Source organism: Pempheris klunzingeri, chromosome 9 (assembly GCF_042242105.1).
Source record: "Pempheris klunzingeri isolate RE-2024b chromosome 9, fPemKlu1.hap1, whole genome shotgun sequence".
NCBI classification, from domain to species: Eukaryota; Metazoa; Chordata; class Actinopteri; order Acropomatiformes; family Pempheridae; genus Pempheris; species Pempheris klunzingeri.
Window position 1 is genome coordinate 18,026,117 of NC_092020.1, and position 72,089 is coordinate 18,098,205.

The 72,089-nt window shown below is 41.9% G+C and overlaps 1 protein-coding gene across 2 annotated transcripts; it reads left to right on the top strand.

Annotated features, from left to right (window-relative positions):
• Positions 1–5,527: 5,527 nt before the first annotated feature.
• Positions 5,528–59,278, top strand: pcdh19 (protocadherin 19). Of its 2 annotated transcripts, none has more exons than XM_070837467.1 (5): positions 5,528–8,054; positions 10,700–11,045; positions 34,686–34,744; positions 36,524–36,696; positions 56,608–59,278. In XM_070837467.1, exons 1-5 carry the CDS (start codon positions 5,908–5,910, stop codon positions 57,165–57,167), a joined length of 3,285 nt encoding a protein of 1,094 aa, XP_070693568.1. In that variant the 5' UTR covers positions 5,528–5,907; the 3' UTR covers positions 57,168–59,278. The 2 variants fall into 2 exon arrangements, with proteins under 2 accessions (XP_070693568.1, XP_070693569.1); XM_070837468.1 differs by having other exon boundaries at positions 10,718–11,045.
• Positions 59,279–72,089: the final 12,811 nt, after the last annotated feature.

Sequence of the window (72,089 nt, forward strand, 5' to 3'; positions counted from 1 at the left end):
TCCACTCAGTGATCCACAGAGAAGAGACGGGGAGCAAAAGAAATGGTATTGAGTGGTATTAACACTTTAACACTGATTGAATGACAAAGCCAAGCTGTACCCACTGTACTCTGTCTTCCTTAACTCAACCACAATGGGGGTCCCAGGCCAGTGCCTTAGGGAATTTAGGATTAAAAACAGGATTAAATTAAAAGTAGCTCAACAACAACTAAGAGTACTAAAAAATAGTTGGTGGAGAGCAAAAAAAAGACCACTTTTCTGTCGAATTGTTGCAGCCATGTTGGTGGGCCCAGGGGACTATGTGAACCCTCAGATGGATGGTGAGAATTGATACTAATTGATGTATCATGGACAGGCACAGTGTGGAATGGAGTGGAGGGCGTATCGTCATTGACGAGAGGTCCATAGATTAAGCCTGTCAGTTCCCCTTCCTTTTTATGCCTCTGGCAACGGGTGCTCAGGAGGAATCAATTTTTTGAGATGCTGTGGGGATGAAGACTCATCTTCAGCTCTAGCCAAAATAAGCGTGGCCATCTTGCCCATTCGGAATCAATGCAGCACTGTCTGTCTTTGCTGTCTTGTGCTAGCTCCTGTAAGTCCGTGTCTGTGCATGGGCCGAGTTCCAGTGCCGGGCAGGACATTGGGGTGATAATGCCAGCATCTGTCAGAGGAGCTTAGATATTCCTTTCCAAGCAAGCAGTAGGGACAGACTACAGACGTGTGCCATTCCTTGGCAGCAGAGAAAAAAATGATATGAAATAAAATCAGTCATTCTCTGTGTACTTTCAACTGCACTGGTTCAAGCTTTCCACCACAAACGCTTCAAATATGCTCAAAACCAGTGTACCAGTGTGAGGCTGTGAAATTCCCATGGACTTAAATAGCCCAGCTCTGCCTTCTGTCTTCAGGTTTAAGAATAACCCACAGCACAGCCTTAAAGCACACATAGTACGTACGCAACATATATATTCCAGGAAGGACATTTAGATGTTAACACATTTAGATATCATGGTAAATGAAGAAATATCCTATTATGGTTAGAAGATTAGATTTTTGTCCAAATTCATGTTGTCCAGTGTTGACACATACAACATCTCAATGCAATTCACTGTGTCTGCTCTGTGCTTTTGGCAGCATTATTGTGTAGGTGTTCTGACAAGCCTGTAATGAACATTAATCATCTTTCCAACTCCACTTGATGTATATTATATTGATTTTTTTAAAGTAAATACTTAATGTTTTGCCACCCTCTCCTTTGAGGGTCGCTGTGCTGGAAAGTACAGTGCACAATGATGGAAAAACAAATGTCAAGCCACAGCATACACTGTGGTCTGTCAGACATGCCTGAGCTTGAATGAATGACTGACAGTTTAAGGAATCAATAGACAAGTAAGTGTATTACCTTCACACAATCAGTTCCCCTCTTTGTTTCGACATCCAAAAAGATGACGGTGAAAACTAACACTGCTAAACAGTCTTTGCACCACCGTTCACTACAGAAAATTTAAGGATCATAGGGGTAAAATCAATAAAATGCACAAAGGAACGTCAACAGCAGTTAGTCTATTGAGGTAGATTGTAGCTCATAAATGAAATATATGCCACCACTCTCTGAAAAAAAGAAATACATTGTGGCTAAATTATTGCAATATAGTTTATGATCAGCCCTGCTGCTCGGGGCAGTGCTGTTGCCTTTGTTTCTCTCACACTGCACTCAACTGCAGGGGTAAAAAAAAAAGAAAATCTGCAAAGTTTTTAACTCTCTAAGCCCTCAACAGGCACTTTCGCACTCCAAATACGACCAAAACTTCCCTAACATTGTAGGGTTAATGGCAGAAGTCTCAGCTCAATCTTTTGGACATGAACCACCACACTGTCTTAACATTTTAAAATCAATAAAAGACAAGAATAGTCATATAGATATATGAAAAACACATGTTGCAATAACAAAAGTCCCTGTGCTTATTTTGTCCTTGTTATTGCTCAAACAATCAATCTGGTCTCCTGAACATTTGCAGACATCATGTAGCAACAAAAGCATATTTTACTGTGTATTGTTCAGGCCTGTCATTGACACTGTTACCAAGGAGAAGTTGCACCTGTTCAACTTGCATTCAAGCAAACAAGGCAAGCCTGTGTAACACCCTCTCAGAATATTAGAAATACAAAACGCACCATACACTATGTCGAACATACAGCCATCGGAAAGCCCTCAGGAAAAGAGAGTCCCCTGCCAATGCCTACGGTTGTTTAACTCACTGACATTAAGAATTTATGAGCTCAAAGATTCTTCTGGCACTTTCCTTATGCGATTGCAACATGTCTTAGAAAGTGCTATGGAGGAGCAAATAAGTTGCATTGTTGATGCTTGTTTGTCCAGATGTGATTGCATTGTGCAAGAGAGGAGGAAATATTTTCACTTGGAGAATATCACGTTCGAGACATTCAACAGTGATTGTTTTAAGAGAGAGTGCGGTCCCATCTTTTTAGTTTAGTTATTTATTATTCAGACATGCTTGGTGACTCATTCGGAAGTAGTAATTATTGCCTTTGCTCTTGTAACGTGGTAAGATGTAGTAACAAATGTTACTGCTCATGTAAGTCTGAATTATACAAACTGTTTTGTGTCAGCAATGTCCATTTAGTACGCTAAAATAAACCCAGTGAAGCTGCTATTGATCTTCGGGTTTTTCTTCCACTGACACGGTTTAAGTTTTGTACAAAATAAAAACCTAAATAAATTCGGTAATTCACAGGTCCATATTACACAAAAATGACCTTATTTCCCCTTCCATATACAGTTCAATCACTCTATTGATTAACAATGATTGGATATGGCTCAGACCTAATTCACCTCTTGGACAGCATATTAATTGTGGTCAAACTGCCGTCTTCTATTCCAATATAAAGAGGAAATTGATTTGCCAGTGTGCTCCATTGTTATTCCTGTGGCACGCTGTTGTTTTTCACTGGGGTGAAAACAGTCTGGGGGTGAAATGGACAAGCTGAAATATCAGACTCGAGCGGCGGCTCTGGACGCTAGGTGTCACCCTTGTGACTTTGAAATCGGCCTGCCCTCGACAGGATGTGATGGCGGCTGAGCGCGCTGGTGAGAAGCAGGCAGGCAGACTGGCTGCATGGGAGGAGGGTGTGTGTGTGTGTGTGTGTGTGTGTGTGTGTGTGTGTGTGTGTGTGTGTGTGTGTGGAGGGGGGGGGAGGAGGGGAGGAGGGGACCGAGTGTCGCTTCTATCAGAGAGAGAAGAGAGTGAGATTTCTGAGAGGTGATGAGAGTCAATATGTGCGGGGCTTCTAGAGGAACTTTATATTCAGCCTCTTTTTCTCCCCCCTCTTTTCTCACTTTAGTCGGCTGACGTGATGGCTGGGACTTGTACACGCGAGGAGCCTCAATATGATGTCAAACTGAGTTATATGTACATAAGGCAGGAGGGACGCACTGTAGAATATCTAATAATTGATTTTTTTTTTTTTTTGTTCCCTTTCTTATGGTGATTTGCGACAGACTGGAGGTCATAGTCCACCTACCGTGGAATTAACCTCTATAAATATGGACTGTACAGCTACACAAACGATTTAATTACACTGAGGGCAAATTAGTACTTTTCATATGTCTTTTCTATTGTCTCTGTTATTGAACTTGCTCCATTATAGGCAGACATCAACTGGTGACATCCAAATGCATTTAATGTAAAAATAACAATAAAATCAATGTATTAACTGTAACCAGTAACCAGGTATGAAACAGATTATCGGCTGTGACCTTAAATAAACACAAACCAATTATTGACCAGCACGTGGTCTTGACATCTGGAAGAATATATATTTAACTGAGAGTCCCCCAGTGTGTTTGTGTGGCTGATGAAGGGGCTCTGGGTGCTTACTTTATTTGCATCCATGAAAAAAAAGGTGGGTTATTATGTATTGATTTAGCCAATGGCAAGATTTCCTCCCAGCGTGCTGCTACATTGAAACCATAATCTATAATGTTTGTTCATTACTGGGAATTGCCTCAGTATGGGGCCTGGTGTTGCCTTACTTGTGCACATTAAACGTGACAGGGAAGCGTTAGGGTATACGTGATGCAATATAATGCGCACAGTTGCGACGACAGTATAGATTAACAGGTCTGCACTTGACTTCACGACATGCAATACGAAGGAGAAAATGCTATTTGGCTCCTCGGTGATGGTATCCGTTTTGGCACAGAGGTTACCAAAGTTTGACGTGTCACTGAGGATCAAACAGATCCCCATGAGTCCACCGATCCCCTCCAGGATCCCCACTGTTGTAAAATATGACTTGTTACAAATAACTGCCCGCTGGCCACTGTAGCAGAAGAGAAAACAAGGACAAATCTGTGGAAAGTTATCCTTTAGCATCTCCTCTGTGCCTCTGCTGGAGGAAATTAGTCTGTTGCTCTCTTTTTTTTTCTTTCTTTTTTTTTTTTTTTCTGCAGCACCCATGAAACCCTCTCAAAGACCCCCATGGGTCCCCCAGACCCCGATTTCGGAACTGCCCGCTCTAACGATCATCTAATACACAGCTCCGTGTTTCAACTTGTACGCTGTAATTGCCCGTTGAGTCGTCCATCTGCAGGAGAACAGGTAGTTGGCCGTGTTTCATTGCTGTACTTTGCCCCACCCACCAGCAGCTCCAGCCCTCCTGTGTAACCCCTGATTGGCTGAGGGGATTGCGGGTCCTGAGACGGAGCGCTCAGCTCGGAGCTGCGCGTCCGCCAGTGTGCACCAGTGAAGCGAGAGGAGCGCTTGTTGGAGTCAACTAGACAGCCTACTGGCAACGCGTGGTGATTTCTTTCTTTTTTTTTCTGCCTCAACCAGGCTGGATATAGGCGTCCGTGCTTCTACTTTGCTGCAGCCCAACATGAAATGCGTTTTGTACATACTGTAGGCTCTAGCAACGTTTTCTCCCACTGGCTTTTGGCTACATTTTCATCGGATTTTTTTTTTTTGTGTGTGTGTTGTTGCATGGACTAATTATCGGGATATGTGCAGCCTTTTCCAAGTGAGATACGAGGAAATTAATTAGTAAGTAAAAGCTTCAAGACTTGCGGAGGTGGTTGAAAGACTAAATCTGCTGGAAATAGAAAGGTAATCGGGACTTCAGTGATGTGATGAGACATTCCTGCAATTGCACCCTTGTTCTTTAGGCAAAGATATCTGGACTTAAGCTGTTGAATAATTTTGTGACTGCAGATGCTTTTAGCTTTTCCTCGTCAGATGTGCAGTTTGAAAGCCCATAGCTGCCGACCGAAGAGGAAATTTTATTACTGCTTGTAATATATGACACAGAGCAAGATGTTCATCCAAAATGCGACTTAAACATATGCTGGCATCAAGGCGGAGAATTTAACACGGACTTTTGAGCCCTATTTCTTCATCTGCACGGAAGATTTAAAATATTGTGGACTTTTGTGGCTCACGGGAATTCTCTTTTTTTTTGTGTCTATGCAGTCCGAGCATTCGTCCTCCTTTCAGCGCACTTGAAAATGGACAGTTCACCATATGAGTCATGTGTAAGACCAGTTTGCCGCTTGATAAGAGCTGCACGGATTTACACGGCTAAAGCACTGTTGTGAGAAGATTCAGCATGTTTTCACAGATCTGTCGTCCCCAATGTTTCGTCCGCTGCAGTAGACCGGAGGATGTGCTCTGCCTGAGAAGAGTAAAATAGGCTAAGGCACTTGTTACAATTATAGCTTTCACAGCATGATATAATTTGCATACACAAGAGCTTTTCGTCATCCAAACACTTTTCCAGACACTTTAACGAGATGATTCATGTGGAGCCCTGTTCCTGTTTTCTCTGACGTGCATTCTTGTGCGCAATAATCAAGGTCTTTATTAAGCAGAGAAAAACTCAACAGGTACAATGCCAACCAAGGAAATGGAATTGTTACAATTAATTGCTGTTCTCCTATTATTTTGGGTCGGGGCTGAGGCTGTGATCAACCTAAAATATGGAATAAACGAGGAGATGAAGCCCGGCTCAGTGATTGGAAATGTGACAAAGGACGCGCTAAAGCAAGGATTTCAGATTGCACCGCAGCCCCCATACTTAAGGGTAATTTCCAATTCAGAACCACGATGGGTGGAACTCAGTCCAGCCGGAATCCTTACAACCCAAATGAAAATAGATCGGGATGTAGTTTGTCGGCAGAACCCGAAGTGCATTATTTCCCTTGAAGTGATGTCAAACTCTATGGAGATCTGTGTCATCAAAGTTGAAATTGAGGATTTGAACGACAACGCACCCAGATTCCCAACGAGCCACATTGACATTGAAATTTCTGAGAATGCCTCCCCTGGTACCAGGTTTCCCCTAGAGGGGGCAAGCGATCCGGACTCGGGGATCTTTGGAGTGCAATCATATTCCATCACCCCAAATGAGCTTTTCGGACTAGAAATAAAGACCAGAGGGGATGGGTCCAAAATTGCTGAGCTCGTCGTGCAAAAATCGTTAGACAGGGAGACCCAGTCCCACTATACCTATGAAATCAGCGCAGAAGATGGAGGAGACCCTCCTAAGATAGGCGCGGTCCAGTTAAACATCAAGGTAATTGATTCTAATGACAACAACCCAGTTTTTGACGAGACAGTGTATACGGTGAACGTGATGGAGAACTCCCCCATCAATACATTAGTCATAGACTTGAATGCTACGGATCCGGACGAGGGCACTAATGGAGAGGTTGTGTACTCGTTCCACAGTTACGTCACCGAAAAAACGAGGGACGCGTTCAAAATTGACTCCAGAACCGGGATCATCACTGTCAACGGTGTTTTGGATTACGAAACAGCACAAATATACGAGATCGACGTCCAGGCCAAAGATTTAGGTCCAAACTCTATCCCAGCTCACTGCAAAGTCACAGTGAATGTGATGGACACGAACGATAACCCACCTGTCATCAGTTTACTCTCACTGAACACAGAGATGGTGGAAGTTAGTGAAAACGCGCAGCGTGGATATGTCATTGCGCTAGTGAGGGTGTCAGATAAGGATTCTGGGGCAAACGGCAAAGTGCAGTGCAGGCTGCAGGGCAATGTTCCGTTCAGACTTCAAGAATATGAGAGCTTCTCCACTATACTTGTAGATGGCAGGTTGGACAGAGAGCAAAAGGACACATACAACCTGACTATCCAAGCGGAGGACAGTGGCACCCCCCCTTTACGCGCCACAAAATCTTTGGTAGTCAAAGTCACAGATGAAAACGACAACCCTCCCCACTTCCTCAAACCACACTATCAAGAGATGGTGATGGAAAACAACCTGCCCGGTTCGTGTCTGCTAGCAGTGTCAGCAGAAGACCCGGATTTGGGAATGAATGGCACAGTTTCCTACTCCATCGTCCCCGGTGAGATTAAGCACATGGATGTAAACACATATGTCAGCATAAACCCATCAGGCCGCATTTACTCCATGAGATCATTCGACCATGAGTACACCAGGACTTTTGATTTCAAAGTTTTGGCCAGAGACAACGGTAACCCCTCCTTATCAAGTAACGCCACGGTGCGTATTGTTGTCTTGGATGTCAATGACAACACACCTGTTATGACAAACCCTCCACTGGTTAATGGCACCGCGGAGGTTTCCATCCCAAGAAACGCTGGGGTGGGTTACATGGTGACCCAAGTTAAGGCAGACGATTACGACGAGGGGGAGAACGGGCGGCTGACCTACACCATCTCAGAGGGGGACAGGGCTTTCTTTGAAATCGACCAGGTGAACGGAGAGGTGCGCTCCACCAGGATGTTTGGAGAAAACGCCAAGTCCACCTACGAGATCACGGTGGTGGCGAGGGACCACGGCAAGCCCTCCCTGTCAGCCTCGGCCTACATCGTGGTGTACCTCTCACCAGACCTGAACACGCAGGATCCTATTGGACCTGTCAACCTGTCCCTCATCTTCATCATCGCTCTGGGCTCTATCGCCGCCATCCTGTTTGTCACCATGATTTTTGTGGCGGTCAAGTGCAAGAGGGATAACAAGGAGATCCGGACGTACAACTGCAGGTACTGAGTAAATCTCGTGGATGTGTGTGTGTGACTGTGTGTGACTGTGTGTGTGTGTGTGTGTGTGTGTGTGTGTGTGTGTGTGTGTGCGCGCGCGCACAAATAAGAAAGAGAGATTGTGTGTGTGTGTGTGTGTGTGTGTGTGTGTGTGTGTGTTTGTGTTTGTGTTTGTGCGTGTGTCCGCTATCGTGCCTGAAACTGCTAGTTGTCAGTGCATTGCTTTTGTCATGCAGCATGTAGAGGCCTGAATGTGAGGACTGCAGATTTTTTTTTTCCACAGCTGAACCCCGACTGCGTTCAATCAGACACATTCTGCTTAGGCCCACTGTTCCGTGTTACGGAAACGTGATTGATTGATTTAATTCATCCATTGCAACCAATTGACTCATAAATATGACGGTTCAACTGTCATGTTCAATTTGCGAATGTGTTGCCGGACAATTAAAGTCCTACTGGTTCAATAGCAGTCCCAAACATTTGTTATTTAACATCCAACACGGCTGATTGTCTGTTATGAGCTTTAATCTAAAGTGATAATGGATTATGGACCTCTAGCATCACTCAGGTTTGCCTCTGCTTTCTTCTGCAGCAAAGAACATTTGTAACAACAACAGCAGAATTAAAAGAAATTAGACAGCAAATGTAAAAAAAATGATAATAAAAAAAAGTAGTTTAGATTATATAAAACCCTGTAAACCACATCATAGTCATTAACTATTTACCCAGATTCTTGGAAAGGAGCAAATTATTATTTTCCGGACTTTGCATATTGAACATTGTGTTTAGTTCATCAATCTGATCATCAGCTCTGGCTTTGATTTCCCTGTGCCAAAACACCACTATAAATTTACATATAGATTGGATTTGAGAATTTAACCTGAAGCTATAATCATATTTTGCTCCAAACATTATTTTGTTAATTTGTTGTCAATTTAGGCCATTTTTCAAGCATGTTCTCGAGAAAAAAATATTCTAAAACACCCCCAACATTGCTCTGATTTTTTTCTTGATATAGATTTAGAAATGTGTGTTTTTTTTTTCATGTAACGCTTGTTAAATTGTAAAACATTATCACCACTTTAAAGTCCTTTTCAGCGCTTTGTAAATTGCAGAGCTGCGACTTTAAAATGAATTCTTGTTCTCTCTCAAGTAGCTCTAAGTAAAGAAAAAAAACACTGCTCCACTTTCAATAGTGACCACATTGTTAACAGGAAGAACCCACACATGTTCTCATCATAGGAATGTTAAGAAACTACTTTAAATGTGTTTTATTGAAGCCTGATTGATACCAGCTTGTTGACATCTTGATCACAGAAGCTACTTCATGCAATATTATATTTTAAATGTCAGTTATACGTTTCGTCCAGAGATGAGACAAGGATTCACAACAACAAATTCAAAACTGCTCCCACTTCTTTACTCTCCTAGTGTGAGCCACTTTCCCTGCTGGGTGCTTTAATCAGCATTGATGTGCTGTGCTTCTCAGTCGCCACCTCAAATATGAGGAGCAGTTATCTCCAATTTATTGCTTGTCCTCTGTCAGTCTGCCTGACTCTGAAGATTTCCCCCTCCCAGATTTCAATTTGGGCACAGAGTAGAGAGACAACATGTTAAAATGATAAATGAAAAAGAGATGGAGTATTTTCTGCCCCTGCAGTTGCCCATTTTCTTTTCTCAGAATCAAGGGGGAGCAGAATGGGGGAGGGAGGTGTTTTCAAGATGCAATCTAAAAGAAAAATGAAAAAGACAAACTACAGTGGTGCTTCTAAACCAGTGTGATTTTAGAAGCGACAGAGGATTAAAGCTGCATTTTAGTGAGGAACAGAGGGCAGTGGGGGCTAGTATAGCAGAGATGTTCAAGACAAGACAAGAGACAGGAACAGAGACATTCCAGATATTGCAATTTCATGGGTAACTTTAGCTTTCCTGTGGGCTTTAAAGGAAAATAAACCATATGCTCCATGCTGCAAGGTTCCAGAGTTTGAAGTAATGCAGATGGTAAAAAACATCACCAATTATATGGAATATGTCTAGCGAAGTTTGTAGTCATCACTACAGAGTATACAGCATCTGTTCTCCTGTGGAAAACTGCAAAGCAGTGCTTAAGAAAGGATATTTCCCCCAGTCTGAGGTTCCTTTGATAAAACATGGCTGTGTTGCTCATTTGCTCTTATTAAAGTCAAAATACTCAGTTCAAGTTTGAGGCAGCCACTGAGAGCAACTAAATGAATCTGAATCTGCAGTTCTCCTGCACTCCGTATTGCTAGTGGGCTCGCGTGATAATGAAAGAAAAAATGGAATTAGTGTGGGTTGTGTGCTTTGAATACGATTGCATATACCGGTAGTGCTGCTCAGTATCAGTGTTCTTTTGCCTTGCTTCTGTGGTTTGGCATGTTTGCATATTTTCTGCCTGTTTGTGACATGTCGATTATTGAGCATGCAAATGCAAACAAGGGATGACAGCTCTATTGCAAGCCGGGAGTGGGGAGTCACTTAAGTGTGCTGTTCCACTCCTGGACACGGGCAATGAGCCTTTGTCTGGCACCCATGGTCGAACAGTGCCCTAGCTGGCATGGCGGGCAAGCTTTTTGACCGTGTGGACAGAGGAAGGGAAGGCAGAACACTGCTTTATTGAGTCTGTTCAGTTTCTTCTACTTGCGCAGGGTGGCGGAGTACTCTTATGGCAACCAGAAGAAGTCCAGCAAGAAGAAGAAGCTGAGCAAGAATGACATCCGCCTGGTGCCACGTGACGTCGAGGAGACAGACAAGATGAATGTGGTGAGTTGCTCATCTCTCACCTCCTCGCTCAACTACTTCGACTACCACCAGCAGAGCCTGCCGCTGGGCTGCAGGCGCTCCGAGAGCACCTTCCTCAACGTGGAGAACCAGAACTCACGCAATGCGGCTCCCAACCATGGCTATCAGCACCCGTTCACTGGGCAGGGCCACCAGCAGCCAGACCTCATCATCAACGGCATGCCACTGCCAGAGGTGAGATACAACTCGTGACTGTGCTCTGTCCTAAATCCTTAGCTGGGCTGCTTTGGGTTGTGAGAGGTGAAAGAAAAGGGGAGGTTTGGTTTTTAAATTGATTCTATCACTAAATGTGAGCTTTCAGTAGAAGAAGTAACAGTCAGCTTTGTTAGATTTCCATTTTTATTAATTACTATTATTAGTTCTCCTTGGTGGTGCTGTATCTTTAAGAATTTGAGATGGAGATACAATCCACTACCTTTCAACACATCTCAAGGTCTAGTGATATTTAGCATTCCATTGTAATGAGTATAGTGTCAGTGAAATGTCTGTGTTATTGACGGAGAGCTGAGCTATTCAAAATGGCACGTGTGACGTTATGTCAGGCGATCTGACTGGAGTCCTTCAAGGCATTTTAAGGGGCTGAGACATTGAGGCTGACCTGTGACTGAGAGTGCTTTGCCAAGCAGAATTTGGAGGCCTGACAAAGTGGATTATTTGGCCCCTCTTACGCCACTTGTTTTCTTTTTTTTTTTATTTATGTGTGCTGAGCTATTGCAAAAAGAACAGGAGTTTGAGCACCTGCCAGATGTATTGACCCAGGTAATCAGCTCCACCACACGTCATTTCAGGTGCTAGCAGAAAGAATAATCATTGCTTAAATGCTTTATCTGTGTGTCGTCCATTTGGCTGCAGTCTTACCGCATGGCCGCTCTGCACTGCCAGCCGTTGAATTACCCTGACATACCATGCATGGCTACAGCAGAGCAGTGGAGGTCTGACTTGAAAGACTATTCAGGCTGACAGAGTGTATGTTGACCAGCTGATCTTTAGTTTATAGATTTTCGTATATATGAACTAGTCTATTGGATTCTTTGGGCAACCTCTTTTCTTGTCCTCATGACCCACTTCTCCTCGATCCCATGGGAGAAAGGGACATTTATGTTTGTGTGTGTGTGAGAGAAGAAAAATGTGCATCACTGAGTGTGTGTGTTTGTGTAACTGTATGTGTGTATCATGCTCACTCCTGTAGACAGCAGCAAATAAGCTCTAGCTCCACGTGCACACACACACACTTGTAATTGATGACTCCAATCTCCGTTTGACATTCAGTGAGAAGAAGGTGGGGTGTGTTGTTGGGAGTGGGGGTCTTAAAGCAAGAAACACAAGATGGATATTGATGTATTGACTGGATGATCCAGAGAGATCCAGGCACCGATGGATCCTGTGGGGTCAATGAGACCTACTTACAGGCATGCTGATTTACTGGGCTTGTCTGAGCTGGTTCTGACTGAGTGTGTGTGTGTGTGTGCGCGTGAGAGAGAGAGAGAGAGTAACACAGGTGGTAAAGAATGAGAAATGTAGTAGGGGTTGTCCTCTGGTGTTATCTGGTCAGAGGTGGGGGATTCAGCAGGTACATGCAGCGACCCGTATGCTGTGATTGTATTTGCTAGTAGGCAGTGCTATGCAGGTCAACACTACCCTTTCCTCAGCCAAAAAAATGTGGGCCCGGCTGTACAAAGAAATCAACCGACGCTGTGAAAAGCTCCAGCAACATCCTGTCTCTGTGGCTCAACTATCCAATAAAAGCACATTTGCCGCAGGATTAGGAGAGCCTTTATTTGCTTCAGCTAATGAAAAAGTGGAGAGCGAGACAAATACGTTTGAAGATTGATTTTGATGATTCCATATGCAAAGCTCAGAGTAGTCGTTATAGAGCTGTGTGCAGGCAGATAGGAAGATAGGAAGGGAAGAAGTGAGTGAGGGTGAATGAGCCTCAGTGCCAGGTGTCTGAGCCCGACCACGTTTTCTAATTTTCTTAGAGGCAGTTGATGGGCTTGATACAGGCTGGGCCTGTTTAGCATGCAGCTTCCATTGCTCTCCGCCTTGCACATGATGTTGACAAACATCTCTTTGACCTGATCTTTGCATATTTTCCCTGGACTTAGAGAAGAGAATCTGTGTGTGATAGAGAAAGTAAGTGAGAAGTAGCGGTAGCGAGAGCACGCCTCACCCTTCAACAGAGTAACCCCACCGCAACAACAGTTGTCATTGTTTTCTTTCCTCCCCATTGTGACATTTGCAAAAGACAGAAGCTCTACAGTATGTACAAATGTTGCTCTTAAATAAAAAATGTTTTCGGTATAATTACAACGCCATTTATAGCACAAACAAACAGCAGTGAAATGACTGATAATTGCTTTGTTACAATGAGCAAGCTTGGGCTTGAAACCACTTGACTCCACAAGTCCTCAACCCATATCCCATTGACTGGCTGGGACACACGAGTGGCTGCTCTGTGGTGATTACTAAGGCTGCTTTGTCCCCAAAAAATTGTTTTCATCCTGAGGGCAACCTCATAATTATCCATGATTCATTTATCCTTGGCGGAAGAGCTTTTTGTTTTTACACCAGGGCACAATGATGTCTCTGTGTTTGTTTATTTTCCAAACATGTAGATTAAAATTATCATAGGCATCAGAATGTGGATACGAGGTCAGATTAGGTTTGCTAATGGAGGTAAAGAGGATATCGGCTCCTGTCCGTTTGTAAAAAATGTTTTAAAATGATGCAAGTGTCTCCTCGCTGTTAGCTCACATGGAGCATCCCGCTTATGTCAGAGCAGGTGGAGTCGAGCTTTTCCTGCTACAGACAAAGCACTTTGGTGCGTGCGCACACACACACGCACACACATACAAGAAGCAGACTAGCCAAGATAACGGTGACAGGTCTCCCTAAAGGCCCCATACCTGCAATTGCATTGTGTATATTGTACTCTCCCTTGTGAGAATGTGTACCAGTATATACCTCCCTGAGCATTTCTGTCCATTGTTTTGAGAAGCATCAGCTGTGAGATGTTTGTTAGACCTGCCTGTGGTAGCACTAATATGAATGCTCACAGGAGAATAGAGCTGTCTTCCATGGCTTAATTATAGTGAATCACTTGGTGGGGGAGACAATTATACAGTAAAGGAATGGCCTTTGGCTAGAATGTGTTTTTGAATTTGTAATGTGTACTAAGGCTTCTCACACCTGTGATTCCAGATAATGAACACAGCAGGAAAATAAGTTATCTCACTTTATTGATTAGCCTTATTCAGCTAAGAGATTGCATATTTTTCTTTTATAAAGATGATAAATGAATCAGAAAAAGGAAATAAATTGATTTTTTAAAAAGGGGGAGTTTGACTTTGCACTACATGGTGTAAAATGTTTGCCGGACAATGCGCTTTACAAGTTTAGTTAATTGATAATCAATACAATCATCGTCCAGGTACCCTTTTGCATTATTTCCTTAAAGACATTGTTGCTACAGCACAGAAGTCTCAGTGAAACTGTGTTGCTGTGTATGCTGCAGTGTCAGGTTCAGATTCTGACAAAAGAGAAATGGATGTACATTTTGTTTGTTTGTTCAGTTCTCAAAGTCAATCAAAGGCACCTAAATGAGAAAATGAACATTGAAACAAAACAACTGACAAGGTATCTCAGTGCACCGTCTTGTTGTTTTTCTCCCTGTGAGTAAGGAAGACGTTTTGATATTGATGTAGAAGAGACAACAGGGAGTGGTTCCAGAGAGGCTGCACATCCCTCGCTATCACTTCACATCAGGACAATATGCATGGGAGCATTCAAACGTGTCATATTGAGCATGCAAAGTAGATGTCATGCTGTCAGTGCATACTACACATCTGTTGAAACTGCCAATCTCCTCCCACACACATACTCATGAATACACACGCACACACAATATCTCTTATGGAGTGTCACATTTATTTGAAATATGGGCAGTGACATTATCATTTACATCATTATGACCGACACAGGAATCTTGGAGAAGGAGAAATGAGAGGCATAATCCACCATTGTCGATAATCAAACATTCTTGTGATTCGCATTTAAAGTACTCTTATAATGTTATTTTGATACTGTCATCATTCCCTGGTGTTTAAGATATGCTTGGCTATAAATGTTGTTGATAAGATTTTCCTTAATAGTTTCCATCTTTCATTGTTAGATTTTATAGGGCAGCTCTAGTGTTAATGAAATTTTTACATATTTACTGCCTAATTCCTAAATGTTACTGTAGACAGTTTTAGAATATACAAAATAAATGATATTTTTCTCTCATCTAAGCAGCTTTTTGCAGAGGCCCTAGGGGACATGGTTGAGAAAAAAATAGATGGGCAAAAAAAAAGGGTGAATATTTTTGCGTATTCATGAGAAACTTTTGCATTTTCTCACAATGATTTTGCATTCTCCGAAGAAACTTTTGCGTTCTGCTGCATTCATTAGCAAACAACTGCAGCACTCTGGGCAACTTCATAGCTCCTTGTGGATGTACCCTAAAAGCAGAGAACATGGACTACGTGTGGGTAAAGAAGATGTGCACTTGGTGTTCAGGTCAGGTCGGCAAAGTCCCGGAACGACACGCAGGAGGCTCTCATGCGCACCCCGACAGGCCACAGAGAGACGGTAAAAAGACACAAGCATCTTTGTGGATTTTTTGACAGGCGACCAGCCCACTGAAGCAGCGGTCAAACAGGATTGTACCTGGAATGCCAAATGATCAATACACCACTACATGTCATTCCAAGCATGTGAAAACATCGTGTATGCACGAAAATACTGGACATTTTCAATCTGGGACGATCCCGTATGATACCAAACTGACATGGAATTACATTGAGCTGAATGAAAACGTGTTTTGAGAGAATGCAAAAGTTGCTTGGGCGAATACAAAAGTTTAATTTATTTATTTTTTCACCCATCCCTGTTTACCTCCCACATGTCCCCTTCGGGGCTCCAAAGATTTTCAATATAACTGTAAAAAAAGAAACATTCTGAAGGTCGTTTTTGGTCAAGAGGATGGTGTAGATTTTGAGTAGAAATTCAATATTTACCACATCTTTGTAGGCTGTATCTGGCAGAATCATTTGGCTTTTGTTTGTTGACTCAATGCTGTGGCTGACAGAAAGAAGAAAACTCTAACTACTGGTTGAAATTAGTTTAATTAGGAGAGGATGACAGAGGAAACGGAGAAGCATGTAAAACTCTATCTCTTGTTGCATCTCATGTCACATTGTTGCTGATTGCACGCAGTACTGCAACAGGAGACAGCGACTGGAGCTTACACTTCAAATGCAAAAGTTCCTCACCTGATTTTTGTTTTGCAGTATTTGACTGCCATCTCTGTACTCAGTCTTCATTACCATTTTTGAATAGAAGTGAATGCATCTGACATTTGCAGCAAAACTATCTCAATCTCAGTCTTGGTCTGTGTTTTTAAAACAAGATGAGCATTAGAACTGCATAAAGAAATAAGGAAAAAAATCAGTCTTTCCTTTGAGCACACAGGTGCCATAGCAGGTTAAGACTTTTATAAATGGTTTATAGAGTCAGTATAGTACAGGAAGCTAAAGGGCACATAGCCAATGTCTTGTCAAAAAGCTTTACGGAAAAAAAAAAAAGTCAGATTCTCAGATGATACAGAACCTCTTCATCTCTGAACAGTTTGTCAATCCTGGTGGAAAAGAAACAACAGATATACGGATATTGTGCGTTAAGGGAATGGATACATAACTGCTTGATCTTAAAAGTCAGTATTTTTATTTATTTATTTTTGATGTGTTGGAAGAGTGGGAGGTGTATGTTGCATTCTTTAAAGTCTCTTCCTTTCAAAGGATTTGAGAAAGAATCGTTTCATCTGCAAAAGCTTCAGATGCGCACTGATTGAGTGGCAGATGAACCTGTTAATTATTTAGAGAGGTTATTTGTAAGGCAGAGGCTTCAGAAACACTCTGCTTTTCAAGTGTCAGTGTTTATAAGGTGAAATAAAGCCTTGTCTGTCAGAAATAAATTAACATTGTGACAGTGATGTACTCTGTGCCCCCTTATTACATTCCTCAGCTGGCTCCTCCCATCGTGTTTAACACAAAGCTGGTGAAGCTGTAGGGTGATTTTGTGACATTACTCAACAAGATGGTTTTCACTTCATGCACAACCAGTGCTAGTTTTACACTTGGTTGGGTTTTTATAGCCTTGACCCCAACCCGCAACACCCCATCACTGCATGTCATTCTCGATGTTGCAGAGGTACAATGAAATGACATAACAACCCCAGGCAGCCAGTCCGAAGCGCCCAGGCCCGCCGGGTTGCCACCCTCTCATTGGGATCAGAGCATCCAGCCAACGAGCTTAAGAGTCAAAACACACGAGTGACGGCGTCTGATGTACACATGTCACTATATGTGTCCTTAAACACATGTGACTGGTGAGGAGCATACACAGCGAATAATACTGTAGAGAAACGGCGAGGCCTGGAAAGATGAGGAGAGACAGAAAGGAACAGGGGAGGGGAGAGAGATCTATTTATAGAATGCCAATGATTTTACTAAACCTGTATTGCTACTGCCTAAAACATGTTATTTTACACTGCAAAATGTGGTGTTAGGATGAGGATTAGATTTTATTGCACAAACCATATCAACCTCCACAGAAAGCAATAATGTCACTTTTCCATTGTTAGTACAAGGTGCTTTTTTCCCCCTGAAAAAACAAACATGATTATTTCTATGTACATGTAAACATGGTAGAAAATATTATTCCTTAAAATCTTGACAGGCCTGGATAAAATGATCAAATGGTTGAACATCTTGAAAACATCAGCAAACTATATATGCTACAACAGACATCTTTAACCTATTTTGTAGACATACTCAACCACACAATTACATCAGAATAAAAAAAGTAAAGCCATATGGTACTTATCAACTTAGTCATTCATCCATCTTTTGACATAGTTTTACTTGGTTCGAGACTACAGCAATGCATATGAAAATGTATTTTAAATGACTTTAAAAGCTCCATCATGTGGAAATAATTAACCTTCTTCTGAATCTATTTAACATCAAAGGAAGAGGATTTTTTTTTGTGGAGCCGAAGATGGGCACATAATGCTATTAGTTGTCAAACAATTTATGTTGAAAGATTTTTACTGGACAACTACCCAAATGCAAAAAAGGGTACAATGGCAATGGGCTTGCAGAGTTGATGGGTCCACACGTAAATGAGAGGAGGCTAAATGGAGTGAAGGAAATGGACATAGTGATGATGTTTATCGCTGGGGAAGGGGACATCATTACGCACCTTGTTAAGCCCTGCAAGCAATGCTGTGTGGACGTAATTACCCATTTAAATGAGTTTCCCGCAGCGTTGTTTTTTTATTTCTCAAATTAAACTCTTTGACACAAATATGCCGCATTCGGTTTGTCATGAGATCTTTGGACTCCCAAGTCCCGACATAGATGCAATGTGGAAATTTACCATTAGGAAAAATATCATTAGCAGTTATCATATGCAGCCTTTCACACTGATTCATGCAAAGTTTGGGTGTCAAACTCCTGCTCTATGTAGTATTGACCAAAACTAAGTTGAAGTTTCAAGGAAAACTAATAAAGCCAAACATGTCTCAGGAAAAGTTATGACAAGGAGAGGCTCCAGGAAATAACCCCATCTCTCATTAATGCAGGTTTTGCTGCCTGTGGTTGAAAAAGCCTGCAGTTACATTAATATAGGATAGAAAAGGTCATCTTGCATATTTAAAAACAGACACCCCAAGACTTGTTATGGCCAGGAGTGAAATCTATTTGCCGTTGAAGCTCACAATACTGTTTGCTCTGTCGCATCGAGTGTATGTCAAGAGTAATGTGCCCACCTCCGTCCCTCTGGCTTAAAAATATTAATACAGAAGCATTTGTACGATGTGTATTGGCAAACACTGTAAGAAAATATTGACACTCCTTCAATATATTTGTCCCTCTTTTCAGATAAGAATACTGGGGGAGACAGTCTTTGGGGAAATAATTTTTTTCTAGTCATATCTATCATGGAACATCAAAACCAGAATGTTTTGCACCAAGTAAACAAAGTAAGAAAAGTAATTCTCTAGTAATAACCACTATGAATTTAGTGCGCCAAAAACTAATTTTGTCCAAATGTGCAGAAAGAAAGGGTGTTAATTACAATTCATGGATATCAGGCTTTAATTTTTTTTCACTGTCCTGTCTTCGTTGAACTGCCGGTTACCAGACTTGTTGCCACATTGTTGAGAGAATTCCCAGGGCTTTCTCCTGAGTGCTGATGCTATGCTTTTTGAATGACAGGGAAATGGGGGGGTAGGGACTCTGTTAAACGTAACAATACGCAATGTGAACGGAAACTTTTCCAAGCAGCCAGCTCCTACACCAGGGAAGGATGACCTTTCCAAGTGTCCTGTTTTTTTGCCTAAAACAAAGAGGGAGCAGGACAATGTTAGTTAGCATTTCCCCCATCAGATTAAATGTCAACTTCTGCATACATAATTGTAGAATGGAAAGGAGGAAAACTTGAAGTGAACCAATTTGCTGGTGGATAGATGAATCCTGAGCTTAGTTATTCACTGCATTGCAGATATTGTCACGGTGCTTTCAGTGTCGTCTGCTCACACTTTACAATTTTGTTAAATCCGTATGTTAGCGCGGCGCCTGGCTTTGCAGTAATTGTAACATTGAGTGAAACTTAACTCGGCTGGAAACAAAAGTATTATCCCTTTGTCACATGTCTACATTTTTTAAGTATTTGAAGAGGGCACAGCAGACAATAGGGAGCAGACGTCATTGTATTAAACTCAAATGCTGCATTATACCTTTGTTTTGTTTGCTCCAGTGGTGAAGCAGTCTTTCCTGTTTCTCCCTTTCTTCCATTTCAGCAAATTCATACAGCGCTTTTGTTTCTAGACATAAACCTGGATGCGCATTAGGGACTGCATGTATGGGATGTTTGATGAGCATAGAGGCTGTTGGCAGACGAGCCACTATAGCAGCAATATCGGCCGCCTCAGAGGCATGCAGCAGTATGGCTAGAGGAGCAGCAGGGTAGCGTAATTGTGCATTGTTCATCCACAGAACAGAGGCAGAGCATGTAATGAGCTGTAGCATTTTCACCAAGCCAGCCTAATGGGCTATGACCGAGTATAGGCCTCTCAGAGCCTTTGCGTTCCCTCTGCCCTGTGTGGCCAGTGTCTTGGGCCTCCTCTTTTCTTTTCTCCCATTCTGCCCCTTTTCTCTGCCCGGTCAGCGTCAACCATTCCTTCACCCCTGTTATCCTGCTCCTTTATCTCTGCTCCCCTTACCCATTGTCCCCCTGTCTGAGGAGATGGTGGGACCCCTAATGTGTTCAGTGTGTGGCTCCTTTTCTCATTCATGGTGTCTGTAAAGCTCCAAGCAGTCAGTCTGATTCAGGCTGACATAAATCAGAATAGCTCATTGACGGAGTGCCGTATGCAGTGTGATTACATTAAAAACCCAAACACAGCACACAAATAAAAGTTCAGGAGGGGAATTTGCTGATGTTAGGTGTAGGGGATTTGTTGTTAGAAGTCGGCTCATTTTTATATCAAAGGCTGTTTTGCATTTTGATTATCTAGTTTTCCTGAAAGCTATTCAGGTGGGCCTGTTTGCTCAGGTTTGTTTTCCTGGGATTAGAGCTTTTCAGACAGGGCCCAGGCCTATTATTTACTCCCATATCTAGTTTCCAGGGAGGCGGGAAACCATTTCTTTGCCCGAGTGATACCAGGTCAAGTTGGAAAGACAAGAATGTGTGCCAGAAAAAAAATTAGATATCTACTCTGGGCTGAGCTCGGAGGATGAAAGCACCACTAATGATAATAGTTATGATTGCCATGCAAGGGAATTGATAACGACTTCACTCGCCTCTTTGTGCTCTCTTATGGCATCAGAAAACAATATTCCGGGTTCAGTCAGTGTCTGGCTGTGTAGCACAATGGGACGTCAGTTTTGACTTTCCCTTCACGTCCACCATTTGACATACCACAGCAAAGGCGGCCAAGTTAATGAATGAAAAGCACTTGGCCTCTGTCAGACTGCTCGGAGTGCAGTACTTTTCCCCAGTAACCTCCTTAGTTCAAGATTACTCTCTTGTACCGGTTCTGTATTTGAGAGCAGTTCAGACTTATGGGGAGTTAGCGAGAAAGAAAGGCAGCATATCTATACTTGCTAAAGGGGAGATTGCTTATAATCTTTGTGCTTTAAGAACAAAGGTTGACTGTTCTGTCTCGGAGCATGACAGCAAGGTCACCACAGAGCTGAGTTTGAGTGCCCTTATAGTTCAGGGATTGTTAGATCACAGCAGGCTGTTAATGCATCAACATGGGAAGATGAATACACAGTTTAGTAAAAATGCCTCTGCAGATCATTTTCTGTGAACCATTAAAGAAATATATACATGAATAATAAAAGTTACAATTAGAAAATGTGACATTTTTGAAATTTACATATTTGTATTCTTAGTAAGATTAAGATGAGAAGGATGCTCTTTGATGTATTTAACATAGCTTAGCACAAATACTGCAAGCAAGGGGAATAACTTTTGAGGGAATATTTCAATATTTTTTGGATATATGCCTTTCTTTCTAAGAGTTAAACAAGAAGGTTGATACCACATTGATACCTATCCATTCAATATGCCAATTTCTTGGTCGGGAACAATGACTTTCTAAAGTGTCTGTTTGTTGCCCTCATTTTTTGTATAAATTGAACAACCAAGATATAATATGTTAATTGATGAACTTTAGCTGTGCTGCTATGCAGATGCTTTTTACCTTTGGACAGAGCCAGGCTAGCTGCTTCCCCCTGCTTTCAGTTTTTATGCTTGATGCTCCAGCTCCATATTTAACGCACAAATATGAGAGTCTTCTCCTCTAACTCTCAGCAAGAAAGTAAATAAGCATATTTCCCAAAAGAACCCTGCATTTTAGCGTTGTGTAAATTTATATTTTCCTTGAATTAGTTGTTTATTCCAGAAAAAAAAGGGAATCCAGTCTTAATTTTGTTTTTCTCTCAGTTGGCTGCCCCCTTTTTGTTTTTGTGCGACAGAACAGCAGACAAAATGCCAAGAGTGGTGGGGGTGGACAGACATGGGAGTGGTGTTCTGACTTTTCATTTGTTCGCTACCCAGTAATGATTATTTTAGCCTCTAAGCCCCAGATTTGGCCTTGTTTTGCTATGGGAAGCAGCATCAATGGGGACAGAGCAGCCTTGCCCTGGCTGAGGAGCTTGTCTGTGGCTAAGCTGGTTGGCAACGGGAGTCAGGTACACAGCATGGAAGACATTTTGAGCGCTGTCACGGGAGGTCAGCTGCGACATGAAAGGGGATAGATAGGCAGAATATTCAGTTTAGGTGTGGATGGGTTGAGTTTTGCTGCTGCATTACCTACATTTGTTTGCCTGGTGGCTGAATGGAAGCATTTTCTAATTATAGACCTACATCGTTTTCCTTGTTAGTAGCGCTGGTAACAAGCCAGTCGTCATCTTGCATGAGCAACTGCAGAAAGCTGACTTTTGGTTTAATTTGGAGGACTAGCTATAATCCAGACTAAATCCCTTAAAGCTGAAGCCCCCTCCCTCTCCCCACCACTGTTGGATTACGGGAGTGTCTTTAAAAGGATAAGGACCTGCTTATCACTGCTTCCCTCAACACTTGTTTGGGACTTTAGATGTGGGGGAGGACAGTTCATCGTCACCCAATATAGCCAGTGTGGATATGAGTCAACGAGATCAAGCAGCTGACGGCTGAGATCAATGATAATCACCATTTACAGTTTTTAAACCCTCATCCTCACAAAAAACATATGGATCTTAGCATATGCCTGCGTTCCCACCCCAGTGATTCTCATCAGTATGTTGAGTCTGACTGACTAAAGCAGCTAAATCAGATGTCCAGCAGTGCTTTATGAGTGCAATGCTTGTTGCCTTTAATCATTTTCACACAGATATTTATTAACTGTTTGACAGTTGACGTGTCCAGCCTTTGTTGCGGAACAAATAAGTGTTGAAGACCATTGAAAAATCCAAAATCATTTAAATGTAGATAAACTAATCAAAACCACAGTGGCAGAAACTTTACATTTCCCTATATTCACCATTATTCCCATGTTTAGCAATTTTCACAAAATAAAAATAGTACAATTGTCTTCTTGAGAAAATGGACCATCTCAGTTTCAGTTTTAGCTTTTTGGATTTTAGTGGATTTTTTTTGCTTTGGACAGAGGCTAGCTGTTCCCCATTTTAAGCCTTTATGATGAGCCAAGCTAACCGTCTGCTGCCTCAGATATGAGTGCTATCAATCTTCTCATCTAACTCTCTGCATTTCCCAAATGTCTAACCACTCCTTTGATGCTGTTCTGAAATGAAACCATGAACCGTCCAGAAGGCAGGATAACCCATTCAAAAAGCTAAAACAAAAACAACGGTTCGGCGGACAGTAATGTGAAAGTACTTCATTTGTAATAAATGAAAATCATGCTGAACACTAATCTGTTTAGTAGCACAGTTCAGGTGATACTGACAAACAAAGGCAGGAGCTATAGGAAAGGTTTATCCAAGCTACAGCTGTTTGTATCACTCACTGCTAATGAAGTGTTATTGGGAGTTGGAGAGGAGCTCAGTATTGCAGCAGGGAATAGAGACCAATCTAGCACACATATGTGTTGTTTAAGATGCTATATTTGAGTGTGAGGTTGGTACTTACCTCATTGGGAGTGTGATGGCGGTGAGGCGAGGGAGTGGTGCAAATTCCCGGTGGATTCAGGCTGTGAACCCTGAGCTCTCGGCTTAGGTGCAGTCTGGGAGTTACATAGAGAGCCAAGCCACATGGGGGGAGCATAGAAATAGAACCTTTGAGTACTTGTTTACCTCTGTGTCAAGATTTTTGACTCCGCTCATTAACCTGTGCACTTGGGTGAAGACGTCTCTCGCTCTCTGTTTCTCTCTGCCTCTATCTTTCTCGCAATTAATAATGATACCTAAGGTGTAAGCATAAACACTTTAAACTCTATAAACATATGTAGCAATAGGGTGACAGGGCAGCTATCACACCTCAAAAACAGCAAATCAATTTCAGCTGATACCAGTTCACAGATACACCCTGTAGCACTTTCCTCAAATCTAATCATGGATCCATTTTAACTACGTTAGCTGGGAGTCTACTTGCCATTAAAATGGGTTTTCAGTTTCTATTATTTTGAGAGCATTGGTTAAAAATGAACCAAGTGCAGCTGTAATGTAACAACCATACGTCTTCCATCTCTGAAAGATGGAAAAGCAGAGGAATCTCCACGTTCATCCGAGCTCTACCCTCCTCTTGCCCCCCCGCCCACCCCCTTCCTATTACCCATGCAGCCAGCATCCTCTCTAAATTGTTTTGCATGACCTTTGCTACAGTAGCTCTAATTATTACCATCACACAGGCCCTGTAAGGCACACAGCTAATTATACTGGATTTATCTGAAGGGACATTGGTGCCATTCTTCATAGGCATGTCTTGGCTACCATCAGTGCGGGTGATCTAAACCCAGGATAAGGTTAATTTGGGTAATACAGTAATAGTAATTAGAGTCACAATAATTACAAGCATGGTTGTAATAACAATGAAGACCAGGTTATTAGTAATAGAGATCCAAATGATCTTGCTACACATATGCAATACCTTATGTAATTGAGAACGGCATTGCCTATAAAGAGAGATGGTGAGAGATGCTATGCAATATGCATAATGACATTATTACAGAGCCAGATTGTTGCTGTTTCCTTCCCATTGCGCTAAATCGATGTTTGACAGTGGTAGTTGAAAGATATATTTTCAAAGGCATTGTGGGATTACCCGTTAGTGTAGGTACCAGGACCTCTAGTCATTGCATCTCCTAAAGAGTTGTTACTAGAAGAAGCGATATTTTTCAAAGCTCCGACATGAATGAAGAGGGGCAGTTGGAGCCATCTTTTGGCTGGCGGGCAACTCATGTAATGAGCCTAAGAGGGTTCCAATTATTCCACTTGCGATCAAAAAGGAGAAGGAGATTACTTCTCTTGCCTCTTTTTTCTCTGACATTTTACACAGTAACATCTTTTGATAGGGGCTGGGGGAGAGGGAAAAAAATGATTGCTAGTGAGCGCCTCTTGTACAGGCTCCAGCAGTACAGTCCTTTCTGTCTAGCAGAGACAAAGCAATGCTTTTGCAGCTCACACATATTTTTTCTTTATTTTTGGATGTTTTTATAATAAAACTACTTTTCCCAGTGCATGGTACATTAGCTTTCTTTTAGACTGTCACCTGCTCAAGACAGAAAGGAAGCTTTCATATGACCGCAGGCTTTGGCTACAGCCGACTTCATGGCTGATCGCTGCCATATTTTTCCACAGAGCTATTGTAAATTGTGAAGAAGCATGTTGGGTACTCACTCACTGCAGTCGTTTTCCTCCTCTGCTTAACAGTGTAAGTCATGTTTCACAGAATACAAAGGGGAGTTGAATTATTCGATTGTGTACAGATTTTTTCCTCCCCTTTTCATTTATTAAATTCCCAGATTACAAGTAAAAGCACATTAGATGTCTGGCGGTAACTAAAAGGATTTCTCCGCTATAGGATATCAAACTATATCAGCCTAGGAGAAATAAATGATGAAAAAAACAAAGGGCAAATAATATTATGTACCACTGCACTGAGACAAAGAGAACTCCAATCTGCATCAGCACAGATAAACATCCACCCCTAAGATATGTTCTTGGTAGATAACAGCTTAGTGTGTGTGTGTGTGTGTGTTTGCAACATACACGCACACAAACAAACACGCACACAGAAGCGCACAGAGCAGAGCTTTGATAAGCACAGAAAATTACTACATGTTGTTTATGGTGGCAGAACAAAAGGATTCAAATTTCAAGAAATCAAGCGGTGGAAAGGTGGATGCAGGGTCTAAGATGCATTTCAGTGGGGTAGATTTGACTGTATAATAAAGATATAATTAGGGGGAAACAAGATCTGTGCTCGACTGTGTGCATGTTTTTGTGCGTGCGTGTGTGTGTGTGCCTGAGTGTGGGAACACAGTGCCTTGCCTTCCCCTGTGGATCCACTGCGAGGGTAGGAGGCATAGATCCACCGTCTGCTGCTGTTTTCCATGACCCTGTACATCCCCCGCAGTGAAAAACGATGTTTGCCCCCAAAGACGGCCGTAATACAAATTAAATTAAATGAAGTCAGTGCGGCTAATCCCTGTGTGTTTCAGCTGCTGAAACACCCCCCTCCCTTATGAATGAGTGGGTCAAGCCCGCTGCATCTGGCCCCCTCTCCACTGGCCCTGAACTCAAGCTGCCAGGCTCCCAGTCCCTGACGGAGACGACAGCAGGCCCTGCTCCGACTTTCTGCCCCACTGCGACTGTGTGTGTGTGTGTGTGTGTGTGTGTGTGTGTGTGTGTGTGTGTTTGCGTATGAACACGTGTGGCTCATTGTAGATTTCTGTTGTGTTCTTCCCTTTGTGACTCACACAGTGTTTATTCCCTTTTGCTTGCTTTGCCTTTGCGCCCATGTGTCTGCATGTGTGCACTTCTTCAAGAAAGCTTTGTTTTTGTTTGTGGCTGGCTTACACATTTCACACACTTCTTGACTTTTCTGAGGTCTATATTTTTTTTTGTAAATTTACTGTTAAATGTAAAATATTGATGATTCACATGTTCACATCTCTCAGACAATGTACTTAACAGCAGTGTAAAGGAAAACAAACGGTAGCGCCGGACCACATAGTGTTGGATTTTGTTTTGTTCTGCCTTTGCCCTGATGGCAGTCTGTCACAGTCCTGTTAACAAGCTGGATTTACAGATGCGGTGGTGATGTGCAAGCAGCTAATACTCTGCTGTCAATCCCAGTGCTGACAGCTGCCTAGAAAGACCATCCCAAATATTACCAGCAGATGTGCTTCACATTGAAGCACCAGCAAACAGGATCAAAAAGCTAACTAGGCTTCCATAACTGGATAGGACTACTGATAGGAGTAGCCTTGTTGTGACGCAAAGTAAAAGATCTCGTATGCCCATCTGTTTAATAAAAAGCCCCTCTCTATGATACGTACTTTGGCATCAAGCCCGATCGTCCACCCCTGATTTGAGCACCAGCTCTGATTTGCGAGACAAAGTGCATCAACTGAGTTTTAGCAGCTGGTGTACGCAGATATTATGTTTAGGGGATTGTGGGTTAGGAGGGTGGATGGGTGGGTTTTTAATGAGCTGGAGTCTGGAGTACATGTTTGTATGTGTGTGTGTGTGTGTGTGGGGCTACAGTATGCGTGTTTGTGTGTGTGCGTTGCGGATCTGAGCACCTGCACACATGCCCTTTGAAAAGCTCCATCACCCGTCCATCCAGCCAACACACAGTGTAAACATGGTTTGTTTGAGCAAGTGGCCTGGGGTAGTTGGATTAATGAGCGCTGATGAAGTTCCACTTGTATCCTGGGTGCTGCCTCCCTATTTGCTGGAGTGGCTGTGATGTGGTAGTGTGTCCGGAGGCGGTGACTCATTCCCTTTACCCAGTGTCAGATTAAGGCATGTCAATAAACAGACCCACTCAATCCATCTCCGAGTGACTGCATCCGCTCACAGAGCCTCCCAGTCTGTAATGAGCTGCTGCAAATCTCCATCCAACTAAAATGTCTGGATAGATGCCTTGTCACAGTGAGCGAGAGAAAAAGAGAGAGGGAGGGAGAAAAGAGACAGACAGAGAGACTACAGCAGCACTGATATGACTGGCAGCCACTGTTAAGCTGCTCAGAGAAAATATCCCGTGCTCCACCATGTTGGAGCATGTAAAATCAGCTCTCCTCATAGATTCAAAGATTTCCAATTCCTGTCATTCTCATGTGTATCTAGTTAATGAAAAATTAATTCTAAGTTTACTGATTTCAAAAGTGACGGAAAGTCATTCTGTTTATTCAGTCGCTGCTCTCATGTAAGCGTTTAAGGGAAACATGTTTACATAATCTGCAGTGTTTCTGAATGTTTATTTTTAAGGTCCAGCCCAGGGGAGGTGGGAGAAACCTTTGGGAATTCCTTGTGCACTCATTTAGCATGCCCAGCCCCCCTCCCCCCCATCACTGGCTAATATAGGGCACAACTGAGAAGAGAAAATGCTATCTAGTAACTCTCATACAAAAAAATGAATTGCCTGCTGAAACATGTTTGTCGTGCTTATTCCCATAAACCACAAAGTCTACCTGGATTAAATGTTACCCTCAACACCTCCGGAGTCTGTTCAAAAAGTCACCACCTACCTCTCTCATGTGGCACCATGCACACATTAACGGATTTTGGGATGAGAGGAGTGTGAAAACTTTTCAGTCTGACATCCAAATTAAAGAAAATCCCTCAAGACTTGCCTAAAGGGGAAGTTCCTGCTATTTCAGTTTGATTAGGCTCCACAGGCTTTAAGAAAAGTAAGCCGATTTCTTTTAGGAAACAGCGTAGATAGTCAAGTCTTTTTTCCTCCCTCCCCCTTTTTACTATGTAAAACCATGAATCATAATCTTATAGAGATACTCAGGTTTTCTTTCTGACTTGTAGACAGACTAAGTCTGAAAACACATGCAGACCTGAGCGCTGAACAGGTGTTAAATGAAACTCTATCCAACCTTATGTTGCTGGTGACACAGTAGACCTCCGTGTTCATTCTAAGTGGACACAATAACTCCATCTGAAAGGCTTAAAAGCACCAGCCTCGTCTTTTAAGACGGAGACAAAACAAAAACAGCGACCCCGGAACCCACACAGCCACCATCAGTTTGAAAGATGTTGGTCCCAAGTAGTGATTCCCTGGTAAGACAACAGCTCTGACTTAAGCCTCTTTAGCGTCAGCCGACTCCGCTGGAATGCAGACGTCTGCAAAGGGGGCCTATTATTTAAAATCTTTTCATCATGCTGAAAGGGAGGGAAATAGCTTTGACGTTGAGAATCTCATGAATAATGAATGCTGTTTCTATCAATGTATGTATAATTAATCATATCTCTACTAACTGGACTTGCGTGGAGCCTGTAGGCCTGAGTGACATGGAGCCTGGTCTGGACTATTGTCTCTGTGTCAGAATAAAAGACAGCCGTTTCCCTTGTAGGGGTGATGCACAGGTGGAACAAGCAGTAGCCTTAAAACTTTGGCCTTTGAGGAGGTGATTGTTTTGGTCAGAATGGGTAAATATTTGTTCGATTTCACACGGAAAGGCAAGAAAAATGAGAAGGAAATGCAAGCAGGAAGCGGCATTGTGTTCACGTATCTGTTCCATTGTGTTTGAGAGAAGCTGTTACTTTGTGTGCTCAAACATTACTCAACACTTAAAACATGCAGTCAAGGGCACAAGTGACCTCATGGAATTTAATTCACCCTTTATATTTTTTTATTTTTTTTTTTGTGCCCAGTTTCCAATACTGCAGAAATGTACAACCCACAGTGGAGCACGGAAGCTTTTAAAAACCTTTTCTCCCCCGAATCACTCACTTTCATAACATGATTGATTCCCAAATGGGCTGCTGGGTTTGGGGTGAATTGATGGGTGATGAAGTGAAATGATGCAGAGAATGTGGCAGGTTATTTGTCACACATGTACCCCTCTGTCACAATTGATTGTGTATAATTTGAGTTTGCAGGGGAGCCAGTTGATATTAAATGGTAACAACTCTCTGTATTCATCACGGCAGGCCCCCTTTAGCAGGCAGAAATAGAAAATGTAATCTCATCCACAACCATGGCAGTGCCTCAGGCACTCTTTCACCCTTTTTACCACTGATCCTCCCTTAGGGGCCCTGCCCTCTCTAAAGGAAGAGGGAAATCTATAATCTAGCAGATGGCAAAGGATCTATGGGAAATTCTATAATCGGGAAGATGGGGGTGATGATGATGGTCATTGGGGTAGAGGGCAGAGGGGGGGTGGAGGGTTACATGGTAGCCCGAAGAGTGTTTCTTCTTTCTCACATGGTAAACAAAGTATAAACCCATTCCGAGCAGGTGCCTTGGTGGTCTGTGTCTTCGTCATGGGTGTCACACAGACTCAGTGTGAGCTGCTTAGAGGTGCCGCTGGGTGTCGACCCAGAGGCGTGGTGGTCGCACGCCAGCTCAGCCCTGCAAGTCAGGGATTGTTGGAGCAGGGCTTTTGTGGGGAAGCAGAAAGAGGGAGTCTGTGTGTGCAAGAATGTGAATGTGCAGGAGGCTCAAAGTGAGGCATTTCCTTTCAGTCACAGTCAGTGTGTGTAGGATGAGAAAGTCACCTGCAGACGCACACATACACTCACACACTCCTCTGTATCCTCACTGCAAAACTGCATGAGGGGAATACATGCGTCTGTAAACAGTCTGGAGCAAACCAGGATATGACACTGACCATCCTTCATCCGGTGAAGTTTTTACTCTAATTTCCTCCTCTCTCTTCATTTTTTCATCCATCACTACTCTTTCAACTTTACATCAACCAAACCTGGCAGGATAACGAAGCCTTTTTTATTTTATAATTGCAGCTGGCTTGCCCTGTAAACCCCCTGGATCTCTTTCTCCTCATCTCTTCCTTTAGCAATGGGATATCAATAACAAGGCACATTATGTGTAGCGTTTCCTTCCGGGACCGAGGGGAGCCCGTGAGGGAGCTGCCGCAACAATAACCGAAGACTAAGGCACAACCTCAGACTGCTCAAACACAGAATGAAGCAGCAAAATTTGATCTGACAGTTTTAATTGATTCTGTCTCGTCTGTTGTTCTGTATGTTTAAACTATGCATTTTAGTGTGGCAGTAAGAGCATTTTGTGTCCACAACAAGCGTGGCATGTTTTTTGTCAGCTAAATTGATGACATTAAAGAACGTCCATGACAGACACGAAACATCCACTTCTTATCAATTTTTCTTCTTTTAGAATGCTCAGTTTTTATTAAGAAACAATCTTGTACAACCTGCCCCATCCTGCTTAAATATCTTCTGTTTTTAAGCACCTTAAACCATCTTTAATAGATACTGTTTATGTCCAATGTTACTTTTGGTGTTCAGCCAAAGGTACAGCCTGACGAATATTTTCAAAATTGCAGTATTCTGGTTTCATTTCGGTCCTTTTTTTGCAAACTGTAAATGGAAAAGAAAAACGAAATAATGCCTATACATTTAATCACTGAGAAAGAAATCGATTGCTAATGGCATTCTTTTATGCATCCCCTTTTCAAAACAACATTATTAGTGCATGTTGCTGCATCTGTCCATATTTATCTAGCCTGCTTCCGTGTTTAAATGTTATACTGTGCTGTATCAGCCTGGATAATACATACAGTAGGGCAGCTGTGTGACATTTTTTTCTCTCTTTTTCTCCCCTATCTCTGTGACATCTGCTGAACTTGTCGGGTGTTTACTGGTGTAACAACTGGTGTCTTCACACCCCCACCCCTCCTCTTCTCTCTGGTGCTCCCCATGCCCCCACACAATGAATACACTTGCATCCAGACTACAGAACCAATTGTCACGCTGGGAGGAAGGCAAATCAAATCTTACGGCAGCAACTAGGCGAGGAGATTGCTTTTCCTCTCAGTGGCAGAGAAGCGAGCCCATCGTCCCTGTGCCTCAGGTTTTACTGGAGAGAAAGAAGCAAAGGGTGAAAAGGGGAAAGCTACTGGGCTGCTGCAGCTGGACCACAAGTCTCCCGCAGGTCAAGTCTCACCCATTTCTTTCCATCTTCACCTCCTCTCCCTCTCTCTACTCTCTTTCCACTTCCCTCCCCACTCATCCTGACACTACCTATCAGTCACCCAGCGACACCGGGGACTACATTCCTTCCTCCAGTCCACCAGATGAAACGGAACAATAATTATGGGGATAGAGTGGCTCTGGCCGCCAAACTGGGGCCGTTCAGATCACAACAACACATTGTCCAACCTGATTAAGGAGCCATTTGTGGCGTCCTTGCTGTAGTTAAGCAGTCCTCATCCTCTTGCCTGAAACTTGACCTCCCAGCAAGATCTATTGACATATCTTCCAATTTGAGGTCGGTCAGAAATGTGGGGGCAGACATTACATTTCTTTACAGGAAGCCTTGGCTAATGCATCTGATTCATCCTCAGAATAGGCACTCTTGAGTGACTATTCGGCACCCAAGGTTTTGCCCTCACATGTTTGGTGTTTGTTTATTCCCACTGACAATTTGATAAATAGAGGAAATGTGGTTATCTCCACTGCATCCTTTGATTAATGACCTGCAGACAGAGGAAGAAATAGTGAAGCAAAAGCACTGAATGCTTGAATACTATGAGTGTCTTTTGGATGTACCTACTACACACTTAAGCTCCATGTAAAAACCCTGAGAGAGAATTGCATTATGGAAAGTACAGTTCCATTTCTGGACTGGAACAGCTTGTGAGCAGGGGCATACTGCCTTCCTCTCCAGGCCGTGTTCACACAGGACCTGCCATCCAAACCAATTACAGGCTGCAGCCAGAGTGACATTCACAAGAAATTTTCTATCTTGTCTTTTAAATGAAGTTTTCCCCTTGTTACTCATGCCTTGCATTTTCATTAGTCTCTCACTGGATGCGCAGCCACTGTAGAAGATGAGGCAGTTTAATTTGTGTTCACTGGGGCCAAAGTGGAACGCAGGTGGAACACAAAACATATGCATACACACTACATGTTTGCTATCGCATAGAGACATTATTGATCTATAATGGTGATCCAATGAAGTTTTATAAATCTGTAAATCATTTAAGGGAAAGATAAAACACCACATATATGTTTCTAAAAATGTGGCATCATTTATGAATGAATTGGATATGTGTTAATCTTTAATTAATGGTTAATCTGACTTGCAGTATGTTGCCACTGCCGTTACCTTTGATATTTAATGGAGTCAAGCTGAACGGGAACAAAAGGAGTCAGGGGTAATACAAGAGAACAAACATGGTGTGATCCAAATTAAGGGCTAATAATAAATTGTTAATTAAATTCCTTTTTATGAATTATCTTCTCTATAGTAATGAGTTAAAGTTTAATTAGGGGTAAATGGTAACAAGGAGAGGGAATGATGCTAACCTTCAGCGCAAACACATTGCATCATAATTTAGAAAACCCCAGTCATAGGCTTGCCCTTGCATTGTTGCTTATCATTATACAACAGTCCTCTAAAAATAATTAGGAGGATAGGAGGTGAGATGGCAAACGACAGTTTATCTTTTAATGATTGAACGTAGACCTATGGACTTTTGAAAATCTAGAAAGACAACTACACCATATACACTGTCTTCAAAGCCGTGACAAAATGGCAAAACTGTGCTACCAAGATTGTAAAGAAAAAAGGACTTTGTAGCATATGTGTTTTGTACCATTTAAAAGCTCTCATACATTTTTCATGGACTGCAGACAGGTCATGGGAGCTATTTGCTGGAGGTGAATGCCACACAGTGGCTGCTGTGATCTGCAATAATCACTCTTATTTATTCATGTGTTTATTTATTTATTTATTTATCTTCATTTCAAAAGAGATCCAAGAAGAGTGGAACTAATGTCTGACATTACCGCTCAGACTTGTGGTTGTGGTTTCACTTCCACACAGACGCTGACAAAGTTCAGAATGTTCAACCCCATTACCATCTAATAAGGGGAGTGTTCGCACATTGGCCCACTTTAATCCAAATCTGTTTGGTCTCCATGTATGACAGCTGTGCAGGGTCGCTGCTATCTCACCAGCAGGCCTCTGTTGAATGTGTAGCTCACTTGATAATCAGCAATCGTGCTCCGGCGCCTGCATTAACCTTCTTATCATAGGGGTAACTGTTTTTTTTTCAACTGGGCTTTGATATCAGTACTGTATACTTCCCTCGGAAGTCAGCCATTGACTCTCAGCTTTTATCTGGATACAGTATCTGCGTTGTGGAATTTTAAGTGAAGGTTCTGCTTTCTTTCTGCAGAAAACACCTGCATCTTATCAAACTTTGTCGAAAGGGTCATATCCTGGCTTTTCACAGGACTGGGAAAGTCCTTTGAGAGGCTTTGATACCCTTTGGCCCTCTGACATCTTAGAGTGTGAGTAGATGCTTTGCAGACGCAGGAGGGGCTACCTGCTCAGTGTATACTAACTCCTCTGTCCGTGTGCTCCTACTCATCAGACGTTCTCCTTGCTAAATAAATGTTGGAGAAAAAAAATGAATGTAGGATGCCTTTGAACTGTGTTCTCTAATGTGGGTCAGAGATCTATCGTATGCATATTCTGAAAGCCTTTTCATCTGCAGTTGCGGAGTTAAGATTCCCCTGGTACACTCTTAATTTCATCTACTTCTCTTGCAGTTATTTATTTAATATTTCTACATTAATGTCTTCTCAAACATGGTAAAAGTGAAGAGTTCAGAAAAGAAAAAAGGGAAACTTTCCCTCTCCCTCTGTCTGCATGATAGTCTATCCGCCCTAATGACTCCATTTTAAAGACAGTGGGCTGACCAGCAGTTGAAGGAGGCAGCAAGGGATCGAGAGCGGGGAGGGTGAAGAGGAGGAGAGAGGCTGCGCTCACTGCAGCACTCTCCTCGGCTCTCAACTCCCAGTCAGCCTCTCTGTGTGTGTGCTTTGAAAGAGAATAGGAATCAGCCCTTTGAAAGCCGAGGCTGCTCACCGGGGCCTTTGTGTAAAATAACATTTTTACTGAAAGCCAATTACTGGTAACATTATTTTGGTTGCTTCCATTATTAAAAGTACCTCTCTCTGTTGCCCCCCATCATTCCTCAACCACCAACCCCCACCCCACCCACTCACCACCACCCCCTGCATTGCTCTGTTACAGACGGAGAATTATTCCATCGACTCCAGTTACGTGAACAGCAGAGCCCACCTCATTAAAAGGTATGTGTTGATTAAGAATTGTTACCAGCACCTTGTTACCATTGTTATCTGTAATTGTTTTATCTAATGAGTGCACAGCTACAGTTGCAGCAGTTTGCATGTGTTCCTGCATGTTTTTCCATTCAGTATAATTGCAATGGGAGGATAAGATTTTGGGATAAATAGAATTACCCCATAAGGCGTTTAGTAGACACTTGTTGAAATGAGCCACAAACTCATACTTCCAGATTATTAGATTACGCAGAGCAGCAGAATCAGCAAGTAATGATTTTCGTATTCACAGATAACCTTATTACTGTTCTGTGATTTGCTTCATTAGCAACACGTGGCTTGAATTTCATCTGGTTACATCTTAAAACAACTACTCAATGATTAAATGGTATTCAAGAGATTTCTTCCACTGTTCAAGACAACAGTTTCATGAATAGTCAATAATTATGTTCTTCATTTCCATGGGTTAAGAGGTGAAGAATAATTGTTTTCATTGTGCCAAGTATTTCACTCCCCCTGAACCAGGATATTGGAGAGGGTTGCAGGAATGCCGCAGGTTAGGGGGTTAGGATGGAGGGGGGGTCATATAATAATTCCCTCTAGCCAGGTTTTTGTTACCAGACTCACTTCGAAAACTACAATCCTCCCTTTTTACCTGCAGCTATGGAACATTCCAGCCTTTTCTTTTGTTTGAGGCCATCCCTGCCTTTTGAAAACCCATTATGGCAATTTCCCCCCCAAAAGATTCCCTGCATTAATGTAAACAAAGAGCATTCAAGTGTGGGCCTCTGCAGCACACTACAAAGAAATCCCCCCAGGAGCCAGTGAGCCTATGGTCTGGGACAGGTGCAATTACAGTGATAACATCAGAGAGCCAGCATTACCTGCAGTCCTCTCTCCCAGACTAGCAAATGTGAGGCTTGGGCTGGGGAATGCAGCTACCTTGCACTGCCCTTCACTTCCTTTACCTTTCTTTTTGTTTGCGCACATTTGTTTACCCTCATTTTCTCCTCTGGCTAGTCTTTTCTCTCCTCTCTAACCTCTTTTCTGTGCTTATATGAACTCATTCGTATATTTTTTTTTCTTTCCTGCAAGAACACATGTTCATATATTCACCCCTATTTAGTGTTGTTTGTAAAGCAGAATTTGTTCCAGTGGGATGGAAATCAAATGAAGGGAAATCACGCTGTTACTGTGCAGCTGTTGATTGTGCCCCCCACCCCACCCTCTTTATTGACTATGCGCCCCAAACAAGACAGATGCTCAGTTTGTATGCTTCGAGCGTTTCCCACATCCATCCTCCTTCCAGGAATTCCTGATTACTGCAGTATTTGTTTGATTGTAGTGAGTGAGTGCCTCCTGTTTGTTCAGTGCAATGTCCTTGAAGTCAGTGCATCCATCCAGAATGTCCCTGTCTGAAACACCCCGTAGCTGCCATGCTATCTGTGAAGTTGAAAAATGTTCACTCAATCCAAAAGACTCTCACCAGATATAAGCTTTTGTCTTATTTCATGGTTACTGCAAGCGTAGAAGCTTGAGTGACTTCTTGTCGTATTTAGGATTTACAACAGCAACAAAAAAATCGAATTTGTCTGTTTTGAATTAGTGGGAATAGACCACGCAAAAGGGCAAAGAATTCATAGGAAGGACATAGGAAGGGACAGGAGGAGACAGACGGACAGCTCGTCACAAACCATCAGAGACACAGGGACAAAGGAGAGCATGTGAAAGAAGGTGATTTGACAGTTAATCAACATTTCCCTCCTCTTCCTCCTGGCCCCCATGTAGCACATCGACGTTCAAGGACCTGGAGGGGAACAGTCTGAAGGACAGCGGCCACGAGGAGAGCGACCAGACCGACAGTGAACATGATGTCCAGAGAGGACACTATGTTGACACCGCTGTCAATGACGTGCTGAACATGACCGTCCCCCCCAATGTTTGCCAGCTGCCAGACCAAGGTAAGAAAATCTGTGTGCATGTTGTACGTGTGTGCATGTGCTGTGCATGTTGAGAGGATTGTAGCAACCTTTGGAGTGTTTTTTTTTTTTTTTTTTGGCCAGTTTCAAGATGAGACCTTGTGTATTTGTGTGTACGCCTGAGTCTGTTTTTATGCCACCAGAGTATCTTTTAAGGTGCATTATGCCCATTGCGAGCTTCAGATGTGCAAGTATGAATAACATCACAGTTTTTTTTGTCTTTGATGTCCCACTAGAGCAGCTAATGTGAGGGATCTCTGACAGCTAAGGCTACCCTTTGATACTGGCTTAGGCAACATTATTGACTGATAGTAGCCATGTCTGCTCTTGAAGTGGGGCTGACTTCAGATGTGCTTGAATGGCAGCAATTAGGCCCACAAAGGTAGAAGGTGGAAATCTACATATCTCCACGTGCCCTCATCCATTATTCAGTGGGATCATTTAACAGGGAATTAATGTTGATGTTTCATTTCTGACTCACTGTTTAAAAAGACATCCACTTGGTTGGCAGAAGTCAGTGTAAGGGTCATGTTCATTCTTAACTACTGCCAGTCAGACCGAGGAGGAGAGTGGGTCAGCAAGAGGGAGAGAGAATGGAGAAAGCAGGATAAAGCTGTCTGAAGCAGACCAGGATGTTACTATATGCACCTGAGGGTATTTACTGAGCTCAAAGGAAACACCACATGCACAGGTGCTACAGCTCAGCAGAACACGAGAGTCGGCGTGTGTGAAAAACTGCAGACATTTTTGGACTCACATTAGCAATTATATTCTGAGTGAGAAGGAAACACAGGACATTTTATTTCAACAGCATGCGTTTGAGGACAGTGCTCACATATATCCCGTGAAGTATCTGAACTTCACATTTGCACTGTGCTCCAATTTGGGAACTTGTGCCAAATTTAGTTTTTCTTCCCCTCAGTTAACATCAACATAATTTTGGTTCCTTTTTACTAACACTGCCCTAGTGAGGCTGTCTGCTTTCTCACTACTCCACTTTTTTCCTCCTCAGCTCATATAGGGGGGGGGGATTTTAATGAGGAAGAGGCAACAAAAAGGAACCCTACTTTATAGAAATGCATAAAAGGGTGACATTTGTGTGATTCTTTTTATATATATAATTTATTTATCTATTTTTATCAGTGGACTGTGAAGTGTGTGGGTGTGGTTGAAGATGCAGGAATATACATGTGTAGGCTGTCTGATCCTTGCCATATTTAACTAATCAGATTCATTACTTCGAGCAATATGGCTGTTAATGTTGTTTGACTGTGGGAAAATTATAATAACAATGATGCTGGACAACCTACACATTATGTTAATCAAGAATAGAGTCAAATGGATCAGCAGTCAAGGCCAGTCACCATTATTTTATATGATGGCTTAGCTGAGAGATACAGATAGACGCATATAGGGTCAGGAAGTGCGGTGACCATTGGCACAAAAGTGGATGGGGTGTTCCCTCAGCGGCAGTAGACGGTAATGAACAATGAAAAGTGAATTTGCTGACTATTGGTTGCCATCTGAAATTACTTCACAACCCGCAAAAAATTCTGTGCCTTAAAAAATGCATGCTGACAGGTCTGCTTGTAGCGGGATCTCATCATTGCAGACAATTAGAAATGATGTACATGAAGAATATTACAAGTGGGGAGAGCTCTCTGAGGCAGTGCTTTTTTCATTAACACTACCAATGATTGTATCTGTTTCAGCAAAATGGATGCATGCCTCCTGAATGTGTAATGCAGCAACACATTGCTAGTAAACAGAACAAGAGGCTATTTCACAGTGCTGTCCATTCTTTTGACCAGAACGAATAGATGATAACAAACTGTCTGTTTGGAATTACAATTAGATGGTTTGTTATTGGCTTTTTTTTTTTTATTGCAGTCAGCTTTTGGCCAGCAATTTTCCTCAGTAAAGACTTAACAAAATGGCTCCACTGGAATCTTTCCTCCCTTTTGTTTTGAAAGTCAGTCAGCAGCAGTGGTCACACTAGAGAGTAATGAGAGGCTGTTCATAATTATTAAATGAATTGACCAAAGATCCTTACACGTGCAGAAATGTAATGACATAGCAAATGAAATCGTCCCTCTATTACCATCTCAGCGGTCTAATTACATAGTTAAAGGGCATGGTGGGCTGACAGAGATGGGCAGATTCAGCATGACGCACAGTTGGATCTGTCTCTCCTGTTGTATGAGGATTTTACATCATCAGGTTTTTTCAAGCTCCTCAGGAGAACACTAGGCTCCTCTTTTCCCTGCTTCATTTTCCTTTGTGCAAACTGACTTGAGTGCAAAGGCAGAAATAGAGCAGTTGAGGTTTGTATAATATGAGAACAGCGGTGGTTACAGTCATGTGATGATGTGGTTTTACTTTGAGCTCATCTGTCTTAATTGACAACAATGGACACTATCTGCTAGCTCTACTGGGCGAATAGAGGGAATTGTCAGAAAACAAATAGGCATGTTCACTAAACACCCTGCTGCTAAGATGTCTTCTGGGAGTAACTCTGTTGTACAGTGCGCCTCTTCTGCCAGCTAAAGCAGAAAACAAGTTGAGAGACTGCAATTGCCAAAGGACAAACAACACACACAAGCCGAGGAAAGAAGAGCCTTGTTTTTTGTGTTTTTATTGTTCTGTTTTCTTGTGTTGATAAGTGCTGAGAACAAAAGGAAACTGGAAGGGGGGAAGGATGAAGGGTTAAACTCTCGGGCTTTTACAGTGCAAATGTTTACCATTCCCAGTGCCATGTAAAGGTGTTGTTTGCCCCGGAGATGAGCCGTTACCTTTACACAAAGACCCCGCATCCTCATCATCTTGTGGGCTTTCATGTGGGAATCCATTTGTGTGACGAGATTCAGCTGCTAACTAACCCAGCTCTGAATCACAGTGGGCACTTTTCGTTTCCGTATCAATTTAGCAGTTTGTCCATCGGACTTGAGCTTTTTTCTTCAGTGGTTTCAACAACGCTATTCATTATTCCTGCACCAGCCACTACCAAGGTAACTTTCAACGAAGTACTTGTGAAGAGATTTTAGACTTAAATCTGTGCGAATGTCTCTGTCTTGAATGCCTGCCAAGAATCTAAAGAGGCGTGTGTGCTCTTTTTTGAAAATCTGACCTGAAATATCCTCACCCAGTGGATTAGATTAAGGAAGTATCTGAAGAACAAATTACATTAAATCTCTTAAAATCTATAAAGGAAAGGCTATCTTTAACATGTAATAGCTCCCTCATATCTGCCAGCAGAATAAAGATGGATGATATCGCTATAACTAAAAACTGAGAAGGAGAGCAATATAAAATGAATTCTTCTTTATCTTTATAGGCATGTCTGTGAAGTTAGGGGGATTTGGTTGAAATGTGCGACATGCTAGCTTTGGCTCTGTAGAACCATTAGTGTCAAGGGAGAAGCAAGGGAACAGACTCCAAGGGGGCTTGTGACAAAGAGAGCTAAATCTATTTTTTTCGACTTCCTTTGATTGTCATAGCTCACACTTTAATTCCTCCCGGATATGGATGAGCCATGGTTTTAAAGGATTAAGATTCATGTATTGTTAAATCGCTCCAGTTATGTCTGCAGGGGGGAAAGGGAGAGCATGATGCCGCTTTACAGTGTCCGATTTGTGAGTTTAGAGGTTTGTGCTGTTGGTCTTTGAATTATTACCAGGTCAATATGTAAGTGTTCTTCAAAAAAATCTTTTCCTCTTGGCTTATTAGACTCAAAGGGATCCAAGACTGCTCAATTAACCAGAGCAGGGAACAGACCTCTTTTATTTCTGACACATCCCTTGGCCTCCACCACTGGAGAATATCTCTCATCTATCTGTTAGCTCCCTATGGGTGTGTGCCTGAGGCAGGAGCCCAGGAATGGAAGCCCCCTCTGTGGGCCGCAGACTTCTCCATATTCCCTTCTTCCATCAGCAGATCCGCAGGGTTTCACTGTTCCTAATTGATTTCATCTCGCCCCACCTTTTTTCACTCTGTCTCTCTCTCTCTCTCTCTCTTTCCCCCTCTCTCCATATGTCTCTCTCCTCCTTTTCCATCTACTGGCTGCAAACATCTCCCAACTTTGTGCCAGTCAAGCACTTCCCTTCCCCTGTTGAATTAAAGAAAGTGTAAAAGCACCTCACATGTTTCTGCTGCAAACTTGCCCTAAATTCAACACGGGAACATTTCTAGTATGCAGTTCTCTGATCTACTAACGAAAATGCTGACAGGTGTCAGAATCAGGAAGGCAACAGGAACAGGGCTGTGCTGACAACACGAGAGGGGGAGAGAGAGTGTGTGTGAGAGGGAGACAGAGATGGAGAGATGAGCGGAGAGTCTAGTAAGCAGTCTTAGCGAGGGAAAATAAAAAGAGGAAACAATGTCCCTGACAGGTAGAAGTGATTTTTTTTTCATTCGCTCGCTTCCAGATAACTCTGTGAAAGTGCCGTAGGATTTGACTGATTCTCAAACAACATTTGATTGAATTAAGCATCAAAACTCTTCTTGTGATCCGTGCTGGCAACAGCATGTGTTGCGTTATGATATTTTCTGATTAGATTAACATACAAACTCTATATTGGGACCATCCATTTTGATTTGGATTTGCCTAATCTAATGTGTAACCCATGGTGGAGGTAAAATGGCTGACAGTGACAAAGAGCTCAGCGCAATACAAGCATTAAGGACGATAGAGTGCACACACTGCATGCTCAAACACACCAGAGAATGCTCGCAAGCAGGTGTGGTGGGGTCTGTAATGAACAACCAAGATGTAGATTTTGCCTCTGAGATGCAGAGAGAAAGTATAAGGAAATAAAATGTCATCTCAAGCTGTGTCCATCTGTGCTCATCGTTTTATCGTGCTCACATTGACGAATGAAAATGTGTGACTCAGTGAGGTCTCTGGCTCTGTATTATTGAAATTACACCTAAAGTAATAAAACAGAGCTGACCAATATTGATTTTGCACCTGGTAAAATAGACAAGAGACCTTTATCACTTAAAGAGAAGCCTTGAATTTTCTCTTTTCCCTCTTTGTTCTTAAGTATCTCACTGTTAAGCAAGCCGGTCTCAGTACAAACTGCGCTGCTTTTATGTTTGTTCTAAATTGAAAACATTGGCTGTGGCCTCTTGGTAGTGTTTGTTTGCAGTTCTTGCATGAGTAAACCAACATTAAAAAAAAAAATCATGTGTTAGCCCATCCCTTTAGTTCTTTAGTTAATTCCAAGAGGGAATAAGTTAAGAGATGTGAGGAACTTAAACAAACTTGACATGTTTTGATTCTCTTAAGTTTTTACAAGCATTGCCTCTAGCTGCTCTTCCTCAACTGCACACACTTACTCAGACACAAACAAAAATGCATGCAAAAATTCTTCTTCTCCAGCCCAGACTGAGAACATATAGTAATGTTGTAATACTATAATGGCATCCCCTGAACCCTCATTCTGCCAAAGCTCTCCTGAATATACCCAGTGCATTTAATCAGCTCAAGAGGGGACTGCTTATCTTTCTGCACTTGTCATGGATAGCGTATTGAACATATCAGAGAGAGAAATGGGAATAGTTCATTATTTTCTAGGGCTCACAATGAGCCTGATGTATCTCATTGCAGGCCCTCCACTGACAGCTCATTTTCTAGACAATCCTGGCATTCAGTTCACAACGCGGCAGGGCAAGAGGGAGAGACAGAGAGTGCGAGAGAGAGAGAGAGAGAGAGAGGGAGAGAGAGGGAGAGGGAGGAAACATAGAGACTGAGAGAAAATAGGGCTCCGGATCTCCATTGCTTATTCATGACGCTGTGGCATGCTAGGTGTGTTAATAATCTCCGCAGAAACCAAGTGAATCACAGTTGTTTGTTGAACACCTAGCCAAACTGGGCCCCAATCGACAGCAGATGGGAAAACAGGGGGATCAGGATGATCCCAGACAGAGGGAGGGAGATTAAGAACAGGTAATGTGCTGAAGTTGATGGGGGCCGAGTGTGTATTAAAGAGAGAGGGGAGAGTACCTGAATTTTAAATCTGCCTGAGAGTGTGTACACAGTATATGGAGTGTGTGTGTGTGTGTGTGGCTGCAAGTTTGTGTCTTTAAAGGTTAATCAGAGAAGGAGGGAGACAGCGAAAGATAAAGAGAATGTGCAAGAGAGAAATACTATGGACAAGGGGGAAAGGGAGTGAAATTCAAGTAGCAGAGCCATAGCTTTGTCTCCAGTCCACTCGCTTTTTGTGGCTCTGATTGATTCTAGTTCTTGTCTGAGGAACTGAGGCAGCAGCCATTTTTCTTAGCCGCACCAGTGTGTTTTTAATTCTTTGAGGTCACAGTGTGGGCACAACCTCTTCTCCACTGCAATACAAAGCAAGCAATAATAAGACTGGGGGTCAAAACAGAGGGCTGTATGGCTGAGTGGACTAAAGTCCCATTTGTACTTAAATCACACACACCTAACATGCATATGTGTTACTTAACTACTTAGTAATCTTAATAAAATAGATTAAATCAGATGGTTTCACTCATTACATTTTTTAATAGCCACTCTGTCCCTGTCTCTACGTGCCTGCTCACTTGTCCACTTGGCCTGTTTAACGATTAAAACATTCTCACCATTACTGTGTCTTTAATGGGACGAGGATCTTGTACCTCCAGTTTGATGTGGGCTTGCTGCCATGGATTCTAATCTGAACTCAATTTACATTTTACAGTGATAATCTTATCTTGGATGATAAGATGTAAATTCAACATAATGGGAGGTTAACAAAGACAACTCTGCCATGTTGTTCTGTATTTACATCCTACCCACCAAAAAACAGTGCAAGTGCAGAGGCTGTCTCTCACGGCCATAACATGACAGTGAGGCCGAGGCAGATTCTTTTCCCTTCAGAGGTACTGCTAGAGGTTTTCATACGATGTGTCGCTGCGTATCTGTTCTAATATTTCTTGTGAAGCAAGTTACAAAAGGCTGACCTCCCATGGAAAACAACACCATACACCCTTTCAACAAGTGCCTCAAAACTTTTTTACATTCAACTGACATATCACAGCTGGCGTCAATATGACGAGTACAACGAAAGAAGTTGGCTGACATTTTGTAGACCAACAAAGTCTGCAGAGGAAGGATGTAATGAAGTAATAGCAAGTAACGAATGATGTTATTGTTATTGAAAATGGTAATTTGGTGACACTTATGTGGCGTCTTTTAACACTTCAATTTTGCGTTTTAGTGGAAATGAGGAAGCTTGACTGCAGTAGTAATTCTGACTCAAACAGCTGAGAGAAAGATGTCTATTGCAGTGCGCCAGGGGAATGTGACCTCAACTGATTAGCCATTTCCTGCAATGTCGGTATGCTATTTGGGCGCATAACAGTAGAGTTGTCCACCAGAACCACTCTGCCTCTGGGACAGAAAATAACAGATATTATAACTCCAGACCGGATCCTGATCCTCAGGTGACAACTTGAGCTCCTCTCAGAGTCCCTAATACACCGAAAACATGACTTACCACAGCTGTGTTGCTGAAACTGTATGAACATAGACTGATACTATGCGGAGTAAACAACCTGATGAGGACATACTATACACATAGACTAACTCAAAGGAGCCTCAGTGTGTGGCTGGAAGTGGGCAGGTAGTCACCGAGTGACTGCCAAAGCAAGGCTTGTATTACAGGGATCCCAGGATATCAGACACCAGGCGGCCTGTGCTCCCTCCAGGCAGGGCAGAGTCTGGCAGCTGGCCCGTAGCCCAGATAGCTATAATCAGCTCCATTACCTGTAGCACTGACTCCCATTTATGAGCCCTCATGGTGGAACCATACTGCTATACTGCGGGGATTAAGGATGTTGGGAAAATTAGGAAAAGTACAAATAGCATGCAGCCACACATGCTATATCTACACCTGCTGCAGACACATACATTGCACACACATTCATAGCTACGCGCCACACAAACGTGTAGTGAATGGGAATAGATTTTTTGGTCATTATGTGTCTTGGCATGAGGCATTTGTTTTATCTTCTCCCTCTGTGAAAGGAAAGATTAGGAATATACTCTGCTCTGTTTAAGGGGAAAATCAGCTGTCTTCTGACAAGTACATTGTAGCCCGCAGTTTTCTGTCCAGAATACAAAGAGACATTTATCACTGCAGCTGGGGTAAGGGAGGAAGAGAGGGGGGGTCCTCCTGTGCTGCAGCAATGTGCATTTCTTTTTTTAACCCCTATTACTTCCTCTCTGTGAGAAAAACACTATACCCCCATCCTCTTTTATCCATTAGAGATTTCCTATGTAGTTTTTTTTTTTTTTTCTTGCATTTGCATCTAGCAATGTCTCTCCCAATGCCTTTGTCATCTTCACCCTGGTTTTTATCGTAGTTCTCATCACCTTGTTTCTCCGGACAACATTATAACTCAGATGGAAAATGTAGCAGAAATATGTAAAGTTATGTTGTCCTCCTCAGTTGTGGCAACAAAAGGTTAGTACCTCAGGCATACTGCTATAATATATCCATATTTTGCTCTCCTCATGTATATTCAGTGAGAATAATTTATGCGGTAACATTTTATAGCCGTTGAAATGCAAAATATCTCTCACACAGATCCTGCATGTTCTGTAAAACATAGCATGCCATAATGTGCTCTTTGGATTTGTACTCAGAGGTTAAAAGACAAGTCATCCAAATCAACTCTATCATTACTATCTTTCATTCACCAATTAGTGTCAGTGTTCCCTCACCCCTCCGTCGTCCTCTAGATGACCTTGCAGGGATGAGCTCACTATCTTGTAATTCAACATTTTGAGTAGGTCTCAATAGTGGGAGGCACGTTGTGGCTGCTGGTGACCCAGATTATAAACTATTGATGAGAGAGTGAAGGCACAGTAACCGAGAGGAGGGATTTGCTGATGTGTGTGGACCCAGGGAGCCTTCCCCTGACCTTTTCTTGGCCACCGGTCTCTGGATTTTTGTCTTTCAGCACGTCTTCATATTGAAAAACCTCAGAGTCTTTTCAACCTCTGTGCTCTGTCTATGCCATATTCAGTGAATTAACTTGCACGCCTAATTCAGATTAAGAGAACGCATATTGCTGCTGATCTTAATGGGGTTATGTTAGTTGAATACAGATCAAAATGGTAATGTTCTTGACCTGAACACCAGTTCACTAGTCAGTCTGAACTACTGTCTTATGCAGGGACTGTAATCAGATTTCTGCCTCTTTTGACTCGTGCGTGAGAGAGGTCGTAAGCTGAACAGGATGCAGAGTGGTGTTTCTACATTGTGGCATAGCTGGCGGTGGTGGATAATCAAATTAAACTAAATTCATCAACATTAAAAACATAATTCACAAAGGCTCTTTCAGGTTCCTTGAGGCTACCACACATCTTTGTGGGCATTGCGCTAATGATCACATCCTGTTAATATCATATGTAAAATCAAGTCGGTGTGAACCATGTAAATAATTCAATAACCGTTACATTAATAAGGCTATAGTGTGCGTAGTATGTAAAACTCTTAGTACATCCCAGAAGGCTTTACCATTGTTTTTCTTATGTATAGTTGACTAAAGGGCAGAATCCACATTATGGACACATCTTGGCAGATATATGTTACTTTTCAAACCCTACTGTCCCCCACCTCCTTAAAGGGGAGGATAAAAAGTAATGGGAGAGGATCGGCTGTTGAATTTAATGGCAGACAGGGAAGTCTCAGAATGGCTCTTTTTAATGATGTGCCTGTTCTCATGCAGTCCTCATTAACGATGAGGCCAGAACGCATGCAAAGGACAAGGACCAAACACTGCGCTACCCCTCAACCTCTATAAGATCTTCAGTGGGGGTCTCAGGCTCCATTGTGTGTTCTCTCAGCACATCTTAGAAATCCCCTGCTCCTTCTGTGTTCAGCCCACATTAGCATCAGAAAATAAATAAAGCAAGCAATCAGGCCGTGACCTCTTATATCCACAGTGCCGCCAGCCCCCCACCCTCCCTCCTCATCCTCCCCCTCCATCTCCTACTCCTCTTCCACCTCTTTTGCTGCATTCTACATAGGTTTAACTAGCTTGGATGTGCAACTGAATGTCAAGCTTGGTGTTTGGCTTTACCACAGGGCAGGTTGTTCCTCGGCTGTCTCCAGAGAAAAGGAACTCAGGGATCAAGAGGAGTGAGGGAATTGGATCTTTGACACCTGTCACTTCCACTCTGCTGCACCTTGCTCCCTTGCCACACATAAGGACTTTTCATGTCACAGCTCAGCATGTTATCATGAGTGGGCACAGGGCCTGAGAAATCCAATTACTACCACTGTGTCAGACCTCTGCCATCATCCTTATGTATGCTTTAGTCATGTTCCTCAAATCAGAAAAGATTTGCCTATTAGTTCCTACTCTTTTCTTCAGACCAGTCTCCCACCTCCATTTCAATCTGTGTGTCTCAGATACGAACTGCAGCTCATCTCATGGACTGCCTCACCGCTGACAAGCCTCTATATAGTGTAGCACTGGCTGGTGGGTGGCTAATGCTACGGACATTGGTTCTGACTGTCTGATATTAAGTGGTATCATGGTGCAGAACTCACTGTGGTGAATAATGGAGAACATGGGAGAGAAGCAGCATGCCTCCCAGATGCCAAACAGAATGGCCTTTGTGACAAGGTAATAGAAAGTGTTAGAAAGGCCTCCCTCTTGCTTTTCCGCTGCCCAGTAGGTGTAAATCTAATGCATCTCCACGCAGCAAGTGCCTCGCTGTGTTTTCCTTATTTCTTTTATGTGCTTCTTATCCCCGAGTGACACTGTCAATCTGGTTCAGTGGGAAACAGGGGGACTGTCTTTTCAAACCATGATCGGTGTCCCATTGTGGCACACCCAGTCTTACAGTATATGTTTCTGCACACTGAGCTAAACCTTTCCATCACACACTACATACTACCACACTCACTGTTACAGTGTCCTACTTCCAAAGGTTGTTAAAAATTGTCGGGAAAAGGGACAAGTAACAGAAGAAAAAACAGAAAAAGGAAAATGAGAGAGAGTTGAGACCATACTGGTGCCTCTGTGACAAGATAAAATGGAATATAAAACACATAGTCCTGGCTGACACAAAGTGAACATGACTGAATGAGAAGCCACATTATATTAATTATGCAAGGCTACTCTTTTGAGGCAAAGCTGAAGCTCTCAGAGAGAGCCCAAATCCTAAGATATTGGTATTCAGCCCGGTGTGCTGTCCCCAGTTGTCTGGTGCTGGACACACTGACAGCTGCTGAGGTATCGTGTTTATTTCAGGTGGCTAATAGAAATAGCACTTGAGAAAGGAAAAAATAATAAAAAAGGGAAACTATGAGAAATGTCTTAGAACAAATGTGAGAATGTGATGGTCACTTACTCAAAGCTTATAGATTATTCCAGGGTTATAGATCGTTCAAAACCATTAAATCATAAGTCCATTTCCCCACAGGTGATAAGCTGTGTTTGAAAACTTGGATTCACAAAAAGAAATCTTGGTGGTGAGGTTAATTTATCATTGACCTCTTATTTATTAAGAAAAAGCCTGATGCCACACAAACCATTGTTTTCCATCATCCAGTGCGGGATAGAGCCGTCTGTCTTTTCTCTCCTCCCCATGAGAATTGCTGAAAACTCACACTTGCTGAAAAGTCACACTCGTGTAACAGGGATTTATTCCAGACGATAACACACCTATAGATTAAGTTAAGGAATGTCTAATTGTCAACCCTGGTTTAGGAATTAGATTTGGTGACCCCAGAGACTCACCTTACATAAGCACTGTTTTTTCCAATCAATGATCAGTCCATAGCGCTGCCATCCCTAAGCCAGCTCAACTCCGCTCCATCCTTGCTCCCCGTAAAGCTTTCCTCTGCCCCCCACAACCCCATTCACAGATGTAATTTAAGAGTCTGTTTCTGTCCCCCTTGCTTCTCCCAGACTCAAGGGTTTAGGAGCAAATTAGCTTGCTAGCTCGGTCAAGCTTAAACACAGAAATGCTGCATTTGTTCCAGTTTATTTAAAGATGTCCTCTGCCGATGCATTGTAGAGGAAACGAGCCAAACAGACGGAGGCAGGCAGGCGGGCTGGCGGGCTGGCGTGGCGGAGTCGGCAGGTCTGCAACTGGGACGCCAGTGGCCTGCTGTGCTGAGTTTTGGGAGTTGCATTATACTGTTGCTGTGGGCCTGGAGAGCCAGAACACAGGTTAATTTGAAGCCCATCATTAGAAGGGCAATTGAGACACTGGGAATTGACAAGGGTGACATTTGCTGTGTCATTAGTAACTAAGTAAATCACAGATACACAATGCTTGAACTTGAACTGCCTCGATCAAAACCGAATACAAAGGTGAATAGAATATTTTATTTAGCATATACTCGCCAATGAAATCAGTTTAGATAATTGTCTTTTCAAGACCTATCTTTGTGACATTTATTAACCCTCGTCATTAAGGACTGTATCTGTGTCTTGCTGCTTCAATCCATGTAAGCAACAAAACACCTGTGACTGAGTCACAGATGTGCTGTTTTATATCAATGGAACAAATAGTTTCCAGGTTCACTTATGTTGCACAACATATTATCATTTATGTATCACTTACTAACATGTTGATGGTGTTGTGAAGGTATAGAGGTCAATAGGCTGACTAGCAACCAACCAAACAGTATCTAGTAACTGTATAGTATCCATAGTTTACTTATAATTTGCGCTGATAGCTTTTAAATAGGTAACAATTAATAAAACAGTAATTTTTTACACTTTTAATTGACGATGATTCCTCCCTGCATGATGTTCCCCCTCAATATCCGATTATAACTGGAAATATATCAAATTATGTGAGTAAGATCAGCTCAAGTTGCAGTCTCATTTTGACTTTAATTGCACTCTTTTTCAATCTATCGTTTATATTTTAAAATGATTATCCCTTTTAAGATACGCCTAACCCCAAAATGCATTTTCTTTGATTAAATTCATCACTGAATTACATCCCTGATTAGTTTTCTTGGAAGTGTTACATACAGTATGGCCACAAAAGTATCTAATTTACTACCACAAAGTCATTAAGTTGATTTCTTGTTCCAAAGACAGCCAGATAGTTGGCATCATTATCTTGTAGCAGAGGAAAGCGCAGACATATTAAAAAGTTCTTTTATTTGTACTTATTATCTCCATGTGTATAAACCCAAACATTTAACTGAAATACACTTAATCACTCTCCTTCCATCATCAAAACACATTTGCAAGAACAAGAAGAATTTATTTTCCAGCAGCTTTTATACTTGGATTTTGGTTATTTTTGCACATGTCACTTTACATTGTTGTCAAGTTAAAATGTATCTAGGACAATGTTGTTGTAGTCCAGGTGATTGTCAGAGCTGGCCAGCGCATCCACCTGGATTTTTCCTCCACCGAGTCTCTGCAGGTTGCTGGATTGGCAGTGTGGTTGAACAGTTTGGCTTTGTCCAGGCAGACATGATACCAGAGGCTTTCTGATATTTTGTGGACACATGAGTATGTTGCACTTGTGCTGAACTTCTCTGCAATGTCTTTTTTTTTCCCGTGTAACTACGTTCAGCAGCACACAGTCTGACTTAGGTCTGTGAGCCTTTCTGTCTGGGTTAAATCCAGTCCAGAGTTCCTATTGAGTGAGTTAAAAAGTCACTGGCTCATGTAGTGTATGAAAACCAGGGCATGAATTATGGTCTAAAAACCTCCAGATCACACAAGATCTGACCACTGTAAATCCTGCCCCTCCAAGTGTTGCATGTGTCATGATAGAAGCCAAGGGATAATATCTCTGGAACCTTAAAAAGTGAGACATTGCAACCTCTAGGAGGCACTGATGGTGGGAGCAGGGCACAATAAGGTGAGAGAATCCTTTCAGCAAAACGGAATTTGTTGCCGGGGCATTGAAACCAGCCCACTCATGTATGTCATCATAACAACCGTTTCCACAACATCCAGCAGTCCATTGGCTAGTGGTCCTGCTTTTGAACAAAACACTGCTCTGCGATGACATAGTGATTTATACAACAGCATACCGATTGCTTTTTTTTCCTCCCGCTGCTGTTACACAGCTGTTAAACAGATGCTGTTTGTACCAATTTAGAAGCTAGTGCATTGTTTGTCAACACCAGTTTGGAAATTCATTCTTTATACGTGGACCTGCTGTAGAATGCACAGCCTGGGCTGGATGGGCCAGCAGCAAGGGAGGGAACACTGACAGTGGAAGTAAACATTTGCAGAATTTGGCTCGAACTGTTGATAGCTTTTAAAACAATTATTGACAAGTGCTTATAGAGTATGGTGACTGTAAAACTGGCACAGAAATTAAGTAAAATTCCCGTTTTGCATCAGCTTTTGGGAGGACAGAGGCAGGCTTGGTGGAAGTGTCAAGCCATCAGACACACTCTGCAGTGCTGGATGGATTAGACAGTGAATTTGTTCTTGATAAATTGACTGGTACTAATGCGCAGAAATAGAACCAGGGCCACATGAACCCCTGGCTTCATGACAGCACTAACAAGGCTGCCCAGTGAGTCAAATTTCCCCGACAATTAATATTTGACTGAGAGAGTGGAAGGAATTCTGGTCAGATAGGCAGAAATGAGAGGAAGAGATTTTTGGGTGAAAGATTTATTTAATTACACCAATATACATGAGACAGCAGTACTGATGAGATGAAAGAGGAGGACAGAAGGAGGAGAAGCATAAAGGATGAGCTTGTGCGGGGAGCTGCGAGGGATGAATCTGGGGGTGTCGGGAGAAGAGGGGTGGGGGTGAGGGGGGGGTAGCTTGATGTGACTGAACCAGATGCTGTGGGGAGAAAGAGAGGGCTCGATGCTGTGTAGAGAATGATGGCTTGCGTGGCGCAGTAAGGGTGCCCCTCTACTGTTTGTAAAAACAAGACCATCACACTCCATCTTGCCGCTCCCGCAGGAGCCAGGCCTCCAGGCTGATTTATGGCCCACAGACTGAATTGGCTGGCTGGGATGACAGCAGTGCTTGGACTCTCCCTGGTGAGTAGTGTAGGAGGCTGCTTGGCCAAGCCTCAGCCTCAGCTGGCCGTAGAACTGGCCTCTGCTGTAGTTAGGGCAGACTGGATGTTAAGCTTCGTTCCCAGTGCTAGGATCAGGCAGGGCCAGGCCCGTTAGGTCTCAAGCATGCTTTGGACTCTAAGCACCAACCAACCACAGACAGTCATCCTCTATGCTGCTGGTGCCATATTTTCTGATTTTCTCCTCCCCTGTGATACTCCCCACAGCTTCTGCATCACAGGCTCCATCAAGACTCTGTAGTAACAATTTAGATTTAATCAATCTTTGCCATGTGACTGCCAGGATGGAAAATTAATATGGAGAGCAATTAGAAAGCAGCCATCTCACTGTCAAACATACACCAAGACGAGAGCAGAAAAGTGGACGACATTTTCGCAAACCGTACACCAGTCAGACATGGCAGGCACTGTTGGCTCGCAGCCCTTCAAAAAGGGTCATCAGGACTGCGGTCACATTTATTTAACTTTCTATATATTGAATTATTTTGGATTTCATACCAGCCCTTTTCACACAGCAATAAAAAAAGAGACACAAAGCATAATGTCAAAGTTGGTGTTTGCTCTTTCAACACCAGAGCTGAATAATTGTCTTTTCAGAACACAGACAGGCTTCATTTGATAGCTTTGTCACAGCATTTTGATAGGGTTTATTGTCAAAGACAGTGAAGAAAGAATAGGAAAGCAATGAAAATCAAAGGGAATCTGTGATGTCTATGCAGGCCACAAGTAAAGTATATCTAGGTTTAAATTGCTCTAAATTATTTGCTTTCATAACAGCTACATCACAGTAACATCTACATTACACTGTCTGCCTGTCTGTTCAGGAGTATCTATTTTAATATGACAAACAGAATCAGGACATTCATTGTTACTGCTACAACAAAAACATCAGCCTACAGAGGGAAAAAAGAGTAGTTTAAGCCAAAAGTGGCAGACATTCTTTGTAAAATGATTTATCATGCCACACTGTTGTTCCAAATTCTTTTTAGGGTTCATCATGCTGTAAAACCAAAGTGACTGAATTGTGTCATACTGCAAGTCCCCATCGCCTTGTGGCTCCAGTTAAGCTAAGAAATACAGAATGAAAATTTCGTCAAAGGAATCCAGGTTCACATGACCTCAACCCTACCCTGCAACCTGACCTTGTATTTCTGGTGGCTGCAAACACTCATTTTATAGTATCACAATATTGTTTTCAACCTTGAGGCTGTGAGGGAAAAATGCCTTCATTTTCTAAGCCAGGCTACATGTGATAGCCAAACAGGACGCAAAATAGCTGGCAACGCTCAGGGAGTTTTTCAGGGAGTTGCGTCTGTCGGTGAGCACACCCCTTCCCTTTTTGTGTTTGGGGATTTTTGTCTTTTGCTGATTTCTCTGTTTTTTGCTACATTAGCAGCAAACAAATAGAATCTCCAGCTGTAGGACATGAAGAGATCATTATGTGCAGTTCACAAGGGTAAATTGAGCAATGAGCTTGTCAGGTGTTGGGATCGCGATGCTGAAGCTCTGTCTGCTGTAACTTGAAGTGAAGACGCTTTCATCTGATCGAGGGAAAGAGACAGGATTGAATCGGCTGCTGGCAGGCTGCAGATCCAAGATGAAATGGCAGGGAACGTGTGGGTTTTCTCCCTGTGCTGATGCAAAGTGATGCTATTCCAGGTAGCTACAAACACAAAACATGGCCAGTATTATCAGGAGTATTTGGCTTTTGCATTTGAAGTGGCAATATTTATTACTTTCCAAAGCCAATGTGCATCCATACATACATATTTAAAGTGCTCCCCTATGCCTTTGCCAGCCTTTGGACTTTAATTCAGTATTAAAGTGAAGTATGTCTGATTTGATAGCAGTGCTATTCAACTTGATTCATGTTTTTTGCTTCCGCTACCATTAGACTGTTTGTATTTTAAATATGGATCACTAAAAAACACGGGCAGCCTCCACCTCCCAATGGAGCTCCCTGAGTAATTAATAATTATTAAATTGTAGATAGGAAATGTTTCCAATGACATCCTGCTCTGTACTTTATGTCTGTTCCTGGAAATGATTGGCAAGCTTATTTTCCTGTTGACTTTGAATACTCATTCGCAGCAGGAGGTGCCATCACTGTCTTCTATTCTGTACTTGTTGACTTCCAAACTTAAGTACTGCTGTAAAAGCCATTGATTCATCTCTTACCATTAGAGTTCGCTCATTTTTTGGAATAGGAGGAGATTGTGTTTTGTGAGAGGTCGATGGCCTGTCACTTTTTTTATTTAAATTTTGTCACTTCCATTTTTTGTGGGTCTTTTAGAGCAACATCTGCGTTTTATGAAGCTCTGAGCAGAAGCAGGATGTGTGAGTGTTAATGGCACTTGGCTTTCATAACAATGCCATTTACAACCCAGTTGCTCTCCCATAGACCCCTAAAGGAAAGGAGAGAAAATGGTATTCACTGCATATGCATGCTCTGCTAAGTAGAGAGCATACAACTTGTGTATATTTCTTTGTGCCTCAAGGCTTTTCATGCTTTAGAAAGTGCTTCAGGCTATAGAAAAAAGCCCAAGTATTTAGAGGAAATTGCATTCATTACCAAGATGCTTGTAAATCTTTAATCAGGGGAGAAAAAGATCTACTTTGTCAAACATGTCAAACAAGATTTGGGGAGAAATCTCAGATTCCTAAATGTAGAGCTAAAGTCTAGCATATGTGTACAAGTTTGAAATTTATGATACAACTTTCAAATGTGTATTATATACAGAGTTTTTGTGCTAAAATATAATATTTCTAAATATACTTTGACAAAGCAGTTACATGGGATAAAAAAGGAGAACATGGTCTACAATGTTTTTTTTTTTTTTTATTGTTCATCACCCTCCATTATGTTCCTGGTACCTGGTAAAGACATTCTGTTGTGATTACATTATTACAGTCTGATTGGACCTCTTCTCTTTAAACAAAATCCCCGTGGTCGTGCCTTTTGTCCCCTTGATTGCTGCCACTGCAGTCCGTTTGACCAATCAAGATTAATGCAAATTTCCATACATAGAGTGCAACTAGTGGAAAATATATTCAGTTTGCTACTTTTCAGCCTCACAGGATGATTTTAACCCTATAGAGATTTTACAAGACTGCCTATTTATGCTGCACTATGGATAATTTTGATAGTAGTGTGTTATAATATTTCATAAAGGTAAAATTTTTTAGATGGTTGATGTAATTATAGACTGCATTTGAGATCCATATTACAATACCGTCCCTTGTAAGGGTGGGGATGGCTCATTCTGCATTGATTGGAGATAATGCCACGCCTGTGTGTGTCACTGTGTGTATGTGTGTGTGCATTTAGACTCATGATCAAAGGAAGCTAATTCTGTGCCGTCTCTGCCTCACTGTGAAGCATTCAAATGGACATTTGGGCACTCATGAGCTGCAATTTTGGTGTTGCTCTTCCATGTTTTCTTTTTTCAAGAACAATGATTCCTCCAGAGCTCTACTTCCAATGTTTGGGTTCTAACAGCCCATGATACCCTTTACTCATTCAGTCAGTCATTTAGTAACCATGTTATCTGTCAGTCTCATCAGATTATACTTTATGAGAGACAGCTCTGGCATATCTGCCCCTGAAAAGCGTCTCCAATCTTTAAATATCGATCCCCAGGGCCTAAGCAGAGGTGCCTCTCATGAGTGCAGGAAAGAAGGGAGAAAAACAGATCATTAGTGATTTTAATTAGGTGATCTGTCAAGCTGCGATTGCCAGATGTAAGCGTATGCATTTGGGTCGATGGCAATCCCTCTCACAATCCCCTCTTGTCACCTTGGGCCTCTGGAACAGAGGATGGTTCTTGCTAGGAGTGAAACAAGCAGTAGGGGAGCGCAGAAATGTGTCACCGCATATCTGTGTGCCAGGTTCTCTCTTAAGATTGAAGTAGGTGTAAAACACAACACTGCAGTGGCATCTTTAGATTTAGGAATTGTCACGTTTTTGAGGAGTGAAAGTGTGCAATACATCTGTATTACCACAATCAGCATTTTTTAAATCATATCTTCAAGACTGACAGACAAGTGAAATGATGTACAGATTTTTATAGCGCATGTAGGTTTCTGGAAATCAAAAGAAGTGTGCAATTAGATTGGGTGCCTACGTGAATTACAACAAACGAGAAAATCATTTCAGTTGAGTAGGAGAGCATGACATTTTTTGTTGTTGTAATAACGATGCAAAATTTGTCTTGAAAGTCCTTCCCCTCTGACACAACAAAGTACAAAAGAGTGCAGTTATACAGACTCAGGCAAATCTTTTTTTTCACTCCAGCGTTAAACATCATTACATATTTATAACTCGGCGCCAGATGACAGAGACAGAGAGGGAGAGAGAGAGATGAACCAGGCAACAACACCGCAACTCGTCTGGTCTCTCTCTCTGTGAGATATCTGATTGCACTGTTTAAACCTGCCTTTCATCTAGTGTTGCTACAGAAAACCCAATTATACAAGAGCTGCAAATGGACTTTTGATTTAACAATACATAATTTAATTGGCATATTAGAAGTGCCCCAAACATCCTGCTCAAGTCATCAGCGAGTGGTGCTAACGGGGCTGCAGCCTTGAGCAGATGGAGGAATGCTCTGCGAGTGAAAGCAAATCATTCAGGAATGTTTAACTTGGACTGTTTTTAATTAAAACAAAATACAGCGTTGTTTATCATTTATTTATTCTATTATTTCATGACAGGTCTGATACATTTAAATTAATTGCAGACCTGTTTGCATGTAAAAGTATAAATCATTCTGTAAGTATAGAATTTGGGGGGAAAAAAGCTGGTTTTACTGACACATCTAACAGTCATGTTTTCTCCATGTGCCCCGCAGATCCCAGTGAAGGCTTTCACTGCCAGGACGAATGTCGCATCCTAGGCCACTCTGACCGCTGTTGGATGCCTCGTGTCCCAATCCCGGCACGTGCCAAGTCACCGGAGCACAGCCGTAATGTCATCGCTTTGTCCATTGAAGCCACCACAGTGGACGTGCCCCACTACGAGGATGGCACCATCAAGAGGACTTTTGCCACCTTCGGCAAGGATGGGCCTGAGGACGTGGAACGGGGAGAGATAAAGGGAAAGCGGACTCAGGAGTCTCAGGTGTGTAGCCCCAAGGCCAATGGAGGGGCTGTCCGTGAAGCTGGCAACGGGCGCGAGGCAGCCAGCCCCATCACTTCCCCTGTGCACCTGAAGAGCCCAATGTCCAAGCCGTCATCTGCCTACAACACACTAAAATGCCGCGACGCAGAGCGAATCGCCAACCACAGCCTGCTGCGGCAGCCGGAGGGTAAGGACAGTGAGCCAGCTGTCAGGGAGATCAACACACTTCTCCATGATGGCCGAGACAAGGAATCCCCCAGCAGCAAGCGCCTGAAGGACATTGTGCTTTAGCAAGCTTCTCTACGCCACACACCAACATGCATACACACATACAGTGTAAACTCACATATATGTACCCCGCAATAGCTGTGTGTACACGGAAGGAAGTCAGGCTGTGGAAGTAGAGAGACACACCCTTTTGCAGAATACAATATTCAAGGATCAGCTCGGGCTGAGGATGATGAACTGTAGTATGCTGCAGCTAGTTGTGTGCTCAAGCCGAGGTAGTGGATGTGGCTTTGTTGTAGTCGCAGTACTTTTTCCTTGTTTGCTTTTTGTTCAGTTTTCTTTCTATCAGTCTGCAATGAGTGGACAGGCAGGTTACTGTTGACTGCATGGACATGGCCAGTGGAGCTCTCCAGCCCTTGCGCCAAAGCAGGACGCTACATGTTTGGACACCTGAGGTGCCAATTCTTAAGTACAGTTATGCCTTTTGAACTACTTTTGTATCACAAACTGATATTTGCCTTCTTTGGTTTTGCAGTTTGTTCTAGCTGCCAAAATCGCTCTTTGTTCCTTTGTATAGTGAGCTCCATCAGTGTAATAAACGAAAACAGACATACACAGGATTCATCTAACAATATCCACAACTTACTCCTTCAACAGTTTTCAGTGCATTCAGGAGAGGGAAAGGGAGGCCTCTCATTTGCTCTTTTCCCTGACTAATAAGAGAGACTTTCTCTGCGTATCCCTGAGGACATCCTAGATTCATCAGACTGTGAGGTCTTTACAGTATTTATATTTTATCAAGGATGGAGCTAAATGAACTCTCGCTATCTGCCCAGCCGCTCTGAACACTGGAAGTGGGACAGACAGATCCTTGTGTTCAAATTGAGTTGTATGAAAAAAAGACTTCCTGCTTTTGAAATCTCCTGTGCCCAACCTTGATTGTAGCCAGTGGAGCACAAATTAGAACTTTGTGCTCTGGTCTTGTACTTTTTTTGACTTTTGACTATGGGGCTAGGATAGAAGGGATCGTCACTCATGTCTTGCTATGTGAAACTCTCTATAGGGTTTACTATTATCATTTTTAATAACCCGTTGTTATGTGACAATCCCTTTAATGTTTTGTTTCAAGAGAAAAAAACAAATAAACATTGGTGTTGAACTGAAGCTACAGTAGCGTTTGTTACACAAACACAAAAATTAAAAAAAAACATATATGCCAAAATATATTTTATAAATAATTTAAAAATGTATAATGAGAATATTTAATGCTGTGTAGTTATTTTATGAGTAAGTTATACTTGAAATTAACTTGCGTTTGTTCATTTGTCTTTTGCTTTTATATTGAACCTGATTTGTTTTTTATTTTCAAAATGAACTTGGATTATTTTTTGTTTACTGTGTGACCCCTGGCAACTGTTGCAGTCTACCTTGTTGTAAAGAGTTTCTTATTGGTCAGTTCTTGTGCCATCAAGTTTCTGTGTGGGCTACTAGAAAATGTAAAAAGACAAAAAAAAAAACAACAAAAAAAGCGATATCAGCACCAACATTAGTGTGTCAGTTCAATGAGCTTAGAGTGAGATAGCAAAAGAAACCAAAAAAGATGCAAACAAAACCTTAAAGATTGCAGGATGTTGCTTAATCTTAGTATCTAAGGAGGAGAAATAAAGGCTCCCAGTGTTCTTCAAGCTGGTGACAGGGTTCCACCTATTTTATCTGTTTAATGAGTCTGCTTTCCTATTGGGCCCAATCAAGTTTAAACAAGACTTTTTCAGCATCAACTGAGGGCATTTGGACATGCATACTAGCTTTGCTCAGCACTGCTGTCACCCTATGCCATCTGTGTTCAGTTGATCTCAAAGATAAGGTTGAGACCAGAGTGGTATAAAGGGCTTTCCCCTCCTATGAGCACCACATAACAGACTGGGTGGAATCGTGTTTGAGTGAACTAAAGTCTTGGAAGAACCGTGTTGCACATCAGCAATGTGGTTTTATGTTGCTTTGCAGTAAACTATGTACAATGTGGAAAAATATGAATGAAAATGGACAAATTGCATACAACAAACTAGATCTTGTAGCTGAATGTTTTGCTGGTCTCACCCATGGCTTCTGGCAACATGAAAATCGGAATAATCACTGAATGTATACAGCAGCTTATAATTAAACTATTAAATGTTTTCTGCTTTGTTTCCTTGTCTTTACTCAACAAAAGTCAACTTTAATGTGCTGACATTTGAATTCTTTTTGAACTGTAATGATACTGAAGCTATTTTGCAGACTTATTTGTGGAAACCATTTCAAGCGTCTGACCTCTGGTTGGACTCAGGTCGGCTGAACATGGGTTCTTTGCTGGAAGATGAGCCGTCAGCTTCAGTGGTGAGCGTCTGACTGTGGCATTTCACAGACCTGTACAGCCTACAAAAAATTACACAATGATCTTTCCCCCGTTGTCAGCCAGCTACGATAGTATCGGTTATGCACTATTTGCAATGTATACCGTGTACAACATTTAACATTTGGGAGGAGCCATTGTACTGTGGAGGTGGAAGTTAGCAACCAAGGCTAACTAGCTTCCACTGGGAAAATGGAAACTAATTAGTTTAGGTTGCTAACATTGGCCCAGATTCCCACTAGACTTATGTTATTTCAATTCTTCCTGAATCTGTTGATTGTTGTGTTCTTTTCACATTGTACAAAGGACAAGGCTCGCTAGCGTTGGCTGCCGTCCTTCCATAGTCCAAATGTGACCATGGTAAATGAAATTTGAATTTTGAGTAAGGCCCTGATAAGAGAAGGCGCTTTTAGCATCTTAGGCAGCTTTTTGTTAATGATTGCAATGAGTGTAAAGCTTTCCACTAGCTCCTTTTGCATTGCTGAGCTTCTCGCATCTCTCCAGTCTATGCCCCTCGCTTTTTTGGAGGAGCACTCTGAATGCCATTAGTTGAAACTCAAATAACTAATTTACAGTAGTGTAGTAACTCAAAAAACAGATGGGACTACATTGAGGCTCATAATGGACATGCTGGTCAACTGCCTGTGTAGCCAATGGATGTAAAAGACTGTGACCATTAGAGATAAAACTAATAATAATAACAATAACGATAAGAGGAAACAAACACTAATGACATACATACATACTGTGCAAAATCAACTCTAAATTTCAGTTCAACTTTACCAATTGTTTTTAATATGCATGGAATGCTTAAAAGTATGCATCAAGTTTTCCATTCTGAACCACATTTAGGTGTACCATAATACATTTACAATCTGTAATATGAAAGTCTGAGAACTGTTCTTGAAAACAGCAGAACAAATGAAGTGACGTCTATTCTATTTGTCGTGATAACATGGAAATTAACAGGCTGAGTCGAGGCTGGCTCCAACCCTGCATTAATATTCCTCGCATTCGCTGTTGCTCTTCCCCATTATTTCCAAAGCAGACCTTTGGGAATGGTCCAACAAGTGAGGTGAGTGTGTGCTAGAGTCTATTTCTGAAAGTAGTGCTCTTTTCGTTTTCTAGAGTGGGTCATACATGCCATTTTTGAGACATTTAACATCTCCAAATGTCTCTCACAACACTACAGTACAGACACTGATCAGAACTATGTAGCCTGTCATTGAGGATCACATTTGGCTCGTGGTAATGTGCTTTCACAGCCAACAGTATGATATCATTACAACACCAGATCCCATTTGAAATATTGATTTATTAGTCGACTTTGAGTGGAAGGGTCTAAAAGCTATGAAATAAGTTGAAAGGCAAGACTGAGCGTGATTCTCTCTATGCTAGTCTGCAACAATTTCTATGACATTTCCACTCAATAAAGGCTCTACTTTTCACCTCCCCCATACACAGCAGATCTTTCTCTTGAGTAAGTTTGTATGGATTGATGAGGAGAAGCAGAGAATAGATGTATAACGGGACACATTCCAGTACTGGAGAAAAGAAAGGAAACGAATGAGGGGAAACACACAGCTGCCCTCTATGATAAGAAAAGGGGGTTGGCTTCATTTCTATAATTAATTTGCCATTCCTCTATACCCTCTGGTGGAGCCAACATGAAAGCTGCACTTGCTAACACATCCATTAGTCTATAAGGAGGATCTTGTTTCTTCCAGCTGAGTTCTCTTCTCATGGGCATTACCACTATTCTAACCCTGCCCCATTCATATGAGTTACTCATGCCCTCCCAGTAGCGTATAGACCTCTGGCTCTCCATAACAAACTCGCCTGAGCTAAAGGTTCAGGCCTGCCTCAAAATGAAGGGCAAAGTATGCATTTTAAAAGCCATTTTAAGGAAACCAGTCTCATTATCATTAACTGGAAAAACTGACGTATTAGCACAATATTGCAGAAATTCTTGTGGCAAAAAAACAAAAACTTTGTTTTTCTGTACCAACTATATCCCCCTGGGTCAAACCTTATTTGCAATGCAGGAACCGTATTTGTAAATCCCCAAAATGGTGCTTGTCCACGCATATTTAATTACTCCTGATTCATGGTGGTCATAGAGAATATTCTCCATTACGGCAAGATTTATATCAAAGGTTACCAGGACACACATCCTATTAACATCCTATTAATGTTTCAATTATCATTTTGCAAAATGGTGAGAGGGAGAATCAGAGAACAATTAAAATGATTTATTTCTGACACAGACATGCATTGAAAAAGAGCAGGAGGAGGCCCTGCAGCCTTGCATTCCTTCAATACAAAATAGTTTGTCGCCTGTTCTTTTGAGCGAGACCTCCCTCGACCAACCCCCAATCAGCCGCACTGATCTCTGTCGCTCTGGTGACCTCATTCTATCAAAAGGGCTTGCAGCTGCTCCTGGCTCATTATGGCCAACTACTCCTTTTCACTAAGCACTGGTGGAAGTTCACAATGGGATTAGGTGACAGCCAACAAAATGACACAGTGAAGGGACATAAATGTCTGCTGTTTTATTGCAGTCTTTGTATATAAAACGTTTGTAAAAAGGATAATAATACAGTCAACTGATGTAGATGTGAATTTTAGGGCCATTCATGTGAGAAATCCTTTCTGTCTGTGGCTACAGAAAAATGGGCTGATCAGTTTTATCTGTTATGTGATGTGTCTGGAAAATCCAATGGCACTATATGAGATTGTTTATTTCAATGACTGCACTCTCAAATACACTATCTACAAATAATGATTTCCTCTCCCTGGTCCACTGCAGTTTGCCAAATTCATTTTGTTTCAGGAATGCAAATGAGACACTGACTTGGGCACTTCAGGCTCACATCTATTCGATAATTTCCTTCCACTGAAAGGCAGGTGAAGTGGTCAAGACTTCAGGGGCGCAGGGTAGAGAAGTTTGGTCAAACATTTTACTTTGACAGTTGTTTTTTCACTCTTGCTAAAACTTAAAACTATTAAATATCTTCAAAGAGAAGTGCCATTACTTTTTAGGCTTTGTTCAATTTTCCTCAATCATGTACTTCTACATTCTCTTTGGATGAGTTACTAAACAGATAATGGTTTGTTCCACAGATCCACACCTTTAGCAGGATGATTATCATCACTGCTGGAGAGAAATCAAATCATCCCAGAGCTGGGATCACCTCTCCTTGTGAGTGTCCTCACACCACATTTGCACTGTTTGCAGTCTGGAGATTTTAGGTCCTCAGTGGATGCTGGTTTGCACTGTGCTGTGTATGACAAGTTCAGGCTTTACTACTGTTGAGGCTTTGCTGCAGTCACAATCATCAGAACGTGTCATGTTTTATGAATTTATGAATCAGCCTATAGTGTGACACCAGAGTTTGTAGAAATTATGAAGATTCTCAGGGACGTATTTTTCCTAGCCTAAAGGCAAGGCTATCCAAACAAGAAGAATAACCTTTTGTTATAGTTCTATATTGTACTGAAGAGGTTACTCTTTGTCACACAGAGAAGTGGGCTGGTCATTGCTATCAGTAAGAAGACTGATTACCCTCTCTTCATCTCCTCACCACAACTACATATCTAATAGGCCTGGCCAGTGGCCACTTCTCTTTGTGGCAGTCACAATGGAACTTTGATCGCGAGTGAAATGAGTGGCTACAAACAATAGTCTACATTCATTGAACACTACTGAGCCCTCAGTGAGATGGGCAGCAGCGACTGCCACATTCCCCCAGCAAGCTTTAATTGGAAGTGATGCTAGACAGATCATATCATAACCATTAGTGATGCCCTGATAAAACTGACCTGGGAGCTGCTTTGTAAGGCTTCTTTGTCAAGGAAGGGTCCGATGAGCCCCAGGACCCCTCAGTCTGCCATCTCCAGCAGCAATCACAACGTGACCTCAGCCACCTCTCTCAGCCCTTAATGCCCAGGATGCTGGCTCTGGGGCTGTGGAACAGGGGCAGTTGACCTCCCCCTCTCCAGAGGATAAAAACGCTGATAGCAGGGACTAGAAATTAAACACTGTGGCCTTTGAAAGCCTCCATTATTGTCAGCGGCAGCACAGCAATGAATCTCACCGGCCCTCTCCATGGACATGCATTATCCAAGGGGTGATCATTTGACCTAAACTCTCTGCTTGCCAATGATTTATTTTACCCTGGCACAGGTACGTTTCCTGACCTCTCTGCCCTTTTGGAGCGAAGCATATTGACAGAAACCACTGGATCATAAGTGCTACAAAGAAATTTTTAGAAACCACTTTTAATCAATTTTTGAGTCCATCTCAAGTATTTCTTCTTCTCTCTCTGTTGAATGGAGCCTTTCACAGGAATATACTGGGGACTAAAATGATTGGATCAGTTGTTCCACTGCTGCAGTAATTCAGAAAGATGGATTACAGTCCAAAGTGAGACCAAAATGTGCTGTGAAAAGCTAAAACCAAAGGAGCATGCCACTTCAAATGTCAGTTCTCATGGTTACTGAGGTATACTCGCAGACAAGAAAGTAGTTTTCTAAAATATGCAATATATGCATATTCAAAATCCTTTGTAGAAGTGAGATGTCTTTGTTTTCTATCTGTTGTTCTGTTACCTGTGTTCTTTTCACAATAAACTTTGAAGATTTTAGACAAAATAGAAACTGAGCCAGTGTTTCCAAGTGTTTACGGTGTTTCTTTGCATCTGTGTAACTAATACTATAACTCAATTTAACCTGTGTTATTGATAATCCACTATGCATTTGATGACATATTGATTTTAACCTTTCTGTTTTTCTGCTACTATATAACAATGTTTTTAAACCAGCTGCACAGTTTACATGGTTCAGTGCTTGTTTCTTGGCCCTTCGTTTTCATAGAAGGTGCCAGGGGAAATAATGCTTCCACTGTGTGCAGGTAAAGATGAATGCAACAGTGAAAATAAGTTTCTTGGTAGACAGGCCTGTAAAGCTCAATTCTCTGCAAGTGCTGAGCTAATGGTCAATGGAGATGAGCACTTAAGAGCCATTGCACACCGTTTTTTTGCAGTGTGCCCAACACTGTTAGCTCCAGTTGGCCCTCATCAGCAGTCGTTCAGCTGATTCAACATGTTGAATTGAACCCTCAGTGGACGCAGTCAGTGAGAGAGGCCTGTCTGACTGGCTGCTCAGCCTAGTAAACCAGTGATTTCACCTATTCAGTGCCATATTTTTAGCCTCTGCTTTTCTTCTCTACAAGCAAAGGATCACTGGCTGACAATGCTACTAGTGACTATTACAGTGGGTATTTAGTCAGCCACCAATTGTGCAAGTTCTCCCACTTAAAAATATGAGAGAGGCCTGTAATTTTCATCATAGGTACACTTCAACTATGAGAGACAGAATAGGGGGAAAGAATCCAGGAAATCACATTGTAGGATTTTTAATGAATTAATTGGTAAATTCCTCGGTAAAATACGTATTTGGTCACCTACAAACAAGCAAGATTACTGGCTCTCACAGACCTGTAACTTCTTCTTTAAGAGGCTCCTCTGTCCTCCACTCGTTACCTGTATTAATGGCACCTGTTTGAACTCGTTATCAGTATAAAAGACACCTGTCCACAACCTCAAACAGCCCCATCCAAACTCCACTATGGCCAAGACCAAAGAGCTGTCAAAGGACACCAGAAACAAAATTGTAGACCTGCACCAGGCTGGGAAGACTGAATCTGCAATAGGTAAGCAGCTTGGTGTGAAGAAATCAACTGTGGGAGCAATTATTAGAAAATGGAAGACATACATAAGACCACTGATAATCTCCCTCGATCTGGGGCTCCACGCAAGATCTCACCCCGTGGGGTCAAAATGATGAACGGTGAGCAAAAATCCCAGAACCACACGGGGGGACCTAGTGAATGACCTGCAGAGAGCTGGGACCAAAGTAACAAAGGCTACCATCAGTAACACACTACGTCGCCAGGGACTCAAATCCTGCAGTGCCAGACGTGTCCCCCTGCTTAAGCCAGTACATGTCCAGGCCCGTCTGAAGTTTGCCAGAGAGCATTTGGATGATCCAGAAGAGGATTGGGAGAATGTCATATGGTCAGATGAAACCAAAATAGAACTTTTTGGTAAAAACTCAACTTGTCGTGTTTGGAGGAGAAAGATTGCTGAGTTGCATCCAAAGAACACCATACCTACTGTGAAGCATGGGGGTGGAAACATCATGCTTTGGGGCTGTTTTTCTGTAAAGGGACCAGGACACGACTGATCCGTGTAAAGGAAAGAATGGATGAGGCCATGTATCGTGAGATTTTGAGTGAAAACCTCCTTCCATTAGCAAGGGCATTGAAGATGAAACGTGGCTGGGTCTTTCAGCATGACAATGATCCCAAACACACCGCCCGGGCAATGAAGGAGTGGCTTCGCAAGAAGCATTTCAAGGTCCTGGAGTGGCCTAGCTAGTCTCCAGATCTCAACCCCATAGAAAATCTTTGGAGGGAGTTGAAAGTCTGTGTTGCCCAGCGACAGCCCCAAAACATCACTGCTCTAGAGGAGATCTGCATGGAGGAATGGGCCAAAATACCAGCAACAGTGTGTGAAAACCTTGTGAAGACTTACAGAAAACGTTTGACCTCTGTCATTGCCAACAAAGGGTATATAACAAAGTATTGAGATGAACTTTTGTTATTGACCAAATACTTATTTTCCACCATAATTTGCAAATAAATTCTTTAAAAATCAGACAATGTGATTTTCTGGATTTTTTTTCTCATTTTGTCTCTCATAGTTGAGGTATACCTATGATGAAAATTACAGGCCTCTCATCTTTTTAAGTGGGATAACTTGCACAATTGGTGGCTGACTAAATACTTTTTTGCCCCACTGTATGTTGTTGTCAGTTTAGTTCATGATGGTTTCTTTAGCAAACACAAAAAGATGCAAGCATCCATTCAAGGAGGAGTGGTAGGTTATTTTGCTTGGTTTGTACTATGAGTTTCAAATTATGAATAGAGACTACTGACCAGTCTGAAATGATTCAACCATGAAGCAATGGAAACTGTGCCTTTGTCTCTTTAATAAAAATGTCGCAAAAGATATCACCTTAAGAAAGTGTTTCTTTTCAAATTCAGTACTACTGCTTCCATCCTGCTGTTGTGCTATTGACAATATGTTGAGTTTCCCATGGTACTACAGACCTGCATATACCCAGTTACCTATTGTGAACTATTAGGTACCTCAAAGAAGGAAAAAAGACATTTGTACAAGAAGGATATAATACTTAAAGAAAGACACACTCTATTTTCCTGCTGGCAGAGCAAACAACGTGATTTAAACTGTAGAAAGATAAAAGGCTAGCAGGTGGAGTATAAAAACCACTGTTTTTTTCCTGCATGTCACCAAATTAATTTCCATGTGATGTCCCATTGTGGCAGAACAAGGTTGTTTTTTTCTGAGCTGCAGTACAGTACAAACATGACTAACACCTGATCCAAAAAATATTGGTTATTAACTATTGTAAACTATTCATTATTGTTTTTAATCTTAACATGAATTGTTGCTTTGAGATAGTAATATCAGCCTTTTGTGACTCAGCTGTATTCCTATGACCAAAAGAAGCAATGGAGATTATGACAGTAAACTATTCTACCACAGCATGTCAAGTAATCATGATATTTATATTTAAGGAGTCCTAACATATTACACAGTATTACACAGGTCTGCAATACTACCTAAAAAATACCACCATGACAACCATGCTATTCTCAGTCAGCTGTGTTCTCTGAATCAAGTCATCAAACTGATTAGGAACATTATAGGCAAATAACATTATAACATATTTACATATGCATAATATTTACATAACACTGCTGTAAATAAATGCTATTGTGCTCCTTTTAAGAAGAGGTGACAAAAAAGGGTTGAATGGATTTTACTATTCTGCAGAGAAGAATGAGAGATTACTCTGAGAGCTGAAATTGGAACGGTGTGTAGAGTGCACGCTAGTTATTGTTCTCTATGTTATTTAAATCTCAGAACAAAAGTGAATGGATCGCCTGGAGCTTTGACTACAGGTGTGTGTAGCTTCTAGTGCAGCTGGTGGAAGAAATTGGACATGGTTTTTGTTGAGCCTAAGTTGTAGAAATTGTTCGAGACAGATTTCTCTAAAACACTGAAGGAGAATATAAAACAGTGACTGGAATAAAGCGTTAGAATAGAAAGAGTGCGCTCTGGCAATGGTGGCGAGTAGCTGTATCATCACAAATACATCTTCACAGATTTCTTGTGGGTGGTTTATGTAATTTGTTACTTGACACTGGGATAGTCAGCCCAGCAGTGTATATCTCTATGCTGCGTGTATTGTATCGGTGAAATCCTCTCGTTCAGCATACAATAGCTGAAGCTTTACCAACACTTGTGGCCACGCTTTTGATTTACTATGCCTCCAGGACATTCTCATGTGCAGTTTGTACTGAGTATATTTTTGTTGTCAAATGCCATTCTTTTTATTCCCTATGTTTCATTTAAATGTGCTTGCGTCAGTGCTGGTGATTTAATTCAAATTGCTGTGTAAAAGTCTTTTTTCCTCCTTGGAAAGTTGCATTCTGACTCATCTAGTCAATGAAGCTCAGTTTGGCAACGCAATGGCTTTAGAAGTCACAGAAAACCCTGGAGAGTAAGAGTCATTGTTTAATGTGATCTCATGAAGAATAAGTAGCCTGGTGTGAGGTTTTCTCCCAAAACGCTTCAACAATGGAAGGCTTGGGTGATACCACCAACTCTGCAGGAGAGGGAGAGAGGGTAAAACCTCCTGTGGATCCACAAAGAGAAACTGTGTGTATTAGAAACTTCCCTACCCCCCGTCTCTGGCGATTGTTTTGGCCTCTCTCCCTGATTCACTTGGGAGCTTATTCTGAAATTCAACAGGATGGCTTCTAATGAACCTGCACCTCAATTTCCAAAGCAAACTAGCATTTTTATGGAACAGTGTGCCACCATTACGAGAAGGTCCTTAAGGGATTTAGTGGAGTCTGTAATACAGCTTCAGTGGTGCAGTTTATCAAGTCTATATATCAGCACAGTATATAGCAAGCTAATGCAATGGAAGGGGGAAGGTTAGTGGCAACAGCAATGAGGATGGACCTGCATTTTTTATTGTCAGTGATCTTTCTTTGGTTACAGATCCATGGGTTAGTAGGACAACTGCTAACAATCATTTGGCTACCATGTTGTGTTTTATTAATAATTAGGCACCTAACATAGACACTGATTTCTAAGGTCCTAGATCCTTTGTCAGAGACACATTTGCTGTGTTTTGTATGACAGGCAGATGCTCCTAAATGTGTTTCAGTGCCTTTGGAAACAGTAGTTGAGAGAAGAAGAGACAAGAATCCCTCATACTACCAACATGTTACACTCCATTCAGACAAAAGCTTTTTCAGTTTATAGAGCAACAATCTGTCAGTCAACATGCAGATTACAGTCTTGGGCCTCATGAGTAAAATCAAATCTGCTGTATCGAAAAGAATCACAAAACAATAATTGAGTGAATGAATATATGCAGGTATATACTGTGTGTATCCTTGTGATTTTTCCACAATATTCTCTCCCAATTAATGTATGATGTTTAGTATGAAGCCTTTGTTTCATACATACTGCACAGTGACAGTGAATATTGCTAAGCAAGGGAGAGAAAGGACCCCTGCAACTGCAAAACGTTGCCATAGAAATATGATTATTCTAATGATTATAAATCAAGCAGAGACCAGTGTCCTTGTGCTGCAGTCATTTGGGATAAAAAACAAAGACTGGGGAAAAGAATATCTGATCACCCCAAGGGTTTTATTTTCCTCTTGTAGTGCTTTAAAAAGATTATGGGAAAAGAGCTAATGGTGTGACAAAACAAGCTGTATGATGCCAGTAGTTTAATTCAAATCAGGGAAAACATGGCTTATTAACATTGCAATACGATTGCTAAATGCAATGCTACAATACCAACAAATATATGTTTCCCAGTCCTCCCCACAATGTGGAAAACAAGGGTGACATAGTGATTAATTCAGTGTTCAAACTGAGCACACAGCCCTCACAACTGAGCAAAGATTACAGCCAGGTCTTTTCAGATTTTAATCATTTCTGTTGTAAGCAAATACATAGCATGAACCTGGTTGGGCAGTGTCATCTCAATATCCATCATTTTACAGTGGTTGCAGTGAGGTCAACAGAGAAAAGCTTGTGACCAAGAACATATTATTGAGTGAAAAAATCATCTCAGTTATATTACAGTAAAGTAAAAATCTGGTCCTGCTGCAGTGCCAAAGTTTTTTGCCTGGAAACAAAGAACATAACTGGGCTGATGCAGGCCTTCATTAAAATTGGTATTTGGCATGATTAATGATACTTGCACGGAAAAGTAAGGGCTCTGTTGAGGTTTGTAGAAGAAAACTGGACTGCATTGGCTAAAGAGGTGGGTGGTCCTCACCCCTCTTTGTGGAAACCCACTTGCTCTGTCATGTTCCATTGTGCTGAAATGCCTCTCAGGGACCACCTCTCTGGAACACAATGATTTGATTTCCTTCATTGAGTAGTCTCTTAATTTTTTTGCTCACTCTCTTTTTTTTTGCTGGCCTGATCATTATTTCCTCATTTTGCATTCGTTTCATCAGAGATAATTTATCTCTGCCTGCTTTAATGAAGTGATAATTCCATGATAATTAACGTAATCCAGCACCAAAGCAAATTTGCCTAATGACTGTTGTTTTGATAGTCAGAGTTGGTGCATGGGAGAATGTCCACACTGGGAGGAATCGAGGCTCTGTGCCAGGCAGAGGAAACAGGAGAAAGCAGAGTCAGGAGCCAAAAGACGGAGAAAAGTACCACAGAATTTTGCATCGTGACCTTAACTTTCTACGGTGGGTTGAAGGGACCCTGGCACTTTTCATTCAGCAGTTCAAATAATAGGGTGCTAATAGGTCAGCTCAGTAAAAGACAGCCTATTTGGTCTGCCCTCTTATGTCTAACTACAAATATGACTGCCTGAAAATGATGAGCCAGGTGAGGGAGGGCTTGGGCCAAGGTATTGTCCCTGACATTTCATTTGTTCAGGGGTAGCAACTCTGACATTTCATTTGTTTGATATTTGTTCAACTCACATACCAGCAAAGTTTAACCTTTTCAAATCGTGGATTAAACATCCGTAAATACTCCCTTTCGGATCAAAATTAATAGATTAGCATTGGATAAGGTGTCGAGAATTGATCAGAGTTTTAAGATGTACATGCATGACCCCCATATACAGTATATAGACCAGATTGTTCAGGGATTAGTCATGGAAGCCAGTATAATACTTATAGTTATAAGTCTGCCACCAGAGCTGATCACTTTGCTGATAAGTATTTTTTCACATAAACTTTAAACACGCACATAGAACTTGAGAGACTTGAGAGACATAGTGTATGTTTTTTTCTGTCCAAAATTACATCTACGTTAATTAACGCCACTGTGTAGTTTGCCAATCACTTGCCGTATTTGCTAGTATTTCAAATTCTGTGCATACATGTAGTTGGATACAGTGAGAAATTAAAGCATATGGAAAAAGCGAGATCCAACAATAGGTAGTTCAGTAATTCTAAATATATTTCAAATATACCTGGCTCTTGAACCACACTCTTCACACTATGTTACATAAATAGACAACAATGAAGTTTGAGTGCACAACTTATATATATTAATACTTGCCATGAATCTAGAATATAAGACTAGATTCGCGTAGGTCTGTTCAACATCTTGACTTTGGTTTAAGGTGATTTGGTTTGATCGGAGAAGAAAGGAAATGCATAAAGATACATGAATTTCTGTCCCCATAGACTAATAAATGAAAGCCATAATAAGCTATTCTGCGCATTATGCATGTTGGACCAATAGACAGGTTTCAAGGAATCACATTCTCTCTATATTGTACTACTGAGGTGCACCATGTGCGAGTTTGATCTCTGATGTGGGTTGCATGAATCATTTGCTTAATAACTTGAATTTCAAGTAAGTTGATTTGTTACTTGCATTTTTCTTTTACCTTTTCTTTTTAAATATGTAAGGAGGCTCATAATGGATAAACAGAGGATTCATACTGATAATGTATACACCTTATTAAAATGTTTACAGAGGAGGACCAAGCATGTGTGGGTTCAATTTGACACAGCCAGGAGGAGAACGTTGTAAAATTCAGCATTTAGTGAAAGTGACTGGTGGAACTACTGGCAAATGTAACAGATTGGATTTTTTTCCCCTTTATTTCTGTCAAATAACAACACAGCAAAAGCACAAAGACAGGCCTGGATTAATGGCTTTAAAGTGAAAGTGGGCCTGGAATATCCACTGGCTCACACTGGACGTGGGGAAGACTGGCAGCCAACAAATCACCACCATGTTTGTGGGTTTTACATGATTAAGCATATGGATGCAGCATTAAATCACCCTTACCTTGTTTGACAAAATGACAGCTGTGAGGACCCCCTTCACTCCTCTGTACATGTATTGACAAGACATGTTTCCATTCAAAAAATTAAGATTAATTGTCTAAAACAACAACATGACCATTACCTATTATATACAATGAGGGAT

Bases quoted from the DNA above. Each gene is read 5' to 3' on its own strand.
- pcdh19 (XM_070837467.1), top strand. From the start codon at position 5,908: ATGCCAACCAAGGAAATGGAATTGTTACAATTAATTGCTGTTCTCCTA. The intron at 8,055-10,699 runs GTACTGAGTAAA...GAGTCTGTTCAG, and splicing joins ATCCGGACGTACAACTGCAG to TTTCTTCTACTTGCGCAGGG. The intron at 34,745-36,523 runs GTATGTGTTGAT...GCCCCCATGTAG, and splicing joins AGAGCCCACCTCATTAAAAG to CACATCGACGTTCAAGGACC.